Here is a 71,296-nt window from a genome sequence, read left to right as displayed (position 1 = left end):
TCTAAATTAAGAGGAAAGAGAGTAATTGTCACACAAATTTTTTATTTTTTTTACTTAAATATATTTAATAAAAATAAATTTACTCTTATAAAAAAATAGGCGTTGTTCTCATAAAATATTTTTATTTTAAATGAATGTAGAAATTTAAAAGAGAAATAAAAGAAACAAATAGTAATTATATTATTTTTATCTTAATAATTTATATCATATTATTTTTTTAAAATTAAATAAATCATTAAAAATTATAACATCACAACTAAATATAATATTACATTAAAAAAAGAGAGAAATTATTACTCTATTTATGAAAAATTTTAATTTATAAAAAAATAAATATATTAAATGTCTATAAAAAATACATATACTTTTAAAAATTATTATATTTTTAATAAAAAAATATTATAAAATATTTTATTATCCCCGTTTACGGATCTCTCGTAGTGTATATATCTGTGAAATCACCGCCTTAGACTTAAAGTGCATAAATACACAAACCAATTTCTTGATTAAATATATGAAGCATCGATTTAATGTTATCAAATTTGATTCTTATATGTATTCAAATAATATTTAAATAATGAAAGTCATGTCTTCCGGTAACAAATTAATCTTATGATTTTTGAAACATTTTCTTAGATCTTCTCCGTGAAGAAAAATCGCATAAATAGACATCTGGTTTTCAGTAATGTTCAAAAGCCGAAACGGTAATCTGGTTGCGTTGAATCTGAGGGACACATGCATTTCATTTTCTTTTAAAGAAAAAGAACGAACCTACGTGGTCCTTCATAGCCAATATTTTTGACACATAACACTTTATAGGGCGACGAAATGATTCTTGTGCATAAGTATTGCCTCCAATTATGCACTAATTAAAGGCCCTTTTATGCACTTTCAAGGACCCCAAAACCCAATTAAGATGCGCCTGAAAAGGACAAAATAATTTGTGCTATTCTCTAATGAATTCTGTCCATGTCAAAATTGCATAAATGAAAAAACGGGCCATATTCAATTTAAATAACTTTTTTTTTGGTTTCTAGAAATAATTATAAAAAAATAAAATAGTACCATACTTTCATTTTTGCATTTTATTTTGGTTTTCGTTCTTTTTAATCAAGGCAATTAGTACTTTAGAAGATATAAAGTATGAATGTAGTAATTAATTAAAAAAGTCACCAAATTAGTGGTTATATTTGTGATTTGATTTTATATTTTTCTTATCATTTTCTAAAGTTTTATCTCTAATTTGTAATTTCTTCTTTTATGAAAAAAGGTATTCTTGAGAATACAAATATCTCCTATATAGTCTTATCCTTTTCAAGTCACAATTTTTTTTTTATATTACTATTATTTAATAAAGGTATTGTTATTTACATCTATAATTTATATTTTAGTTTTCATCTATGCAGAAATTACTTGTATATACAATATATATAAAAAAGTTATTACTATGATTTTGTATTTTAGTTTCTATGTCTGACTAAGTTAGAAATCAGGATAAAGTAAAGACAAATTCTTAATTCCAGTTCACAGATGAAAACTGTTTACATTATATTAACAACATTTTAGTGTGGTTTTTTTTTTTTCCTTCTCAATTCATATCCACTAAACTCGTCTCATTTAAAAAAAAAAAAAATTGCCGCACAATGATTGTACAGTACAGAGATTCAACCTATGACATCATAAATACTACTCATCACATCAATATATTCTTATTGTCTCAGTGAAAATAAATTTTATGCAAGTGAAAACCGTAGTCCATTCAAACGGAAAACAAATTTGTTGAGGAATTTAACCTCGACATATATGAACCAAGTGACTTGTGTCTAATATTTAACCGTTACAGTATGGAAGAAAAATAAATGATATTGTGGTACAGATTGTTTTTTCTTTGTTTAAGCCAAGATTATGGTGCTGATTATGATTCATTGTCTTATTGTTCGTACGCAATATTGGGCCACCTGAGGGCCATTGGACTGTGGTCCTTCTACTAGTCCATCGGGACCATGAACTGCAGAGTGCTGGGCCATGTTGACCGATCCAACCATTGCGATCTAGGCCTAATAAGAGTCCATATTTTGATTTACCTAATATTTACATACATTTGACATCTCTTCATCAATGTTTATTTGTTGCATTGCTTATGATACTTAACTTATCCTTATATAGATAGAACACCGAAGACAAAGATTGTTCAGTCAGAACTCATGAACATTTATAATATGGTTTATCTCTATTAGCAAGAAATTCTTTTACATACGAGACTCGAACATAAGCCAATGTTTAAGAGAAATAATATATCAAACAGAGTAAATATAATTTGATCCTCTCTAAAAGTCAGTGAAATTAATCAAACTTTATCTTAAAAGAAAATGCCATACCACAAACGAAATTTGTGAAAAAAGAGAGAAAAAATGGATATACATTTTCTTTTTATAAACAACAAATATTTTCTATAAGACAATCTTGGTCAAAATGAGTATCATTATTATGACTGACAAAATTTTTTGTGCAAGTATTTATTGTAGTTGTATACCAATACTCCTGAGTAGAGATTTCGTGTATTTTTTAAAGGTTTAAAGATTTTCTTAACTTCATTTTTAAAAAGATAAAAAAATACTTTACTTTAATTTTTTTCATTTAATAAAGAGATATAAATCATTCTTATTGGATATAATTGTAAGGGTAAAAGGAAAAGTTAGCTTTATTTTAGTTGTACTTTTCATCTCCTTATATCAAATTAAATATAACATACTAAAATTTAAAATTTATTATTATTTTTTCTTTCCATTCAATTTAATGGTTAATGAAGTAGAGTTAAATGTGCATGTTGTGCACACGCTTTTTCATGTGTGAGAGAGAGGGAGAAAATCTCTTGATTCAATTTTAATCACTCACATGCATGTTAAGTGATGTTCGATTGCTATCTTCAGCAGTGCAAAGGGATGTGAATGAGTAAGAACAGTATTTGCAGGAAACACTTTAAATATATATATTTTTTCACAATGTATGTGCAAAATATCACCAATTTCATCGATATCTAATCTCTATTAAGAAGCACAACTGGGACGTCTTTAAGAGAGTCTCAACCACGACTAATTAAATATAATATCTTAGTTTAAAAAATTTAAGTCATCCTCCGATACTGACATGTTATTAATTAAATTCAGTTTGAACTAAAAGGGCCTAAACCAAAAAATTATGATAAATTATGTTAAATTCACGTATGTTATGCTTAAAGTATTTTTATCTTTTAAAAAATAATTGGATCAAATTTCAAAAGAAAATAATACTTTCGTCAAAGATTTTAAAAAGTAACATCTAAAAAGAATTCAAAAGGAATTATATCATAAACAATTTTTTTAGCATATTTAACTGCTGCAGTCTATCTGAAATCCAATAGATCCTAAATTTCATTGACTACATTATATATCATGTGGTTTCCACACGACCAAATGATTTTTTTATGGCCTACTACTAGTTTACTTGTGCTGAGGGTTCTAAGTGTGTACGTAATGCCTATAATTGCATAAACACCCCTTACTCCTTACTGGAATCACAAATTCACATCAGTTAAGAGGGGTGCATGTATACTTACTTACCAATTATATAATAGAAGAGTATTCAACCACAGATCCGTTCATAGCTCATTGACTCCACAACCTTCAAGGTCACGCCACCTGAGATAAACTAACCCTGCCCGATAGTGAACGTATGCCCCAGCCACCACCAATACATGAAACAATTGGTGACTGTGTCCGGCAATGTCAAATTTCCCAGGCATCCATCGTTCTGGAATCCTAGTGGCATAAACCAGTGCTCCAATTCCATAGAGTGCACCCATCAGAATCTCGTAGCCGGTTGTGTGAAACACTTCTGGCTGGCCCCAGAATAGAAAAAGCTTGTGCAGAATAGGTCCTGCACCAGACATTCCCATTCCAAAGAAGAGAGATGCTCGGATGGTGCGGAATTCTGGATTTTGGAACACTGGGAGTAGTGAAAAGCAGATGGTGGCGATACCCAATACAGTGATAAATCCCAAGTAAAGGTTGCAGAAAAATGGATAACACATAAAAGAGTAATATACTGGAGGATAGAAAGAGGTAGATATCAGAGCTGCAATTCCAGCGTAGTCGAGCCTGAGCATAATGTATGCCATGCGCTCAGAGTGACACGAGAGGAGATGGCAAATACTGCTAGCTAGCAAGCAAAACATGGCACCCCCTAAAAATGCAAAGAATGGCCACCTTGTAATTGGTCTAATCAAAAGTGGTGCAATTATGTTCGCCAGGTCCTCTTTTACGCTATGCTGCACACATAACCAACAAACAAATAAGCAATGTTGCATTGGCTCCCAAAACCTAGTCAGTCAATCATCAATTTAAACAGGAAGTTATTGAAATCTTGACATTAGGAAGTTATTGAAGAACTAGCCTCTTTAATCCATCATTCAGTGTTTCCTCAACCATATCATTTAAATTTGTACTCTGCCACATTAGCTAATAACCAGAGAACTAGTTTAACACCTCACTGTCTCTCCCCCAGCCACAAAGGAAAAAATAGGAATGAAACAAGTATTCAATTGTAAAATGATTACCAGAACACATACATCAGTATGATTGCTACCCGAAAATCTTCCAGGCAGACAATTATACAGATGTTCTTTAACATGCCAGCTTGAGATTTCCTCCCTGAGTCTGTGCAAATCAGGCATGGAAGGGAGGCACGTCAAGAGTTCTAATTGTAACTTTTGCAGGTCAGCCTTCTTGAGCATGTCAGGCAAATGCTGTAACGAATTAAGATCTACAACCGTTGGAATTTTGATGGCAGTGTATATGGTCAATGACAGAAATATGAAGAACCCAATCAAATGCCTTCAAGAGATAACATTTTGTCATTTTATGATTGAGAACAAGAAAATTAGGAACTACATAAAAGCATATTTCTTCAATCCAAATATTGGTTATGTCATTCTAGTGGTCTATATCCTTAAAAAAGAGACAATAAATGAGAAACAAAAATATATAGTCAAAATTTATAAGGCAATAGACATATTATCCAACTCCATTGAGAGACACGAGACAGACAAGAAAAACAAAACAGATATAAAAAAGGTAGAGGTAACTGAATATTATTCACTTATAAACAACCTTGTTCTACAACTTCTTTTTGAAGGTTCAACAGAATTTTTTGCATCATATACCCTCCTTAAATTGAAGAAGACCAAATAATTATTTGAATATAAAAGATACAAAATTGATATCGATGGTTTGTGAAATGTGAACAGTCAATCATGGTTTCTGATGCAAAAACTACCTTTCTGCAGCCTCACAAGGCAAGAATAGTGAGAGGCTGGGAGCCACCCACAAGCATTAGCATGCCCTCTTATAAAACCATCCAAATTGAACTACACTCACATACAGTAAAATCCCCTTTCCTCATTGATGACAAATACATAAAGGAAAGGGTCTTCTAACATACAAATACCCTGAATTCTGTAGTGACTATAACATCATTCTAGTGAAAGCTAATTATTCTCCGAAAGCATTTCTAGGAGAATAAAAATAAGAAGAAAATAAGATTCTTCATAAGGCATAAGTTAATATCAGAGAACTTTTATAAAATAGTTTATGGAGAAACTAATTTGACATTTTTTCCCCTAAAAGTGCTTCAGAAGAAATTTATTGAATCAAGCCCTTACAACCTACATGTGTAACTTTGTTCTTTTGGGGGGAAATGAAGCAGTGACATTGGTTATATCATAAAACAATGAATTATTAAATGATGTGGCGATATTATCCAGCAAGAGCAACAGAGAATGAGAAATGGTTGGAATTGAATAAAGTGGGAAGGGGAAAGAGTAAAAAGTGATATGCAAAAGCAGAGGCTTACGTCCAAACGTTGAGAGTTTCGTTGTGGATGGTGAAGATGCTAAACAAAACCTGCTTGAGGGGCCATTCAGAGCGATAATGACCGAGAATGTATTCATTGTCTCTCAAATAGGCAGGCAAGGAGTGGTACTCCACCAGCTGGTACTTCACCTTCTTCCACAGCCTTCTCCCTTTCCCTTCCTTTCCACGATTCCCCCCTTCGTTCTCCATCAAATTCATTTCTTCGCTACCCATCCTCTGTCAATAATCAATTCTATTGCAAACACGAAAGTTGAATTCAAGAATGAGGCGAGGAGGCGTTAATTAGGGAAAAAAACACAAGAAAGGAAGCGGAGAAAACTAACAAAATTGATGATGACAAAGGCCAGATTGGTTAGAGTCGCAAGTAATTTTGACGTTAACCAAGATTCTTCAACCATACGCCAAGATGCCACCTACAACAACTCCGTTTCCTCTGCCAATTGCGCAGGCCAAGCGACACCGTTTGGGTTTGGGGGGGGGGGGGGGAATTAATTACATTGAAAATAAAAAATCTCCTCATTTTTATTATTATTAAATTTCACAAATTCATTTTTTTTTTTTGTATTTATTCATTTAATTATAAGTAACCATATCAAACTGGTAGGGTGTCAAAATGTATGTAACTTTTATAAATTGTATAATTTCAGAAATTAGACGCAATTAAGACATTTGTTTAATTACTTTATTGGCCTAAACTTATTTTGTGGTGAAGAAACTCTACACGTCTCACTAATCTCGGCGGAGGAAACGAGACCTGGAGGCTGGAGGTGGAGGGGCATGCTCTCCCATTTTTCTTAACTGTATTTAAATTAGTATTAGTAAAAACAAATAATTTTATCACCTTCTTAATTTTATTAAAAATATTAAAAATTAATATTTGAATTGAAAATTATCATGCTAATGTCAAAAGAAAATTATCATGTTAATTGTAATATAGGGAAAAAAAAAAGAGAAAAATATAGGTATAATAGATAATATAATATAAAAAATATATGAATAAAAATTATAAGTGTTAATGAAATTTTTATAACGTTGCGATGTTTTAATTATCCAAGATTATTTTATCCATATAATTTAGTTCTTTTGTCAGATATTCTCTCCAATTCTAAAAAAGAATATAAGTAAAAAAAATCATTTAAGCTATAATTAAAAAGTTTGCCTTTTGTAATTAAAATTTAATATCTTTTGAAAGTACACTTTACATGTTACCCTTTGTAAAAAAAGATTTCTCTCAACCATATTAAATTATATTTTTTTTTATCTATATGTTAAAATTAAATTAAATGTTTTAAATGATAATTAAAAGAAACTTTATACTTCAATTTAAATTATTCGTTGTAATGAACATGTTGTTGATTGATTCAAGTGCATTCAAGTTTAAATTCTTTAAATAAAGTTTTATCTTCAAATCTTATTATGTTAAAATAAAATAAAAAAGATAACTCACCCAAAGAGAAATGTTCAATCAAATTTTCGAACGAATATTAACTAGTTATTTATAAAACCAATGAACCATTCACATCAATAGTATAGTCAACAACAATCTTTATTCGATAGGCTTAGAGAGACCACTTTTCATTCTTCATATACCTTCACACCATCTTATGGTCAGCAACAATCTCCAGTTGTATCACATGAAATATATTTTTTAAAATATATTACATTTTGACATTATATTAGAAATATTAGTGTATATCACTTAAAATCATCAATTCACCTTTTATTAAACATATAAACAATTAATGAGTATTCACATATAATTAAAAATTAAAAGCCATAATTTAATTTTTTAAAAATATTATAAAAATTATAAAACTAAAATGAAAATCACTCATTTTATAAATATTAGAAAAAAATACTTTATGCCTCTCATTATTTATGAAAAAAATATTATTAGTAATTATTTTAAAAAGTATTAGTTATTAAGAAATAATACAATAAAAACTGTAATTTATGGATAATTATAAAGATAAAATAGTATATATATATATATATATATATACCCTTTAAGAGTTGGCATTACAAATTTTAGATTTATGGGCCATTTATGACTTGCTTTTATTAGCTGTGAGGGCGACTGCAAAAAATTGAATAAAGTGGGTAGTTATGTTTTGATTTGACTCCTAATTCTCCTCATCAGCTTTCAATAAACCTATCAAGATCGACTTATTTCTTCTTCTTCTTCTTTTTGTCTTGATTCCTTTCAATTGAAAAAATGACATGAGTGAAAAATATTATTTTCAATATAAATATATTTTATATTAGATATATGATATTATTCTCATTCTTATAAAGTGTTTATTTCAACCTTGATGTTTTAATTAAAATAAGAATTATTATGCTTTGAAAAATAATTACACTTTTACTTTTTATACATGTATAAATATCTGATCACATGTGAACTCATAATATTATACTTTATCCATGAAAACAAACTTGTACGAGCGAACTTCGAACACTACGATGCTCAAATTCGTATCGATAATTTTTGAGTATAAATCCAGGCACGTGAAGCTTCCTCTGTCAGATCGTCAATTAGCTAACAAACAATTAAGAATTATTTAGCGTAATTGGCAATATACCAACATTTTAAATTAAAACAAACATGTCTACCATCGTGTCACGTTGCCGATAGTGTCCCTCTTGAGTCTTGACTCGTCTTAACTCTTGGAATCGATAATTGCAAGCGTAGCATGCTTTTTGTTATGTTAATCCCACGTAAATGGATAAATAAATCATTGCATGACACACGATAACTAGTTCCGGTGGATGCGTGGGGTTCTCTTTAGCCACAGAAATAAGAGATTTTTACGTAACCACTAACCAGTTTTCTCTGTCTAATTTTTCTTTACAACTGACGGAATCAATTTTAAAACTCGTAAGAACATTAGTTTTTTTTTTATAAAATAAATGGAAATTTTTCTGGGTCAAAAGTTTATCATTTTAACAAAAACACACTTAAATTTATACTACGGAAATGATATATTTTATCATTCAAATAATTATTTCAAAACCATTTTACAAATATTATTTTGAAATACAAATTAATTTTTAACATTTATCTTTACGATATTAATTCTTTTGAAATTAATGCTATTCAACTATTAGTTAGTGTGAGCTGTTCTAAGAGATCATTCAATTTTCAATGGAGTCGTGCGAGATTTGTATTCATGTTTTTTTTAAAACAATTCAAAAGAGAGTTTTGTTAGTGTTAACTACAATCGAAGATTCAAAACTAAGTAGGAATTTTGATTGATTTGCTTAGCGTAAACAAAAGTAAATTTTATTTTCAATTCAACATGCTAGTAAAGGTAATTTACCTACTATTAGTTTGAATGATAATGAAATTTATTTTTTCTTATGATGAGAAGAATAATTTATTAAATAAGTTAATTCAGTTTAGCTCGAATTGTTTGAATTTTAATGCGATTTTTTTTAATAACACGACCAATGGTCGATAAAAACGATCTTTAGTCTAAAATTTAAAATTTCTATAACTTTTAACCATTATTTGAGGATTAAAACTTTTTGTTAAATATTTTAATTTTAAAAGAATAATATTTATTTTGGTAATGATCATCGGATAGAGGAAAATTTGTCAAGTTTAACATCTCAAATTTTTGTTCGATTCAACTTTAATGAATTGATATGAAGTTAGTAAATTGATTTTTATCATGCTAGTTGGATCCAAATGATTTATTTTCTAGATGTCCTTATTATCGGTGAAAACACACTCTTTGGGCCCATTTATCAGTGTCATATCTGGGCCTGTTTATTTCACGTTTGACCCAATTGGAGCTATGGTCCCCCTCTTCACCACATAGTCACAGTGGGCTTGAAATGTCATTGACTTGGTGCACATGTGTTGTCTTTGTGAGCTACATTCCTATCTTTATTCATCGGTAAATATTTCAAAAATAGAAAATAAATTTTAGTTTACTTTTAGTTTGTGCACTAATAATATCAAATAAAAAAAATTGCAACGTTATTCAATTACAAATTATGTGAGGGTACCTGCATTAGGGTTTGATTTAATTTTTGAAAGAAGGATCGTTCCATTCAGACATAAAATTAAATACATTTTTTTTATTTCAATAGTTTTAATTAAGCAAGTCCATATAATCAATTATATGGTGACCATAATCAATTATATAGACTACTAGAAAGTACAAGAATGCATTTAAGAGTCCACATAATCAATTATACTCACTACTACATATATAGACATTAAAAGTCACTGTAAAACAATTGATTATGTAATTGTTATAATTGAAAAATTGACTTTCATAATTGATAATGTAATTGTTATAATTAATTATGGTTGTTAATAATTTAATCTCATAGATTAATGAATTGTTATATTTACAATAATACAAACGTAAAAATTATTTCTTTCCTTCTGATCCACAAATTTCACCTATACCAGACACAAAAATCCCCTCTCTTCCACACTCTTCTCATCCCCTCCTTCACAATTAGACACCAAACGAGGGGTAAATGAATGATGGCAAATAAAAATGGTAAACGACTATAATTACAAAAGGACGAAAAAAATGTTTGTGGCATTATCGTGCAACTGATGGGTAATTTGACTCGAGTAGTTTGTTATGATTTTTCATATCTTGGGAGTGACGTTTTACCTTACAATTTTCGGTTTATTTGATTCTGGCTTGGGTTGAGTGAGGAAGTTACGAACCTAGGAGTAGAAGGATATTTTGCTTAGTTGGGGAAACAGGCAAGAGTAGAAAGAAAAATCGAGTGAAACTTAAGAGCCAATCTTTCCTAACCACAACTACAGTGGTCCAATGCAATAATTATAATTGGTTTACATGGTCAAACACAATGAGGATTGAATACTTAATAATAAATTATTAGAGGTTGAAACTTTAGATGATTTGAGCTGTATTTATTAATTTCAATTATTTTTAGAGTAAAAATGTCATTTACACCGTTAGGGCAATGGCAATGTGGTGAAATGTGTAACAAAGTCCATAGTCACTCCCTTCTCCGTAATCATTAACAAGTTATTGAAAATGATGGTTACATACTTTTTCAAAAGTCTATCCATTTTAAGTGGTAATTTATTTTGAATCTATAGAAAAATATAGATATTTGTATGTGTAATTTATTTTGAGAGAGACATAATTTAATAATAGACAATAAAATTAAAAAATAACGAAAATATGATATTTGTTAAAATTAATAATGTTATTCATTTAATATAATAAAATATATTTATTTTAATAATATTTTTAATGTAGTATACATACATGCTCAAATAAGTCATTTTTAAAATTGTTTTAATAATATTTGATCAAGGATCATTGTTCAACCCTTCTAAAATTGTTTTAATAATATTTGAAGTCAAAACTAAATATGTCACTTTATTTCTATAAAAATCGGACGAAATTATATATTCTTTTCAAATAAAGAAAAACTTTTATATTAGTTGGATTATTAGAGTGTTTGAAATTTAATATATACAATATTTTATGTTTGAACATGTTGTTATCTAATTTCTATCGATAAAAAAAAGAACTATACAAGAGATCTCATTTATTATTTTAGCATTGGATCATAAAATTTAAAGATCACTTGAATCTCTAATTCTACTGTCAAAAGTAAAATGCATTGACTAAACACTTGAAGCTTATTTTCAAGTAAATAATATAAATTTAATCTTGTGAAATTTTTATTCCACTCAATCTCTTGCATTTTTTTTATCCATCCAAATTATAATGACAGTATATCATAAACTTTTATACATTTTATTTCAACATCTTATCATTAGATTGACTTTAATTATTCTTAAACTCTTATATATGATTTCCCTGTCAAAAAAAAATAAATATATTTTTGTAATGTATTCTAAATTAGGATTTTTATCTTATAAATTTATTTTCTTGTCGCCTTTGATGATTATGATTGAGTACATTTACGTATAAAGGGAGAAGAACATTATTTTTTTAAACTTCATCTTACCTTTTCCTTATATTTCTGTTCCTCCCGAAAGAACAAAACCTTGGCGAATGGTAGGCTTCTTTGCTAGTTTTCACATCAAAAGTAACTAATGAGTAATGATGAGTTTTTTCCCTTCTTCTTTAATTCTAAAATTAATATCACAGGTGTAATATTTATTCCGTTCAAAATAATAATTTCAGGGGTAGTGTTATTTATTTATTTTTAGTTTTGAGAGGGGGAAAAATATGATATGAATTGAGGACAGCTTTATTGTCAAGTTTAATCACACACGGGATAAATTATTTTAATATATATATATATATATATAATATAATTTGATAGAAAAAAACAGAGTATTTTGAATTAAACTGAAAATAATAACACTTTAATTGTTTAAATAATTGTGAAGTGACTTAACATACAAATTAATATTTTAACAAATGTAATACACAAATCAAATATTTATTATATGAAATTAAATTTGATGATAAATTATATTTATAAATAATATTATATTTTAATATATAAATCATATTTAAAATTTGAATAAATTAATAAATATTTTTAAACATATAAATTATACTTTAAATTTATGATAAATAATTTATATTATAACATAATATTTTTTATTTATTAATAATTTATTTTAAAATATTAAAATTTAATTTATGATTACGATAAAAAAATTGAATTACATAAAAAGTTAAAAATAAATTCTGAAGTTTTTTATTAAATTTTTTTAATAAAAGTTGATATTTGTATATATCATTTAATTTTTAATATATATATATATATATATATATTAAAAATATATTCCAAAAACTAAAGATTTTTTAAATTTTTTATAATTTTAATGTTACAGAAAATTTCCAAACACAAAATCGAATTTAACGAAAAAATTAACGGCCCATAGAATCCGCTGAAGCTACCAAACAAAGAAGTTTTGGAGACATGGTCCATTGCCTCATCAATCGACATGTCATGACCTCAATCATAGTCACAGATGATGTTACAACACAACACAAAACCTAAGTTGGTAAGATAACGTAACCCACACTCATTTTACTATTTTAGTGCTTCCTTGGCTACGTAGTACGCAATTACACATCATAAATTAATTTCTCTAGCCACCATACACGACTTTTTTTAATCAGAAGGAAACATTACAACCATAACAACGAGATATAATCTTAAGTTTCGTACATTTATTTCCATTCTTCATCACTAATTCACTATGCCACTCTATGATACACAATTTAATGTAAAATTTATAACTTAATTACATTTAATGATTAAAAATTAATTTTATGTAAATCATGCTTGTCTAATTTTAAATCATCAATGTTTATTGAAATTTAATTACATTTAATTAATTTAATTTTTGACAACTTTACTTATTCTTAAATAAATTAGATTAATTTAAGGCAAAATCTTAATACTAGTGTGAAAGGAAAAAAAAATACATATCTTACTTTGAATTTATGTAAATTTTATTATTTTACTATATATATTTTTACCAATATGCAATTTTGTCTCATATAAACATCAAACAACATATGGCAATTATGATGCTTAATTAAAGGTTGATATTTTCGATTCTCGTGCTGTAAATTAAGTTATAACTTACAATGTCACCTAAAATAGATTAATCAGATAAAAGATAATAATATTTTTTAATTAAACAAATGTATTGGCTCACTTATTTTGTTATTTTACAAAATAAGACAGTTACCCCTGGTTCCTTGTCAGCTCCACCTTTCAATGTCCTTGTCCAATTCCATTGTACTCTTGAATAAAAGACAGTTACCCCTGTGAAGTGTGAACTTCAAATTGCACTGCACTCAACATGAAGGATTAACCCCTCCATGAGAATTGAGATAGGTAGCGTTCATCAGATAAAGATGGGGAACTGTCAAGCAGCGGAGGCAGCAACGGTTGTGATTGAGCACCCGGGAAATAAGATCCAGAGGATCTACTGGTCGGTTAGTGTTGACCAGATCATGAAGTCCAACCCTGGTCATTACGTGGCTCTTGTTATTTCCTCACCCAATGCCACGCCCTTGAAGCAACTCAAGCTTCTTCGCCCCCACCATACTTTGCACATTGGCCACGTTTACCGCTTGATCACTTTTCAAGGTACCACTACCACTACCACTACCACTACCATATGCCTTGCATGCCACATATCTAAATATCTAATCTAACTATATATTATAGTAATTAACTCATCACGTGTTTGAGGGGCACAGATGTCATGAACCAGTTTGCTACCAAGAGATGTGCTAAACTCGGTAAGTTGCTCAAGGAGATTCAGACCAAGCACAAACACTCTCTACGTCCCAATCCTAGTACCGATAAGGTAAACAAATTTTTCATCTTTATATTTTCCTTTACCCGTTTAGAGACTAGAGATCGAGACCCACATTTGGAACATTGTGTGGATAAATTTATAGAAAATGTTATCTTCTGCACTTTGGAAGAATCAGATCGAATTTCAAGGCTGTTATACAGATAAATATTTCTTTGACTTTTTTGTTAATTTATTTATATGTCGTAATTATTCTTTCAACATTTTTAAATCTTTCCCCGTTACGTCTATTTTATTGAGCTGCGCTTTCTCATTTCTTATCTGTAAAAACTGTACTTAATTAATTTCTCTATTTCATTTTGTTGCATGTGCTAGGTTAAATTCTTCCTAAATTAAATGATTTAAATGCGGAAGACATTCAATGCATTGTTCTGTTGTAGTACTGGTACATATATCTGAATTACATAAAGCGCGGGCCCTTTTTTGTCCAAACAGAAATACAGCAATTTGTCCGAACAGAAACACTGCTACTTGCTAGTGCATGTCATGATTGAGAGTTTGTGCTTGTGGTACATGTGCAGTGCTTATCCTTAATAGTTTTCCTTCACTTCGGATCTCATGTAATCAGCAATGTATTAATTAAGCACATCAGAACTGAACTTTTTCTTATTAAACAACACTTTAATTAATGTTATCCATATATCTGTACTTTAACTATAATTTTAAATTAAAAAATTCTATATATTAGTCATTGCTCTAAGCAGAATAGATAACCAAATGGAATTTTGAAGGGTACATTAGTTGAGCTAACTGTAGAACTATAGAAGGCTAGCATGGATGCTTTTCGTTTGTCATTTGAGGAAAAGTTTTGCTGGAGGTTCTAGCTCGTATTTATGTTTTTTTGCAGTGATATTTATGATCGATGTTTGCTGATCAACTAATTGGCAAAATAGAAAAAGGTAAGCCTTAAAGTCAAAAGGTATCAGGCCATGAGAAAAAGAGAGTGAATGAATGAAAGCAGTAAGACGAAGAGGTAGAAGCAGAAAGTTGAGCAAATGAATTGATCTTGCACAAACTGAATTGAGTTAAGACACGAGAGATATATATACAGTAGAGTCAATGAACAGATGAGTTACAATTACAACTGTCACTATCTATGTGCTAATTTATTAGGAAGCAATACTGATTTTGCTAAAAAATACTCAAAATTGAGAACTAGTAAGGGCACTAATGAGAACATCAGCATCCTGAAAGATGAAACTGAGACGGAAGATGTGTAACTAGGATTTGATAGTGAAGAACCTTTTTATCACACAAAGTGAAGATCTAGCTCAAAGTGCTTTGTTCTAAGTGTAAAATTGGATTAGCAGTTAGGTGCACAACACTCATCTATAAGAAGATGCCACCATCAAGTGATGGAGATCGGTGTAGTGAACGTTTGTTATAATGTGTGAACACTGAACTGTGAATTATTGTGCTAAGTTGTGTTGATCTTTGAAGCTCTAGCTAGTAACTATGAGAGAAATAGAGAGAGTGAGAATGAATGAAATAAGTGGCACAAGCAGAAAATTGAGCAAATGAATTATTCTTAGAAACTGAATTGAGATCATAGATATACTGTACTGTGGATGAACAGAGTAGCTATAAGTGTCGCCTGAAAAATCATTTAGTCTAAGATCATCAAGTCTCTACGATCACACTCAATCACTATACAACTTGTTTTTAGTCTAAAAATATTATCACTTAATTACATGATACATAAAGATCTGTTAAAAATCATGCTATATATATCATTTTCACTTGTACTCATTTGTTACAGATTAAGCCTATTTATGTTAATTATTTTTTTTTTCTTTTGTAAGGTTGAACAGGAGGTTAACAAAATGGGAAGCTATGGCGGCGAGAGCAAAAATAACAAAGGCAGCGGAAGGCATTTTGGTGGCCAATGGAGGCCGGCTTTACAGAGCATTTCGGAAATTGGAACTTGAACACACTTGCATTGCATTCTCATGACTTCAACAAACGCCAACCTTCCTACATATTCTTCACTCTTTCCATTATCCTATCCTTGATGATTACTTGTGTAGTTGTGTTATATTTCTATGCATAGCACTCTCTTTGGAGTTTGGAAGGACATGTATAAATTGAGTAACGCGGTATCTTTTTACAATTTCTTTTCCTATTACAGAACAAGTATTAAATTAGAAAGTTAATTATTATAAATGTAAAACACATCTAATACTTTCCATATTAAAAAACAAATTGAAACCAACAAGATACATCACTCTAATAACAAACTTTCTTAAACATGTTAATATAATGACAGATTTTCTAACTGTACATACAAAGAAAATTTGTTTAGAGAGACAAAACTCTTCATAATTTTCACATTTCAAAAAGAACTAGTATTTGACTATAGTGAAAAAAATATTCTCATTGTTTTGTTTTAGTTGAATTTTTCCGCGGGATTTGAAATATTTTTGTTGTTTAATTTGTTAAGGCGTTTAGGCCATTAGGTCATGTTATGTTGTAAGGGCATTAGTTAAATAATTAGAAATTTTTTTATTAATGTTAAATTATTAGTAAGTGTTAATGAGTCGCAATTAAGAAAGGAGTTTAATTTTTTTTTAGCTATTTAATATATGGATTCAAATGAATTTGGTTCAGATTTCTGAAATATGGTATTTCTTATGAATTTTATGGATAGAAAAATTGCAATTGAGAAAATATTTTTTCACTAAAAAAAATAGATTTTTTTTACAAAAATTAATCATTAAAATGATGAATACCTCACATTAATAACATTGATAAGTCTAATTTGTAATAGTATATAAGAGGTGAGTTTGACTTAACATTTGGAGTGTTTATTCCTTGTTATTGATAACTTCAATATAGAAAAAAGGTCAAAAGGGATGTACACAAAAAAAAAAAGTGTTAAGTGAAAAATAATTTAGACATATCTTTCATTCATTTCTCCTCTTCCTCTAATTGTTCAGTATTAAATTGATCTGCACTCCAAAATTCGTGTAGCTGTTAACCGAGGCATAGGGTACTTGGATATTCTAGACTTTTAGTGTGCAAAGAGTTTTTTTCATTTCCAAATACTTTGGAAAATGTAGTCCCAAAATTTTCTAATTCTTCTTCTCCGGTGTTTGTGGATTTTGGTTTTACAAAAAAAAAAATAATAATATTGTGCTTGATGTTACTCTTATTTTTGTCGAGTAAACTTGAAGCTGCACTTGAATAGTGCTAAAAAGAAAAGAGATTCGCTTAAGAAAATTGAAAAAAGGAAAATAATCAGGGTAAAATTATATTATCTATCCTTGAAATGATAACAATGCAAAACTTTAATGATTTGGTGATATGTTGCGGAAAATTTTATTAGATATTGATCGAGATTAGTTGATTCAAATTATAATAACTCCTGTCTTTTAATTAAAATGATCAAAACTTGAATGATAATTTTAAATATAAAATAATTTATATTGAAAATAAAATATTTATATGTGTTCATAATTTTTTTTATAAAGATTAATCACATTTTTGTTAGTAATTTTTTTATTTATTGATGTTATGATTAAAAAAAATCATTATGAATTGACATGTGAACAATGAAGCCGTGACAGAAAATTATGTTGTCTCGTTTGCACCATACTTTGCACTGCAGCGGAGCAGACAATTCAGAATCGAGGATAAAGCAAAGATCTTCCACTCAAATCCGACATTATTTCCCGTAGTGCTAGCTCCACTAAGCACCTTTTCCAAATTCAGTTTTGTACGTATGTTAGTTTGCTTTGTTTTGATTTAATCATGGGTCAATTATGCAATCACCTTATCCTCACTTTTGCTACATTCTTGCCTTTCAATCTATAGTTTAAGGATATTTGTCATAAACCTTGTCTAGTTTATTTTTTGTTAGATTTTCTCAAAAACTGTCTGATGCAATTTGTTACTCGGGATGACAAACCATAGGTAAAATTCGAGTTTGTTCTGAATTTGATGCAGAATATATTCTGTTTGTGAGTACAGATAATATTAAATTAATATATTTATGCATGCTTTTGTATCGATTTGTTTGAAATTTTTAGATATTTATTTTTTTAAAATTTATTTAATATTTATGTAATTTTTATTTTATTTTTATTAAATAAAATTTAATGAATATAATTATAATAATTATTTTTATGTTAATTTTTTTTATAATTTCTTAAAAAATATATATCTAATTTATTTTTAACTTAATTAATTTTTTATTATTCTTATTTAAACTCTAAATCCTATGAGAATCCAAATTTCATACAAATAAAAATATGAGAACGTATAAAATACAAGAACAAATATAAGAATAGTAAAATTCTTACCCCACCCCTCCTATTTCTTCAATAAGTGGGACATGACCCTGATTAAGAAAAGTGTCCCATTTTTCCATTTTATATTTCAAACAAAAGAGTTTTCTCTATTCTATCATTTTTTAATCTTAATTCTGCAAGGCTAATAGGGACTAAACTATCTGGGACTAAGGACACATTTACTTTTTAAATTTTAATCTAATGAAATTAAAGATATAAAATTAAATGATAATTACTTTTTATATTTTCAAAACAATTCATAGATTAACGCGTAATCCGTTAACTATTTATTTCCTGTAAGATATCAATTAATTTAGATATAACTTTAAATTAAGCTACACAAAAAATTTATTAAATTATAATTATTTACTGAAATAAATACTTTTAATTCCTGAAATCATTTTGAGTTGCTTGAATAATGGGCTGTCAAACTTTTATTCTGGTTCGACAGTGAGCTAAGAAGTTGGGTGAATATCTGTCTGGCCCAAGAGAAGAAATTGAAGTTTTAGACTAGTGTCGCTAAAAATATAAAAAAGTAATAGCGGAGGATTCATGGTCATGGAAAAACATATGTTCAAATACTACTTAACAAAATTATTATAAATAGGATTTAGTTAGAATATATTATAAAAATGTTTTATAGTAGTATTATTCTACATCAAAAAATGTTTTATATGGTTATTTAATCACATAATAATAATAATAATAATATGTATTAGTTTTATTAACTTTTGTAATAATTATTTTAAAAATTATATTTCAGATAATTTCTAATTAACTGTCCATATAATTTTTTTTATATCCACTCAAACTATTACCTAGCCTTATTTAAATATAAAAACACCATTGTGTTTATTTTTATTTGGTTTTACCCATAAAATATAAAGTTTAGATTTGTATTTTTTATCATGTTATAGGCGAAATAACTATTAATTTTATTGGTGACTTATATAAAGATGAGGAGTCTGGTTGATTGATCACCTGATAATTTTTTTTCTAATAAATACTTTTGATTTTTGATAATTTTATGGAGCCTGGAGTTTTTTTTTTTTTTCCATCATTCCACTCGTCGTCAATTAGAAAATGGATTAAAAAAAAAACGGAACAGAAAGATAGCTAGTAAGTTTGGCCCAATAAAATTGCAGAATTACCCTCGATTTTTGCAGATTTTGAACGCGCGCCTTTTATTTGTCTTTACTTTGAGTTGGTGACCCTGGCATGGCGATGGCGGGTACTCACACTCTGCATTCTGCTTTGATTTTTCGGCTGCTCTTTCTTTGTGCTTCTGCAGTTCTGGTGTTCGCCGATGAACGCTCCTTATGTATGCATTCATTTCCTTTTTCTTCAATTTTTTTTTTGTTATTTTATTTTGTGGGTTCAAATGTAGGGTTTGTTGTGGTTTTTCTTCCTATAGGGTTTGATTACACTTGTACTTGTTTCTCTTTCGACATTGTTTGGTTGTCGAAGCATAATGGCAGGGTAGTCAAGGATAATATCTCCATAACTGATGGGAAACGAAATGGTGGAAAGAAGGATACCCTAATTTCGTTTAAGACATTGAAATTTCCTCTTTCCAATTGCTACACGCCAATATTTCCCATTCCATGTTTACTTTTCCTACAATTGCTGTGAAACACGTTCTAAATGATTTTTCCATTGTTAACCTTTCTTATGTTACAATAACTTATAAACTCTAGCGATAATCTGCTCATAACATTTCTTAAGGTTAGTCCTCCCGCATTTTTATTGATTTGACTCAAAGTTCTTTTGGATGGAGTAAAAATTCTTTTATCCTTTCAACAACAAAACTCAATATCAATATTCTGTACAAATTGTTTGTTCTAGCAAGGGCAGTAGTAGGTGGTATGAGATTGTGGTTTATATATTGTTGGGATTTTTGTTGTTGTTGTTATATATAATGTTATCTGGTGTCATAATTGTGTATGTTGAAATTTCACTTATTGCTCTCCTTATTTCTTTTTGCAGCTCTTACTCAAAATACCACACTGCAGCTATCCCGTGGCTTACCTGTGGGAAATTCTCCTGGTTCTAAGCATGGTGCTAATGTGGTTGTTGAAAGAGTTCATATACACGGGCTGTCCAGGTTTAGAAACCTGCGGAAATTCGCCCACTCATTGAAAGTGAAGGTGTTGCCTACGAATTCTAATGTTCGCCTGCCAAACATAGAGGTTTGTTTCCATAGGTGAGTATTTGCACTAGTGCATGCATCATATATTGTACATCTGTGTGGTCTGAGACTATCTAGTATCTACCACCTTGCATCTTATTGTGTATTTAATTAATTGATATTTATTTCATTGGTGGGATTGATTCTAGTTATCGTATTAATGAGTGAACATGATGAATAATCTTTCATTCTAGGGAGGAATGCTGCTTTATACATCTGGTTATTTGAGGACTATCACTTTGCTTTGTAACCGATTGTCCTATATCAAACATGAATTTGAAGAATGATCACTGTAATTGATTTTAGACATTTCTTTGTGTCTTGTTCAGGAATGTGTCTCTTGTAGTGGGGATGTGCCCACATGGCCAGTGGGAGAAAGTTGCCAAAGGTTCTTGGGCTCGCTCAATGTCTCCTTTTGACCACAAAATCTTAGACATAAGGACTGCTGGCTCCACTCTGGAAATATTTGAGGTTTCTGTTGAAGAAGGTAACTTTTCTTATGTGCAGGTTTGTTTCAGTTTATTTTGGGAGAGGGCATTCTTTTTCTTTATTTCAAAATCTCTTTAAGGAAGATGCATAAAAGAAAATTCTGAAGATAAACTAATCCAAAAATGCATGTTGTGTTTGTCATTGAGGAGTTACAGTTTCTTGAAGAGTTGAAGTTCTATTTATCCCATTTTAAGAACAGTGACATCCAGCATTAATGATATTTCCCCCCTTCGCAGAATTTTTTGTGTATCGTCTTGTGTTATTGACATTGGGTATTATTCTGATGAGTTTGGCGTCCTTTATAAGCCAATCATTAGCATTTTATTATAGCAGCGCGATGGCAATTGGGATAATTCTTGTTGTATTGATTATTCTTTATCAGGTAACTTCTCTCTGTTCCTCAATTTTGAAGATTTGGAATTTATAATATCCAAACTTATATGCTGTTTATGATTTATTTTTTTATTTGTTGAGTAGTCAACCATGCTTTCAACTTCAATTCTTCCTCTGAAGATGACTATTCATATGCCTTGATTGTAGCTTATCACATCCAATGCTTTTTTTGCATTCTTTCATCTTGGATGGTCTCAGTGTCATAGCAAAATAGATATTATATCTGAAATTGTGTTGCCTAATTCATTATTTTTGCATTATTTTATTTTAATGTTAATGAATCTGGTAGGAATATTTTGTTGAGAATCAAATAAAAGAAAAGACTAGAACAGCTAACGAGGTTTATACCTATTAAAATTCAAAAGTATAATGTGGTTGCTGGATATTGAGGTTAAAACTTCAATTTTCTTTCTAATTAAAAATTTGTTGTTTTCTTGCAAACTAATTTTTATATTGGATATCTATGGAGTATTTCTTGTTCACATTAACATGGAAGTTGCCTCTTAAAATTGACAGGGGATGAAACTACTTCCAACTGGTCGCAAGAGTTCCCTTGCTATATTTTTATATTCAACTGTTGTAAGTGTAACCTCAATGTACTTCTATTTCACCTTTTACTAATTTATAATTTATAACGAATGTGGTTCATATTATAATTAATAATGTTAACCAATATTTTAAACCAGGTTGGTTTTGGGGCTTTTCTCTTCCGTTACATTCCTGGCTTAGTTCGTTCAGTACTTACAGAGTTAGGAGTTGATGAAGACATGTATAATCCTGTATGTAAGTCACCTATGTTTTCTGCTAATTTGATTAAACATCAGGCTACTGATTAAAAGTTATTTTGCTTCTCATATGTATTCTGAACTATGGTTGTGTTGGTTGGGCTCACTTATTTTGTCTGTAAATTTGACTGATTATCTATCAAAGAATGCATTGCATCTGCCCAGGGAGAAATGTCAATGGCTCCTTTGGGTTTGGTTTGTAAGTGCACACAGAACCCAATGCACCAAGCCATTCTACCATAGTGCTTTTAATTTGCATACTAGTTCAAAAATTTTAGGGTTTTTACTTTTCCTTAACTAAAGTTGTTGGTAACTACTTTGCAAACTGTTTTTAAATTTTAGATGCCTCCTGCCACATATCCAGTCATGAGTTTCAAGACACTGGATAGTGGATACAATGATTATGAAAGGAGTACTGTATTATTCCCTGAGACATAAGTTAGTTCTCTTGAATAAAAAAATATAGTTAAAATGGACTCTAAATTTGGGATATTCAGCTATTGAACAACTTCAACTTTATAGTTGATCCCATTGTGCATAATGAACTTTATTTTTCCTTGCAATTACCCATTAAATTTCCATTGCTGTCCTGTTTTTTACCATATTCATTGCTTATTAGTTACTGTTTTTTGGCCTTTTCTTATCTATCTTATGTAGCTATGTTTGTCCCATGTACAACTATGTTGGAGGATCTTTGAACGCTTAACTTATGCAATTTCAACTGCAGTTGGCAATATTTCTGCTGACTTTTGTTGGAATAGCTGGAGCCTGGTTGGGGTTCTGGGTGGTCCACAAGCTTGTCTTAACTGAAGATGGATCAGTGGACGTAAGCACTGCTCAATTTGTTGCATGGGCTATAAGGATTTTGGCTGCCATTATGATTCTTCAGGTTTTCTTATATTTATTTTATCTCCACCTTCTTGTTTGTGTTGTGTTGGTGTCTTGGTGATGCTTAAGATTAGCACATGATTGTAAATTTGATAAGATGTATCATGTTTCCAGAGTTCTATGGATCCTCTGTTGGGAACATTGGCTTTATTATGTGGATCACTTGTCTCGTTGTTGAAGAGGATGCATATAACGAGATTCCTTCGTCGTTTACGCAGGTTTGTCCACTGCCATGAATTTTTTACCTTTTGTAATTTTCAATAATGAAGATTTTTATTTTCAAGTTCTTAATTAAATAAAAGAACAAAGGTTTTCTTTTCTGCTTTTATTTTGGGGGTTGGGTGGGGTTCTTTTTGTGTTTTTAAAAGGGATAATTATGCCGTGTACAAATGCACCCCGACAATTTTTAAACCTTATACGACATTACTACCCTTACTTTAAACCTGATGTGACATAAGTAAGTACCCCTTCAGTTAACTTTAGAAGTAACAGATCCATTTTCCTTTTACCACTGTACCCTCTTCTTTGTCTGTATTATCTTCTTCACCTTCCAAAATAAAATAAGAAGGAAGAGATTTGAGAAGCTTGAAGGAGTGTCAATAAATCTTTGCGGAAAAGGGCACCACGACCCTTGTGTGCAAGCCAAAGCCAATGCCACTCTGCTTAATCCTTTCTAAGGTGTAGCTTTACTCGGTAACATGCACAGTAATATATTTAAGTTGAACAGTTTGAAAAAACAATTGAGGGATTGAACTATGTATTTCTGCATAAATGGTTGAAGATTTATTTCTACGGTGATTGATATTGGAAGTTAATAAAGTTTAAAGTGATTTGAACATATTGAACCTCGTCTCTTTAAAGCTATTATAGTTGAGAACTCAGTTATCTATCGGTGCTGAATGGTTTTCACTAGCAAGAAAAATATTTTTAGTACTTAGTGCATGACTTATTTGCTGGTGATTCTATGAAACATTATCTGGAGAAATCTCTTAAGAATGATTAGGCTTTATAATATAAAATTCATTTTATATATTAGGATTTAGGAGATATATAATATTCATTTGTTAGTATAACATTAGCGTTATTAGTCAGTGATTTCAATTGTTAGTAGGAAAATAATATCAAATTGGTCAATGACAATTCAACCACTTTGGGTGTGTTTGGGTAAATTAAGTTTATAGAATTTGGACTTTCGGCTTAATTCAATTCTACAAAACTAGCTTGTGAGTTATGGCTGTTCCAAGCTGTATTAGTTCTCTATTTAAGCTATATCTCTAATCAATTTGGGGCTAAACATCATCCTTGGGGCTGCAATTAAGGAAGCTCTTGAAGAGTTTGCAACTAAGTGGGCTCAGAGTGATTGCAATTAAGGCGGCTTTCCATCACTTCCCCTCACACGTAGGGCTATCAACTTGGACTATGGCAATGCAGGTGATCCAACAATAGACAGATAAACTTTGATTAGTTTGATACCATGTTAGAATTTGGACTTAAGATTTAACTCAATTCCACAAAACCAGTTTTTAAGGTGAAATGAATGATAGGAAATTGTGTGTCTCATGAGGCAAATATGCTTGGGAAATTTTAGGACAAATTTCAGATTCTGAGTTTTTAATTTAATGGATGCATAACATCTACTGTGAAGGAGGTGTCTTTTACAAACTAGAGGGGACCCGTGTAATTTCAACAAATTTGAGGGGTACCAAGTTCTATTTTCACTTTCTAAAGTTGTGTTTTTAATCTTCAGTAAAATATATCTATAGATTGTTTTGGAGTTTTGCAGTTTCTTTTTTTACCCGTAAGCTATCATATAGCACTTTTGTGATCGTAAGAGTTTTCCTCTTATGACTTTTGGTCCAATAATGTCCTTTCATTTTTGGTTTGTATTTATTGTGGAGGGATTTTGCAGGCGATTGTTTAAATCACCCAAGAAAAACAGGAGATCGCAGGTTCCTGATTCATTACCTTTTGATGATTCATATGATGAAAATATGTACGAGATGCAGAATAGAGAGGAGTCTCCACTTTTTCAGCCACAACTGAAAAGCCCTACCTTCTTGTCCCCTTGTAAATCTTCTGCAGCAGGTTTGCTCCATCTCTCGTATCCTTATTTTAGTGTTGAAGTGACACCTTCCAACATCTTTTTTCTCCCAATTGATCAGTGGAGAAAAGAAAAGCATTGAGATAAGTGTGGTTAATATGCTAAACAGGTACATTATCAGGTTTCAGAACGCCATCTAAAGCACAGGAGGCGTTATACCCGTCCATCATACACGACACACCGGAGAGAAAGAAATATTCAGCTGCTGAATGGGATGCTTTCACAAAGGAGTCCACTGAAAAGGCCTTGGAAGAACTTGTTGCATCCCCTGATTTCAGTAAATGGCTGTCCAGCAATGCAGATAGAATAAGTGTAACACCCAACTCCAGAACTGATCAGCGGCGTGAGTGGCACTTGTGGTCTTGAAGCACCTTAACGTTCTTCACAAATTCATGACATCTTGATCAAAGTATTTGAGAAAATCCTGCAGGATTTGTTGGCTGTTGGTCTAACGGTTGTTTTTCCTTTACAGAAGGTTCAAACAGAAGCCCAATGTAGATCAGAAAAACTTAAATGTTGTAAATTTTTTTGTAACAACTAACAAGTAATGTTTTCTAGGGTGTACTTTAGGTATTCATTCCCTGCACTGGTGGTTTCTCAGTTCTTGTCCACTGGGGAGATTCGGGGAAATATTTTAATTTGTATCCGAGCATCCAACGCTGACAAGAGGTGATTTAACTGGTCCATGATGTATTAGTTTTGATGTCGAAAAAATGTAGTCTCTACGTTTTTATGTTAAAACTTGGGTTCTCTGGTTCGGTATGCCTTCTTTAGCCTATTTTGTTGTTGCTGCCTGCATATCGATATTTGTTTGATTCTCCTATATCTTAGCCTTTAAATTTATTTTGAGCTTATTAAAATATAAATGAAAAGCAGTAGAACATTTCTAAGTGCAGACCCTTCTATCATTTTAATCATTTAAGGGAAATTTTTTTTATATACTTTTTTGTATAAAAGTGTTACACAAATTATAAAAGGTAATTAAATATTGTAGAGTGTAAGGAGTGTCAGCGACACCTCCCAATTACTCCAAAGTTAATTTTTTTAAAAAAGGTTTTATAATTCCACTTGATTTTTTTGTTTTTATAGTTTTTTTTCCTTCAATTTTCCTTCATAGTTTTAAATAGATTTCTTAGTATTTATACTTGTAATTTTTTAATTCTTAACAATATTGTATTTTTGTAACATTGTCTCCTTCATATTGATGTAATATAGATATTAATTTAATTTTGTGTTAGATGTTAGATTTATTTTACTTGAATTATTTTAAATTAGATTTTTGAATATTGTGTTTTTTTTTTAATATTTTTACATGTAACATTCATTGTTGAGTTATCATTTTTTTTACTCTAATAAAATTAAAGATATTTACTGTGTTAACACAAAATAAAAAATATTATAAAAAAAATTAACAATAGGGACTAAGATTAAAAAATTACAAGTTTAGGAACTAAAAAAATATAGGTTAAAATAATTTGGTTGTTCTTATAGTTACATTTACTTTAATTTTTAGTCCTTATAATTAAAAATAAAATATTTTTAATCCCTATATTAATTTTTTTTTATCTTTGAGTCCTTATAATTTAAGATATATATATATATATATATATATATATATATATATATATATATATTTTAATACTTTTTTTTTAATCTTTTTAGTTTTTGTTATCTTTTGTGTTGAGGTGAAGATTTTCAATTTTATGAGGTTAAAAAAATCTTAATAATGGATGATGTAAGTTAAGGTACAAGAAACACAATTAATTTTTAAAACTTAAATATTGCCCGGACCGTATTCATTAAAAAAAATCTCGATCATTCACGAACAACAGGTAGTCCTTGAAAATTGAGGTTGCAATTAAACGTTATCAAAACAGATTCTGCAAAATCAGGAATAATTTTAATATCACCATACGCAATTCTTTTACCCACTTTATAATTAAGTTATACTGCACATAACTAAATTGTTTTATACTACTTTTGATATAGTTTTATTATATATATATATATATATATATATATATATATATATATATATATATTAACTTGTAAAGGAAAAATTGTTTACAAAACAACTTTTATTTTTTATAAAACTTAAATGATATAAGTTTTTCATTTGAAGACTGACATGCCGTGTAAGAAGTAAGAACCGAAATAGACATTTTTTTATGTTGAAAATAAATGAAGTGAAATAAATAATTTCAAATATATGAACTAAATCTAAAATTATTAAAACTTTGACGAACAGTGAAAATCAAAATGTAAACATTTAGAGGTAGAGATATATACCTAAAATGGGGAAAAAAAAAAGTATTTCTGAATATTGGTTTTAGCGGTGCATCTTGTAACCCGTAACTTTCATCCCAGTCATATCATGGATGCTTCAATTTGTTTAAATAAGGAATATTGTTAAAGGATAATTGAATGATCGATGGTCCCTAACACGTAATGCACACGCGGGAGATTTTTAAACGTTACTGTTCTCCGTTCCCCAAAACAAATACGCAATGACGCAAGCATAAAATACGAAATTCCCTTCTCTATTTCTTTTTCTCTCCGTTTTTTCCTTTATTATTATTTTGAAAAAAATAAATTATACTCTTCATTATATGTTTATTATTTCCCTTTTATTATTTATCCAAAATTATTATATCTATACTTATTATAAAAGAGATATATTTTAGTAATCATTTTTTTTATCTTCATTTTTTAGTAGATTTTTATATCTTTGAATTTAAAAAAAAAATTATATCTTCTATAACTTCTAATATTTATTTATGTATAATTATTAGAAGCATGAAATACCTCAATCTCTCTAGTAATAATAATAATAGAAAAAGAAATAAAAAGGAAAAAATGGAGAGATCTGCATAAAATAGTAAGGGAAATTTTAATATATTTTATTAATATTAAAATTAAATGCTAAATAATTTATTTCTATTTTTTAAAATTTTGAGTAATGATTGGCTTGGTTTTTAAAATTTTAAAAATTATATTAAAATAAATGCGCTAAATTTATAAGTTTGTTTACTAATTTTTATCATTTTTTTAAAATTTAGAAGTAAATTAGTTAAATTTCTTAAAAGTGTATTTTTATAATTTAAAATGAAGAAAAATAAAAATTGTTTTAACTTTTCAGTTTTGTAAAGATTTGTTTTTAATTTAAAATAAAAATACTTTTTTTAATTTATTTTTAAAATTCTACATATTTCATTTGTTAAAAAAAACTTAAAATAAGATAAAATAATATTACCTAATTCAATATCTGAAAGTAATGGTTATTATAGAAATGAGTAAGAACGAGAACAAGTGAACAACTCAGGTAACTAACAGTGCTTGACCTCGTTGTAAAGGTTAATAATTGATAGTATATTATTATTATTAATAAAATTTTTAAATCATACTTCTTTTTTTTATTTTTTATTACCAGTATCTCCCATCAAACAACAAAATTAGTATCCTTTCAAAAGTATCACACACTAAATAAATGATTATTTTCTCTCAATTTAAATTTTTTTTTATATGTAAGAATCAGAATTAAAAATTATTTAGTTACCATAAAGTTTAATAAAATAAAACAAATATCCATTATTGATAAATATCTATTATTGTATGGGTCCACATCGTACGCCATCGTCTCGCCGCGTAATTGACCTTTTGTGGTTTTTATTTACTCTCTAAATATTTCCTTTCACTACCAAAATGGAAAATCTCTCTCTCCTTCTCACTGACTCACATGGCTACTAGTGCTTCAAAGCCAGCGATGTGTATGTGTATCCGAAGCCAGGGACAAACTTGGCTTTCTCATGGCCCCACTCCTCACCACTTCATCCATGCTCTTTCAAGACTCTCCATAGCCACGCTCCGTCCTTGTCGCAATTCCAGATTCAGCTCAGAGAACGCCAAAACGTCCGCGTTTTCGGTGAGAGCTCGCGGCGGCGATGGCGACTTCGCCGTCACGGAAGAAGAGCAACAGTTCGTGAATGTTCTGAAGGAATCTCAACCTTACTTTTCGGTGCATAGAGGAAGCGTATTCGTTCTCCTCATTTCTGCAGAAATTGTTGCTAGTCCTTACTTGGATCCCATTCTCAAGGTACCGCTTCTCTCTCTAACAAACTTTTAGGTCTATTTTTCGGATTCAATTCCTATTGTTTATGTTGCTTGCTATATATCTAATTAGAATTTAAAATGTTTGCGTTAAACAATTGCATCAATCACCAAGGTTTTAATCGAAAAATTGGAACGAAAGCGCATAAGAAACTATTTTCGCGTTCAAGTTTTTTTTTTCCGATAGTTTAGTCCTTGAAACTATTACAGATTCCTATTTACGTAATTAAATGAGAGCACTATTGAATTTCAACGAGTCTAATCAGTTAAATTTGGCGTGAATTTGTTGGTTGCATATATTTAAGTGAACACGCGGAAGTGATGATAGATTAAAAAGTAGTTTAATATATGAAAGAAGGTAGCCTTGGCTTTATTACCGGAGGGGCACGATAACTTTTTGAGAGAGGTGGGAGCCACGTGTCACTCTTGGCTTCACATGTTCAAGACGTGTCTTTGCCAGGACTTGACATAGACTATTGTAGTAAATAAAAAATTGAGCAAGGTAAATAGAATGAATAAAAAGGTAAATGAATACCCAAAGGTTGGATATGAACGTCACAAAATCTAAACCATAAAATTACATGATCGCCAGTGACCTTGTTCTCTTTCTTTCTCTCTATTATCATTGTCAGAAATGACGTATCACTGACATGCATTGTAGAATAAAATTATTAAAAAAAAAACATAAAGTAACCAAACTAATAGAAAATTTCGAATACAAAATTTATTTTTTATTTGTTAATTTTTAAACTAAAGATTTATGTTTAATATTTAAAAGATATTTTATTAATCGAATCAAAATTAATTTATTTCTTCAACCTATAATTATAAAGATTTCTTATCTGATGAAGATATTACTTTAAAAACTTATATAATAATTTAATTTTTTTTTCCACCATTCACCATTGCTTGAAACACAAAAAGTCCATTTAGTGTTTCCAAAATCAATTATTGTTAATATTAATAAAATGTTTGACCAGGATAAATTGCCCTTGTTTAACATTTTTAGGATCAATTATTATTAATGTAAAAAAAAAAACGTTTTACCCATAGAAATCACATGAACATAAATTATTTGTCAGTTTTGAACGTAAATTAATTCTCAGATTGGAATACCGTGGATTATGTTCATACGCGAAAAAATATCATACAATGAAATTTTCCTATATTCCTTATCTTCCTTCTCTCCCATCAAAGTATGCATATGCAGAATTTAATTAGAATGATTGATCAACGTCGAATTTATATAAGTAGGACAGGATAACATAAATGAGTAGAAAGGATTTTTCACCGCCTCTGATGCACAGCAAAACATATTTTCAGCATATAACTACATACATTATCACCGATACTGATCTTCACATTATATTTTACTATTTTCCGATCTTTAATTTTTTACATAAAATTTCCTGTAACAATTATTTTAAAACAAATTCAATAACAATACTAATATTTTGGTTTTATTATTTATTTGGTTTCTATATGACTATATCTAACCCGAGTTTTTTTTTTCCTAGTTTCTATATGTAAAAGTTTTATGTTTTCGTGTCTATAATAACTATTTTTTTTTTAATATTTTAGTCTCTCATGTCTCTATTTTGTGATAGTTTTACGTTGTTAGAAAAAGTAAAGAGAAATCAAATGCCACTGATATAATTTTTATTAACTATTATATCGTTTATTAAATATAAATTTTTAAAAATAATTGTTACATTGAAACTTCTGTACTCTTAAATTATATATACAAAATATTATATTAATTTAAGATGATTTGATATATTTATTATATAAATCAAAATAGAAGTAAATATAAAATTTAAAATATATTAAAATATAAATAATTTGATTATCTTCAAATTATTGTTTATATAATTTTAATAAAATTTACTATGATATGAAATTATAATTTAATAATTAGTATCCACACTTCAATGAGTGTGATAGTTAGCCCCAAGATTTAACGCGACTGTATACACAAGGTAGGATTCGAACTCTTGATCTTACTTAAGTGTGGATCAATCCCTACTGATGAATTACACGCTTGGAATTCATTAATATTTTTATTTAACATAAAATTATTAAATTGTATAATAGTTGATATACGTGTGATTTGATTCATGTTATATGAACTAAATCGTGAAACTTTTAGGTATTAGAAAAAAAACGGAAGGTTGACGGATACATTGATCAAATGATTAATTAAATTTAATATTTGCTTATCAAATTAATATTTGACTGTAACTTTGTAAGTAGTATATATTAAATAATTCTTTTTATATTTTTAATGTAATAGATATTTCTGAAAGTTTTTTTCCTTTTATAATTTTTTAATCAAACTTTCCTCTTATATCTTTAACTATTAACTTTAGATATTAATAAAATCATTCTTAAGTATTTATACTCTATATCTTATATCTTTCTTCTTTTATACTTTATATTTACTTGAAGGAAATATACTAAGGCATTTTTTAAAACAAAAGTATTATCTCATGGCTCTTTTACATAATATAGAACTAAAGGAAGACAATTTAAATGGGATGCAGGGAACATGATTGTCGGATTTGGATCCCTACAGTTGGGAAAATAACTGCACGGGATGCAGTTCCATTTTTCACCATAGATTCTCCTTCAATATTTAATTAATTAAAAATTTCAACTAATGGCTAAAATTCGTGCAGTTCAAAAATGAACTGCAGGATAATTTGATCCATCATTGTCATATTATGTATTCTTTTTTAGAAAAGTAAAAGTTTTGTTAACAAGAGTTTTAATTTAAGAGTATTAATTTAAAAATTAAAATGAAATTATTTTGCTCCTTAATATGTGTTTTTGGAAGTTGGAACATTTATTAAAAAAATTCAGAAAAAAAAAATCAAAATGAGAATAGGTAGAGTTTATTAGATGTTTTACATATTCACTAATATCAATAAGATCTTCTATAGTATTTAAGTGATTGTTTGATTTGTCATTTGTAAGGTTCTAAATTTTCGTTCTCACATTCCAAAACTGCAAAAGAAAAAGTAACAACATTGATAAATTGAAAAAAAAACATTGTGAATTACATTGAACTTAACTTTTTTTTTTTTAAAAAAAAAACACACCTTAAATAATTGAATTTTCTAAATGTTAGTCACGCATAGAAAAAAAAAAAGTGCTGACAGGGCAAAATTTATTTCCATAATCTACACTTTTCAAAAGTTAATATGTCACTATCAATTAAGAATATATTTTGTAAAAACATATACTTGTGATTTTATTCTTACGTGTTCATATTTATATTTATACTAGTATTTTAGTTCCTGCATCCAATCATGTTTATTATATATCATTAAAATTATAATAAATTATATATAATAAATATTATGTTTGAATATATAAATTATATTTTAAATTTATAATAAATAAGTTTTTTTGATAAATAAATAATTTGTAGTGAAATAAATTTTTTTATTTATTAATAACTTATTCTAAAATATTAATATTTAATTTATAAATAATTATGATAAATAAAAAGTTGAAAGAATTCCTACAAATTATATTATTGAAAAAAAAATTTGAAAAATGCTTTTGTATAAAAAAAATTTATCTTTAAAATATAAGAATTAATAAATATGATAAATAAAAATTGAATTAAATAATAAATTTTAAAAAATTATTAACACATTTATGAAAAGAATTCTTAAAAATATTTTCGATAAAAGTTCGTGTTGAATATAATAATTAATTTAAAAATATAATATTAAAAAAAAAAGAGTAAATATATAATCTATCCATCGACCAAATGCCACTACCATCGGTTCAAATTCAAAGTCGTAAAACATAGAATAAAAAAACTAAAGATATATTATATACATACAATAATTTATATAATATTATTTTTATATTTAATTTTCTTTTTCACGTTATTTATCATAATTCAAAATTTTTCTCTCTTTTACAAATTTGTATACAGTTTCCTGTAATATCAACAAAATTTTTCCCTATATGGGGCATGATTCATGATGTAGGCAAATAATCTGTTAGCGTGGCGGCTAAAGTTTTTGTGTGTCTCCGCCACCGCCACCGCCACCTACCCCGCACTGTGTGATTCTTCCATGGCACTTACCTCGTGCTTATCCCTTCCAAACACTCCCACCTTCTCTGCTTTCACCCAACTATACTCTTCCTCTCACCATTTCCTTTTCCACCCACAATTTAAGTCTCTCTGGGGCCCAGAAGCGCGGCCCGTGGCGGCCCATTTGTGTAACCGAAAGAAGGGAAGGTCGAGGAAGCTTAGTTCGTTGAGCGAAGGAGTGAGTGGGAGTGTAAATGAAGATAGCTACCATGGGTCCATGGAGGACAAACAATTCGTGCGTTCGTTCCGCGAGGCCTGGCCTTACTTATGGGCCTATCGTGGCAGCACTTTTGTTCTCATTATTTCCGGTGAAATTGTCTCTAGTTCTTTCTTGGATCCCGTTCTCAAGGCATGTCCTTCAAATCTTAACTTCGCCAGTTTAGAAAACCATAATTTTTTTACTATTACCATTATCGTTGCTACATTAAATAGCTATGGGCTATGCATGAAGTATGTGTTTGGTTAAGTGTTTGCAAAATTGATTTTGAAGTGATTTGATTTATAGTTAGATGTTTTTATTTTAAAAGCAAGTTAGTAGTAAAACTTGATATCATTTTTTTTATTCAAAGCAAAAGCTATTTAAAGTTGCTTCAACTCAAAATCAATTATGGAGCCAGAATCAATTCCTTAACATGGAAACAAACATGATTATGGATGATCCAACACGAACTAAAACATTTTCCTATTTCTGCATGCAGGATATAGCTTTCCTTCATCACCTAGGAATCCGCTTTGTTATTGTTCCGGGTACACATGTGCAAATAGACAAGCTTTTGAAAGAGAGAGGTTGGCCCAAATAATTTGCTGCTTAATTTTCTTCCACCAGTGAAAATGAGTGTCAATTTATTTTTTACCTTGCAAAAAAGGAAAATTGTTTGCTAGAGGACCGTGCCACAGTGATTGACCTTGTTATTGTGTTTGTAGGGTGCAAGCCTAAGTATGTTGGTAGATATAGGATAACTGATGATGAATCTCTAGAAGCTGCAATGGAAGCAGCCGGAGGAATAAGATTGATGATAGAAGCAAAACTTTCTCCTGGACCTTCCATATGCAATATTCGTCGACATGGTGACAATAGTCGTTGGCATGACGTTGGTGTCAGTGTTGCCAGTGGTAACTTTCTTGCAGCCAAGGTTTGAGTTTTGTGATTTTATTCATTGCTCTACAGTAACAATGGTCTTGTGAAATTGTCCCTTTCTGTTTTTATCACTGTTAGAGCATCTTGTAATTTTTATGTTTTGGCAGAGAAGAGGGGTGGTCAATGGAATTGATTTTGGGTCAACTGGGGAAGTTAAAAAAGTAGACGTATCTCGCATGCGTGAGAGACTTGATGGTGGTTGTGTAGTTATTTTAACCAACTTGGGCTACTCCAGCTCTGGAGAAGTATTAAATTGCAAGTATGCTTTGTAGCTTTTTTCTGATGATTGCTCTCTACAACTTTAGTATAACTGATTGAATGCTCACATACATGCTGTTGTCTTAATATTGTTGTAGTTTCTAATTGTTCAATCTTATATTAGGTATCAGAGTTCCACCTGAAAATATGTAATATTTCTAGGTCAATTTTAAGAATTAGACTTGTGAATATATTGTAAAACAGCCTCATGATAGAAGTAAAAGCACAATAGACAAAAGTAATTTGGTTGCTTAGTGAAAGAATAAGAAGAGTTTCGTAGAAAGTTTTATCATGTGAAATGTGGAGGAGCAAATACTGAGAAATTAATATTACAGATTTTCAGAGAGCATGTGAATCAGAATTTCACCAGTGGTACCAACGGGTTCTTCCCTTCCCCCCTCCCCCCTCCCCTATTTTATGTTACTCTGTATCTAATATTTCAATAGAAAAAAAAATATTAAAATAGATAAGAAATGGACTGCATAAACCATGTGTATATTACATGCTTCCCTTGCTCGCATAGAGTTGCATGATTTGAATAATGAATATGGTTCCATTTCTCCCGATATTGATGATTTTTTTTCTCCAGTACCTATGAAGTTGCAACAGCTTGTGCCTTGGCTATAGGAGCAGACAAACTTATATGCGTTATAGATGGTCCAATACTTGATGAGAGTGGACGCCTAATTCGTTTCTTGCCTCTTCAAGAAGCAGACATGTTAATTCGTAAACGGGCTGAGCAAAGTGAAGCAGCTGCTAACTATGTGAAAGCTGTTGATGAAGAAGGTTTCAACTCTCTTGAGAATGGAAGTTTTAATGGGACAGTCAAATCTCCACCTATTGGACGTTTTACAGAATGGCATAATGCAACCTTCAATAATGGCATTGGTTTCGATAATGGAAATGGCTTAGGGTCTGGTGAGCAGGGTTTTGCTATTGGAGGTCAAGAGCGGCTCAGTCGAATGAATGGCTACCTTTCAGAATTGGCTGCTGCAGCTTTCGTTTGCAGAGTGAGTCCATGATTCACCTTTATCTTTCATGACAAGTACACTAGTTGTGCTTATTTTAAGTCTATATTGGTATATGAGCAATTGTGAGAACAAAAGATGTTTCAAATCATGACCAGACCAGGAGTATACATATGTTACACATTTGTTTCCACTGCTATAATGTATAGGGAAAAAGATCTTAGAGCTTTGTCTCTCTTCAAATATGCTACTATACATTGGTTTGTCTAGAGTGACATGCAGAATTCTTTGAGAAGCTGCTGGTTGAAAACTTGAAATAGTGAATATGCTTGAAAATTTCAGTTGATGCATGTTTCTTAAGAATTTGCTAATAATACTAACTGATAACTTCCATTTGTCAGGGTGGTGTTCAAAGAGTTCACTTGTTGGATGGAACTATTAGTGGAGTTTTGTTGTTGGAATTGTTTAAAAGAGATGGGATGGGAACAATGGTGGCTAGGTAAGCAACATTTGTAGACATCCTCTGGATTAAGTTTTTATGATTGTGAATTATTTTGTGCAAGGTTGGTAACTGTTAGTATTTGGCAAGAGAAATAGGAGGTTAGGTCTGTGTTATGACACTGTCCAACTATTTTAACCATTGTTTAGCTGGCATTCCAGTGGATTTCCTGCTGGTGTCACTGTACAAGGTCACATATGTGATATGTGAGATACTGAGATTCAGATTTATTTGTATATGTGTAGCTGATGATTAGATGGCTGCTTGTTGAGATTTTGATTGCACAAGGCTTGAAATATGTGGTTGGATCTGAACTCCATCTCTGAGCATTCTCCTTTTTCCCCTTTTATGGAACCCTTGGTTACAAAATGATTGAAGGGTTGGTTGAAATAACTGTCTTTGATAGTGTTAAAGAGCACTCACATGTTGTAAATAAGTGCAACTTGTCATATTTCTAAGTAGACATATTGTACCACTAAAAAAATCAATTAACACCAAATTCTATATTATTCATGGTTTTCCTACTCACCTAGCAATATACTATCTGCAACATATGGTTATGGTATTATATTCAATAAAATTTTATTTCCCTTCCTTTCCTTAGGAAGTCTTATCTCTTGAAAACTATTTCATTTTTTTATCTTCCAATGAAATTTTTGCAGTGACCTTTACGAAGGTACTCGGACAGCAGAGGTGAAAGATATTTCTGGAATAAAACAACTTATTCAGCCTTTGGAGGCATCTGGAATATTGGTTAAGCGGACTGATGAAGAGGTTTGCTTAGCTATATCTTTTCATGTGTTATAGATACTGTGGCTTACATGACCGTGGTAATTATCAAGATATCTCATATTTTAACCATTCTCTGTTTATAGCTGTTACAAACATTGGATTCATTTGTCGTTGTGGAAAGAGAAGGTCAAATAATTGCTTGTGCTGCCCTTTTCCCCCACTTGGAGGAGAAACGCGGAGAAGTTGCTTGCATTGCAGTATCTCCTGATTGTCGTGGCCAAGGGCAGGGTGACAAATTGCTTGGTATGCTATTGCTTCTGTGGTTGCTGATTCTTGTGCTTAATTGGTAGTGACTAATAATTTATGTAATGTATTGGAATGTCATGGATATTTTTTCGTTGTTTATGCTGATTAGTGCGATATTAAAACCACATGAAACCTTGAGTCAGTAGAAATATAAAGTCCGTATTGTGTATGCCTAAATTATGATCAGGACTTTAATCATTATTACTTTATATTAACAGTGATGTTAAAACTACTTGAAACCTTATTAGTAGAAATATAAAGTCCGTATTGTGTATGCCTAAATTATGATCAAGACTTTAATCATTACTATTTTATATTTACAGTTTGGCCTAAAAACACCAAAATAAATGTACTATAACTACATCTAACAAACTCTTAAAATGAAAAACGTTAATTTAAAGTGTTAGAAAGTTTAAACCTGTTTGTTTCAAGATGATGTAGTGTAGGCTTCAGCTTTTGATGTTATTGAGCAGCTGTATGATTTTGATCATAGGATGCTATTGCTCTGTAATATTTATTTTTTCCACATGTTTTCATAATATTTATTTAAATATATGATAAAATATATGCAGATTATTTGGAGAAGAAAGCATCATCTCTTGGATTGAATATGCTTTTCCTGCTTACAACACGTACAGCAGATTGGTAAGTAACTTCCCTAATGCATGTCATGTAAGCCTTGACCACAGTGAATGTTATTGTTACACTTCTAGTGGCTTTGTACCGCGTACTCACTTATTCTTGGACATAGCTTATGGTTTGTTACCCCATTTTGGTAATTTGATGTTTAGCATGCATTTTTTTTGCATGTTTCTTCAATTTCTGAAAACCTCTTTTCGTTGACAAAAAATGTACATCCATGTGCAGTGGAATTACCAAGTTGATACGTTAATATACATGGAATTCCTGAAATAATTAGTTGTGAATTGTGATGAATACAAATTATGGCCTACTTTTAGGACAAAAAATAGATAGATACAATACCATGGGTAATGTTTGTGCTATTCTTCAGTCAAAATTAAAGGTTTATTTTGATAATACACGGTGATATTTAATGAAATTCTTTATTATACATATTACTGAATACCTATGTGCAAGTTTTATATTACCTTTAGTGTTCGATTATTTTATGGCTGCATTTCTAAAGATAAGGCTTCCAAAATTGGCAGGTTTGTGAGACGTGGGTTTTCAGAATGTTCAATTGATTATATTCCTGAAAAGAAAAGGAGAATGATCAATCTTTCCCGCAATTCTAAGTATTATATGAAGAAGCTCCTACCAAATAAAAGTGGAATTACTGTTGATGTAAAATCTGCTTCAAGTTAGCAAAATTTTATGTTGTTTTATATTAGGCACTTCTATAGATAGTAATCTCGAAAAAGTATGGTATCTGCTATTAGTATCTCTGGCAGAGTATGAATACGAAATTTGTATCTTGTGTTCTACTTTTCAACATTATCAAACCGTTATTGAGTTGTAATTATAACAGGAGAGCAATTTTTTATTTAAAAAAAATCGTAAGTGTCGAATTTTTTGAGCTAAATTTTTTTTTTTTTTTGGGAAAATAGATTACAACTTTCATCACATATATGAGACAGATTCTTAATTGAGCTTCAGTTTGCCATAAAAAGTTAAAAATGACATTTCTCTTTCCAACATGATCGTACCATATTACTAAGTATTATAAGAGTATTTCCATTCGGAGTGTTGAAGTTTGGGCTTCCGATTAAGCAACAAAGCTTTTTAAGATCCAATGATTGAAGCATGTTCTTATTAACTACAAAGTAGATATAAGATGTTAATGACATAACAAAGGCAGAAAATAGAAATAAAATAGATTTACATAGTTAAAAAAAAAGTGAATCTTAAGGAAATGTAAAGAAGTGAGGTTGTTTGTGAGACCTGTTAAGTGAAGATTTTAGAATTGTTGAGTTTTGAGAAATGAGTTGTTTAAATTATAAAAGCATATATAAATGATGAGTAATGTGAAACCATTTAAGAGCTCCTAAAAAATAAGATTGTAAGGATGAAGATGACTTAAGAAGGTCCAAAATCAAATATAATATAGTAGTAATATTTTGACCCTTAATGTAAGAAAAATGAATTTTAAAGAGTAAAATACAATTATAAACCTTAATTAAATATTTATTTAGAATTAGATCCACGGATATTACATCTAAGTTTAAAAACTTACACCAAATATTATACTTTTAATAACTTTTGTATGATATAGATTTAATCGATCTAATCGTCAAATTATGTGGTAATATATTTAAGATCATATTTACCAATTTTTACACAATTTGAACTTTTCTAGATATATCATAAAAAATGGATATTTATACTATTTATTTTAAATATCATATTATACATTAGAAAAAAATAATGTGATGAACTGCTACAAAATTTTGAAATATGTGAAATTTAATATATATGATATTGAATATAATATCATATAATTCAATGGTTGAATCATTTAAATTTATATTATATAAAAGTTGTTAAATATATAATTTTGGTATACTTACGACCTAGTGGCAATGAATCTCACTCATTTAGTTTTAATCTTTATTTTTATAAATAGTTATAACTATACTATTTGTTCTTACCGGAGATCAGTCGTAGGGGATGATCTGCTGGGTAAGATCGGTGAGCCTCTTTCACTGGTACACTTGTTGCTCCGAGATGGGGGTAGTACCTGTAAAAGAGACTCCGATGCTAAAGTTAGGGTTTGTATGAGTATGAGTCTCGTATAAGTAATGCACGTACCTTGGTATGAATTAAGGTTTCTTTGGGCCTTGGGCCTGAGATCAGTTATGATCTGATTAGATAGCGGATCTTGTCTAGACTGGGATCTCCCAGCACATGTCCAAGGTCATCCTGCGCTGTGATACCGAGCTCGAGCTCGGTAAGATACACTAGCCCCCCGAGTTCCGAAGATCGTAGGTCGAGGAGTTAAGACCGAGCTCGACAAGGGGTCGTGACTTTTCGCGTACGCCTATTTGTCATGACGCCATGTGTCATAACCGTCACCTCGTTCCTATAACGCGTGGGCGGCGCGGTGACAAGATTGTATTTTTATTTGTTTGATGACGTGGCCTCTTTGGGCCAATGTGGTGTTCCGATGTCCATGTTTCATGGTCGGGCTGAGGAGCTCGGCAATAATGAGCTTACTGCTTGGTTAGGCTGGTAAACCTTTGATCGAGTCAGCAGATTGGTGAGGGACAAGTCGGCAACTCGGCTGGCCAGTACACTTGCCCCCCAAGCACCGAGTGATGTAAGAGCAAAGGGACTTCTGAGGAGTTCCCAAATTTGTTGTTTGAAGGTTCAAATTCGACCTTGTTAAGTAGATGTGATCTCAAGGTTCGGACTCGACCTTGGCATATCAAGGTTCGAACTCGACCTTGGTTAAGAAAATGTGATCTCAAGGTTCGGACTCGACCTTGGCATATCAAGGTTCGAACTCGACCTTGGTTAAGAAAATGTGATCTCAAGGTTCGAACTCGACCTTCCTTGGCCAAAAACCATTTTCTTTAATGGGAAAAAAGGCTGAGGAGGAAAAAGAGTACATCACCTGAATTTACAAGTTAAGAGAAATAAAATTTGAGGTGGGTGGAATTCCAAGTTCCAAATTTTCCTTTGGAGGGGTCTGTTCTTGCTTCTCCCCGTAATCGCCAAACAAGGTCGCCAACTTTAAATGTTCGTGGCCTGACCTTGGTCTTGCTTTTCTTGTGATTTGTCGCGAATTACCTTGCAAAACTCGGTATGCCCCTCCATCTGGATGTACCCAACAGCACGAGCTCGGAGCTCGTCCATGTCGGGAGGAGGTCGTCGACAAAGGCTGTCGACGAAAGGTCCTAGCTTCAACGCCATGAGCATGGAGTGCAGTGCAACCTCGAGGTTTAAGTTGCGGATTTTGACGGAGACGCCAGCGAAGCGCTCCATGAATGTCCTTAATGGTTCATCGTCGTCCTGTCTGAGGCTGGCCAAGGCAGCGGATGTGATGTGATGAGGTCGGCTCGTTGCGTATTGCACCGTGAATCGCCTCACCAGAGTGTCGAAGCTATCGACTGATCCCATTGGCAATTGGGTATACCAGGCGAGTGCCGATCCCTTGAGCGAGGTTGGAAAAACCCTACACAGAATAGCATCTTCATTAGTGTATAGGTTTACCTGTGTGACGTATAAGTCAATGTGTTCATCTGGATCCATCATGTCATCGTAGCGGTCGATGTGGAAGGACTTCTAGCCGAAAGGCAGAGGTGTCTCCATGATGTCGTCCATAAAGGGATGGCGGCGAATGCTCGTTCGATTTCTAGGAGCTTGAGCCGGAGCGTTGCTGACTTCATGGGCTGACCTGTTCGTTGGCGCGTGAGACCGATGTGTGGCAGGTCGGGGAGTCGGTGCCCTAGGCGCGGTTGGGGGTTGAGAGACCGAGTCCCCTCCTCTTCGTGTTGACTACTCGGTTGAGGGGGCTGATCAGAAAGGCGCCGAGGAAGCTGGGCGTGGATACGCTCGTTCTCGATGCGCAGTGCCGCTAGGTCAGCCTCATTCACGGTACGCAGCGCCGCTAGGTCAACTTCGTGCTTGGCACGGATGTTTTGCAGATCGGCGGTGTAACGACTCGGCTGGTCACTACACACAACACAGTACACCTGAAAACCGGACAGAAAGGAGCAAGTGTATACATATAGTGTCTATAATATACATATATACACGGTCCAAGTCTGACTAGATTCAAAATGTACAAAAAATTTCATCCAAAGCTACTACCCCAAGTAGCTGAAACAACAAAACATCAACAAGAGTCAGCTCCGCCTGCCAGCTGCAGACTCACCACTAGTCACCACCTATCCCTGCTCTGCTCCCATACATAGTATAATCATCGCAGTCCAAACCACATGAAAACAACAAAGGGTAAGCTAGTGAAAAGAATCAACATATAAACATATACATGAAATATGAACAACTACAACTTATCAGCACAACTTCAATATACACCTCATCAACTATACAGCGTAAACAACAATAAGCATATAATGCGTCGTCACGCATATCATCTCGGAGATCTCCTACAACAAATCAGCCTTGCGGCCTACAACAACTCAGCCTTTCGGCCTACAACAACTCAGCCTTTCGGCCTACAACAACTCAGCCTTTCGGCCTACAACAGTTTATATCAGCATTCAACACAGCACATCTTACAGCATGTAGCAACAACAGTTTACAGCACGACACAACTCATCAATATACATTTGATACGGATCAACTCAGCAATAAATATCTAGTACAACTCAACATCACAAATCTACATCCTCAACTATAATCAACACAGTACATCATTTTACGGCACATCTAAACGCCTTACAGCAATATACTTCCAACACAGCTCATCATCATCAAACAACATTTTCTACTAATCATCACATCATATTCATCACTTCGGCTTATACTCAACATAAAACAACTTCTAACAGCATTTAGTGGAATCTCATCTCCGCGCCCGGCACACTCGTGGTTGCGCCCAGTGCGGTACAACCAGAGAGCACCAGGGACTAGCGCGCCCAGCGCGAGCATGCCCGCGCCCGACGGGACCCAGCTAGAGAGCCCAAGGCTCACACGCGCCTGACACAATACCAATTGTGCCTAGCGCCTGTCAGGCAGAGACTCCATGGTGTCTCTCGCACCCAGCGTGCCTAAACCCGCGCCCAGCGTGGGGAAGCCAGAGACCTCCCTTGGTCTCTCGCCCAGCGCAATTCGAATTGCGCCCAACGCCCTCGAGGCAGAGACTCCTAAGGAGTCTCACGCCCAGCGCGATAAGGGCCGCGCTCAGCGCAAAATCAAAAAGCCCAAAACAGGTTACAACTAGTACCGCGCCCAACGCGGTCCAAGTCACGCCCAGCGCGGATTAGCCAGAGACCCACATTCCCAAGCGTGCCTGGCGCACTCATCATTGCGCCCGGCGGGCTTGCCTGAATGGAGTCCCCTGGTAGCCACGCGCCCGGTGCGAAGAACTGCGCTCAGCGCGAAGCTCAGCAGCAACACCAGCAAGTACGAAAATTTCACCCAACCCTGCAAAACAACCAGAAATCCAGCATGCAAACGGTTCAAAGTGCCACATTTTCATCCAAGAGTCCAAAAACACCACCTTTTTACACATGCAACTATAAAACAAGAAAAACCCCAAATTTCTCTCAAAACCCCAACAACCCCAAAACTCCATTTTAGCAATCTCAACCAAGAATCTTTCAACAACAACCAGCTAATGAGTTTCTGAGACTCATTCTCAACCAAACATGACAACCAAACTAGCTTCCCTTACCTCGGTTCAAGAATGCCGAGCTCCGGGAAGAAGAAACGGAGGAGGAAGACGAAGGAGAGCTTGAACGAACACGGAAGAAGAAGAGAGAATCTCCGAACACCAGCTAGCAACCCAAGCTCACTCAGCACTACCACCTTGAGACAACAAGAAAAGGGAAAAAATGTAAGGAGAGCGAATGAGGCAGCCAAAGGAAAAGAGAGAGTGAAGGTAAAAGGAAGTTGCGGAAGGAATGGGGTCTCACAGGCGGTGTGTTGTTGCCTCATCTGCTCGACTTGTTTGATCAGCCTTCTCAATGCTGCTTCGTTATCCATGCTTGTCGTGCGATCTGCGTCGTCTGTTGCGCGTCTACTATGGCTTCGGGTGAATACCATAAGTTTGGCCGATAAGAGCTGTCTTGATCGGCCCCACGGTGGGCGCCAAATGTTCTTACCGGAGATCAGTCGTAGGGGATGATCTGCTGGGTAAGATCGGTGAGCCTTCTTCACTGGTACGCTTGTTGCTCCGAGATGGGAGTGGTACTTGCAAAAGAGACACCGATGCTAAAGTTAGGGTTTGTATGAGTATGAGTCTCGTATAAGTAATGCACGTACCTTGGTGTGAATTAGGGTTTCGTTGGGCCTTGGGCCTAAGATCAGTTATGATCTGATTAGATAGCAGATCTCGTCTAGACCGAGATCTCCCAGTGCATGTCCGAGATCATCCTACGCTCGGTAAGACGGTACAGATAGTACACTATTGATTTGTCCTCTAAAATATACTTCTACTCTCAAGAGTAGACCCACATAAGTGATTGTTCTTTTTATTTGAATGGTATAGGATGAGAATAGGCCATGTTAGATCAGATCTGACAAAAGACATCGAATATACAGACTTAATCTATTTTATAAAATTAAAGTTTAAGTCTAACTTACCATTTCTCATAAATTTGTTTATTTTAGTTATTTTAAAAGTCTCGTATAATTTATTATTTTATTAAAAAATATTTTTGCATTAACAATGTTAAATAGATCAATAAATTTAATTTTAAATAAATTAGTAATTTATTTTTAAATACATGTATGAGTTTTTTTTTAATTTGCATTATAAAAAATAGATTAAAAACATGATTTACTCCATTATTATTAAAATTTAGAGTTTAAAGTAAAAATAAAAATATTAACTTAAAATGGTCAATTCATGCATACTCATGTGTACTGTAATAAAAGAAAATAGTTTTTATCCAAAATAAAAACCTTCTAAATACTTTTTATATCCCATTTGAAGTATTCTAAATAATCAAGTATAAAACTAGAGAAAAAGGGAGTAAATGAATATGTAACTAAGGTTGTATTTTTTATTTCTTAGATGTAGTTAAGGTTTCTATTTTTAAATTTTAAATTTTGTATAGACAAAGAATATAAACATTTAAGTATAGAAAAATATTAATAATTTGATTTTTATATTACAAATTTTTTTAATTATATTCTTAATAAAAAGGTTGATTTGTATTGCTGATAATTTAATTTATATTACAATCTAACAAACTTTTTTTTTATAAATTTAAGCCTAACTTTATAAATAAATAATTTTTTTAAAAACTGAAACTTAATTTTTTTATTAAATAGATGATAATAGCATGGCAACGGGGCGGGGCGGGGGCGGGTTTTACGTTCCCCGCCCCCGCCCCCGCAAATTTAAACCGCCCCCGCCCCCGCCCCCGATACCCGCTGGGGGTAAAATCTAGGTCCCCATCCCCGCCCCCGGCGGGGTTCGGGTTTCCCCGCCCCGTCCCCGCCCCCGCTCCTATTTTTTTCTTTTTTTTTTCTTCTATTTTTCTTTTAAATAAATATGAATAATTTTAAAAAAATAAAAGAAAAGAAAAATAATATAAATTTTTACATATAAATATTTTTAATTTTGGTTTATATATATATAAAAATAATTTTTTAATTATATTATTAAGCGGGGCGGGGGCGGGGGCGGGTATGGGGGCGGGGGCGGGGTGGGTATTAACATCCCCGACCCCGCCCCCGCCCCCGATTTTATCAATCGGGGAAAACCCGAACCCGAACCCGAACCCGATAAACACGGGTTTTCCCCGTCCAAATCGGGGCGGGTTCGGGCGGGTACCCACGGGGACGGGTTAGATTGCCATGCCTAGATGATATCAAATCAGATTTTAAATCAATCGAGTTATCATGCTTATTGGCATCTCTAATCGAGTGAATTCAGATGGAGTCCGAAAAAAAAAGGGGGGCGGAATGAATCGCAAATGATGTAAACAAAATGAGAGGGTCATTTAGCAATTTCAGAAAAATATTGAATTGCAAGTGTTTTTTCTTTTTCTTTTTCTTTTTTCTTTTTCTGGAAAAACACCAAAAACTCAAATAACCAGAAGACATTATTCTCGTTATTCTCCGGTTCCTCGCAGGTATCATTTCCATTTATCTGCGTGTAAATACTCCAACTTGTCCTAATTCGAACCTTCGCCTCGCGAATCTGCGATGCGTTACACTTTTGTCCACCGATTCTTCTTTAATTTCCATCCCTTTTTCTCCCAATTCAACTAATTTTGTGCTATATATATTCCCAGGTTAGTGTGCACGTATATAGTTTATGCATCAGCGATTATTTTCTGTGATACTTTTATTAACTCGAATTTGGTTAATCGTGCCATGTACGAGTTGAGTAATTACTTTTCGTCGTCATTGTGTTTGTTTAATTAATTTAGAATTTATGTGTGCTTAATGAATTTGAAACCGAATCAATAGCAGCACTTTGTTTTTGATTTGAGGCGATGCTTGGAGTGTGTTTGGATGGAGAGATTTAACGGAGTAATTCATTTTTCGTAGACGCTTGCTCCGCTCTTTTGGGACTCTCGCTCTATCTCAGTTCAGAACACGCTCTCTTTTTCGGTGGTTCATACCAGGTTCGTCTATCGTCAATGTGATCTAGGGTTTCTTTTTGGTGTCATTAATTTGTGTTCCATTTTTATTTTGTTAAGTTTGGTTTCATTTTTTACTTTGTTAATTTGTGTTTAGTTTTTGATTTAGTATTTTGATGTCATTGACTTTTGTTTTTGATCTAGGGTTTTTTTTTTTTTATATTTATTTATTTCGTGTTTGATTTCATTGTTTGATTACATTGATTTCATAGTCATCTGATGTGTGTCAGTATGTTATCTCGATGTCAAATATGTTTCAAGTCATTGGATATGTGAAATCTGTTTTAGGAGAACAAATTATTATTTATTTTTAAAAGAAACCCAAGTGTCAAATCAATTGTGCCAACAGCCAACAACTTCAGATAGAACAAATTACAACTTCATCACATATATCTGACAAATTAGTAATTGAATTTCAGATGATCAATAAAAAAAAAAACACTGATATTCACTCATAAATATGATTGCCGACCATAATGGTCTTACCTTGAATAGGATTGTTTATGGAGGAAATGTGATATAGATGAAAAAAACATAATACTCTTTATGGTTTGTATCTTATATTGACATTATCTTTATCATTTTTTTCTTTCTGTTTTTATCTTTTTCTTCCCCTAAGATTGTATATATCTCTAGTGTGAGAAAACATATTTTTTTTTTGTATTTCTGCAATCAAGTTCAAACAAACACTAATGGCATGTTTGGGACAGTATTACAAACACGTCAATATTTTCACTTTCAATCAAAATTACAACGTGAAAGCTATAAAAGGAAGTGCTGGCTTGGACTACATTATTGAAGCCAAAATTCATGTTTAAGTAGAATCACTACGGTTGATCTTGTGGTAGGGAGTTGGATAAATGTATGAGTATTTAAGTATGATCGTAGTTACTGTTGTTAAAAATGATATCTTTCTCGGTATTATATGATCAGATCATATTACTAAATAGTATAAGAGCATTTCCATTTGGAGTGTTGGAGTTTATCCTTCCAATTAAGCAAAAAAGCTTATTAAGATCCAGTGATTGAAGCATGTTCTTATTAAGTATTCCTTCCAGTTCTGAATACAAGAAAAAAAAATTGATTCACGCTAACTAAGAAGTTAGTTTACATCATTTAATTTTGCTAATCTCATTCAAAAAATAATTCATTTTCTTAAATTATTCTTCCTTGAAACTTTATATCAAGAATAAGAAGGAACATTAGAAATACAATCTCAATTAAATGAATGGGTATTTTGGGGATATTAGCATTGAATATGGTAAAATTAGTTGAGATTTGTTTATATTTGAGACTAGCACATTTTTTTTGCTTTTTAATTTTTATATCGAACCAGAAGGAATATCCATCAAGCACAAGTTCATTGACACTTTTGTGTGGGCCCAAAGGTACAAAATGGAAATAAAAAAGATTTACATGATAATAAAAAAAAAGAAGTGAATATTTGTGACACCTATTTAGTAAAGATTCTAGAGTTGTTTAGTTGGAGAGAGGAGTTGCTTAAATTATAAAAGTAGAAAAAAAGTTTGTTAGCACAAGTGTAGTTCAATACTTGTATTCCTTAACTAAGGATCGGGGTTCGATCCTCGACTTTAGCATGCAATCCCGATTGAAGGTATCACTTTATTCCTATAGGAGCTGACAAGGTGAGAGAAAGTTGAACCTTCTTATTAAACAGAATGAAAATATTATAAAAGTAGATATAACTCGAACTTGGTAAATTGTGCCCTGTATGATTGAAGAGTAATTAATATTCATTGTCACTGTGTTTAATTAATGTAAAATTTATGTGTGCATAATGAATTTGAAACCGAAACAGTAGCAGCACTTTGGTTTTTGATTTGAGGCTTGCGAAACCTTAGAGTATATTTGGATGGGGAGATTTAATGGAGTAATTCATTTTTCATAGACACTTTCTGTGACTCTCGCAATGTTACTTTGGGACTTTCACTCTACCTTAGTTCAACACACGTTCTTTCTCTCTCTCTCTCGGTGGTTCATACCAGGTCCACCTCTGGTCAATTTGATGTAGGGTTTTGTTTTTCATTTCATTAATTTGTGTTTCATTTTTTACTTTGTTAATTTGTGTTTTTTTTATTTAGTTGTTTGATTTGATTGATTTTGTTTTTGATCTAGGGTTTTGTTTTTTATTTTGTGTTTGATTTCCTTCCTTTCATTTTTGATTTTTTGGTGACCTGATGTGTGGGTCTGTTATCTCGAATTGGAATCTGTTTCAAGTCATTGGATATTTGAAGCATGGTAGTTAATATAGCATGAATCTCGATAGGATTCATGCGATTTGATACGATACAAAGGAGAACAATGCGAATCATGCTGCGTATCATCTTTGTTCTTGAATCTCTCATTGAATCATGCATGAATCGTGATCTGTATCTGAATTGCACGATTCTGGTTCGAAATGGCTAGCTTCTGTGAGGCTAGTGGGAGTTGCAACACTCTGTTGCTCCTCCAAAGGCCGGCCTATTCTGGTTTGAGATGGGTAGCTTCTACGAGGCCGGTAGGAGTTGCGGCACTCTGCTGCTCCTCCAAGGGCCATCTTGCCTGCCTGTTGCAGCTGGAACTATGCTTCTCACAGTCAAAATCACGGAAAATGACATAACTACAATACAAACACATATTGATGATGGGAGAGGAAAAAATGTCAGAGTTGTGAAGAATCTGTTAATGTGTGTGATACTGTATATGGGATATGAGAGTCTGTGAGGAGAGGCTGAGGTTGATCTTAGTGTGTCTGGGTAGTGCTGTGTCTTGTGGTGATGATAATGTATTGCTGGTTCCTCCAAGAATGTGAGAGGTTGCGGAGAAAGGGTAGAGAGGTTTTGAGTGTTGTGTCTGATGATAGAGTGAGCTTGAGTGGAAGGTCTGTTGTGTGCCACTGAGATATAGGACCAATCTTATAGCAGCTATGATTTCACGCTGGTTCTGACCCTGAGCAGTTACTACAGAACAAATAACATATCTTACCATCAGTGCTTCATTTACATTGACATTTTGCTCCTGATGACATGGACCTTGCATTTTTTTTTTTTTTGAGGATTCAAATTAACTGACTTTGGTGTTTTGTTGTTGAAACATAATTTTCCTTTCCCTTTTGGTAGATAACCATTGCCTATGGCCCCAGAACTGTCTTTTCTATGATGAGTCAGGTAGAGGAAATGATAGACCTAGTTAATTTCATTTTTGAACCATATGCCTGGTGTTTATGGAGGTGATAGACCAAAGGAAAGACTGAATCTTGCACAAATGTTGTTCTTGTTCATGTTGATTCTAAGCAGAGGACCGGTTGAACTTTTATGATGTCTATTGTCTACTCCTCTTCTTTGTTATCTCTTTGAAAACAACTGTTTTATCTGGTTCATTACTTAGCCTTCCGTAAATGAAGAATATGTATGGTGTCATATTCTTCTCAACCAGTCAAGATTCAAAATTAGATACAACCTTTATTTATTTCCCAGTAAGTTGGTACAGTCATTCTGCATTAAGAAGAAACCAATGTATCCAAAATCCAGAACCAATTGAATTAAAACTATGATATCCTCTATTCATAAACAACTATGGCATTTTTTTTATTCTGCGTCTGCAGGTTAAATGAAAACATATATATATGGTTGATTTTTCGTATAGCCAAAGACTACCTTATTATAAAGGGTGGCATGGAAGGGGAAGAAAAGAAATAAGTTAAATCAGAAAAGAACTATGGCATTTCTGTCAGCTGAGAATACAGGTACAGTTCCTGCATGAGAAATTAGGTGCTAAATCTTCAAAGTTTAGAAGGAAATGATGCCTTTGTGGCATATCGAATCTTTAGATGACGCAAAAAGATTTACTAAATGATGCTAATAATAAGGTTAGTATATTCCTAAAACAAAGGGTCCTTCTAGTATAGAATGAATTATAATTTAATATCCTAAACAGTTATATATATAAATGGACGTGAAATGCCAGAAAGAGGTCTTAAGGAAAATGTTAATCATTGTTTCTAGACAAAGCAATTGATTTCAACAAAATCTGATGGAGAATTTCTAGACTAGCCATTATATCAACTGGATAAGTTTAAGCAAAAAATATCTGCACAAGAACGTTCCCCTCTTCACTCTTAAAATGAAGCTAAAACTGATAAGCACCAAGAATTAGCTGTTTTTGCATACTAACCTGGAATGAGTAGATAATCCAAAACAAGCACATATCACCACTTTTCCAACCTACTTATGTAATCTCCAAGAAAATGTGCGTGTGGTTGTTAGAGCAGTGGCATGTTTAATTATTTATGGCCTTTCTGCCTGAATGTTTATATCCTTTATCACACTAGTTTTATTTTTTAGCTTCACAGTGGTGTGGAATCTGGATTGAGAAGAAATGGATTCTAGAATAGTTCATTTGGACCTGGGATTTACATGCAACTGGAACTTTGTGATCTTGTTTTTGTTAACTGTCCGATCAAAATTGAATATTCCCTATTGTTATTTTCTGTTCAAAATGAGCCCACTTTGTATTGTGGATAGGTGTATTGAACGTCTTGTGGTGATAATGGTGTTTTGGAGCTGGTTTCAATATATTCTGAATACTCATTTGTAATGTAATCTTAGAATTTTTTGCAAATTTATAGAAGAAAAAATAGTTTTAAAAAAATTATTGCAAGTATTCCTTCTAACAGCATAACTAATTTATCTGCAAAGCTTTGTTATTATTAAAGTATAATTAAATTTGAAAATTTATGTGGTGACACTTATAAATTCTATTTATTAAATATTTAAAATTTGACTAATGCTTATTTTCTGTAAAGTTTAATATTTTAAATTAATTTTGAAATAAATATTTAAAAACGTTTTTTTTTTTTTGCATGCAGTGAAAATTGAATTACTCTATTCAAATAAAGAATTAAAATAAAAGAAACTTGAATTGTTTTAACCTATTAAGGTATTTGGAAAATGAAGGGAATTTAAGTCGAAGCTGTTTAAATTTCATGTACTTATATTTCCTTGAAATGTTAAAATTTTTTATCCAAACACCAGGTTATAGATAATTGTGTACTGTTGTTAATTATGAGTTATAGTTATTCTCTGACTCAATTTACATGTAGAATTAGATGTAACTAAATTAGGTGGTATTTGGTTTTGTGACTCTTTCTGTGTGTGTATGTTCAGTGCCAAGGCCTGATCTAATTGTGTTGGTATTGCTACAGTACTGTGCATTATTTGTCTAGATGCTTCTGACAATGTTGTAACTTATACTTTTACACATTTTGCCAGATAAATAACATGAAATAGTGGTTGCTGGTCTTTCTGGAGTTGTTCTCTTTTCAAACGTTCAATGTTTAGGAGATGAGGTTGAAATTAATTGGGAATAGAGGTTAATGTTTCATGTTTGATGATCAAGATTTTGGGTTGAGCTTTAAAAAAAAATAAAAATTGAAGGATGAAAATGCCTTTAAACTTGTTTTGTTAATTTTATTTATCTTTTTATTTTTTAATTCTCATGCTTGTAGGTCAGCAGAAGTCAGATTTTTCTTGTTTGTGGGTGGACATGCAGAAGAAGGCTGCACTCAACTTCCGTGCTTTCCACTATAACTAAAGCAAAGATTGTACCGTCCTAAAAGCTTGTGGACTTATTTTAATGGGTGCTCCTAAGCAGAAATGGACTGCAGAAGAAGAAGCAGCATTGAAAGCTGGAGTAGTCAAGCATGGGGCTGGAAAATGGCGCACCATACTTACAGACCCAGAGTTCAGTTCCATTTTGCGCATGCGTTCAAATGTAGATCTCAAGGTAAGTCTTTTTATGGGCCTAACATGTTACTACTACTGCACATGTCAAATGACCATCCAGTTATTACATCATAAGAAATACATGTAGAGTTCTTTGCTTTTGCTTTGAGAAATTTCCAATTTTAAGGGACACTGAGGTGTATCTGTATATGTGCTTTAAACTGTTAAACAGGACAAATGGAGGAACATAAATGTGACAGCAATATGGGGATCTAGGCAGAAGGCAAAGCTTGCTCTTAAAAAGAACCTACCATCCCCCAAAATTGACAATAACCACATGGCATTGAGAAATGTAGTTCAACGTGACAAAGAAGTTGCAGATCTCAAGCCTCTGGGAGTTTCTGGTGGAACATCTCCTAATTCAAAGGAAAAAATATCAAGGTTACAGAACATCCAGTTAAATATATCTTCCATTTACATGAGAAAATAAATGATCTACTCTATTCAGTTGGTTTAATCTTGTATAATTGTATATTATGCTTCCCTTGCAAGTAATTAGTTCTAGGATTGCATAAAGCAATTAACTAGAATACCAATTTTGGAATGGATAGATAATTAAACTTGGTATCTAGGAATTAATGTTATTTTTCATGTTCTATGGGGAATCCATTATTATGATTCTTCATTTTTCATTGAATTTTATTTATTTAATTTCATGATAACTTTGCAGTTTGCACCAAGCATGGCAAAGATACACTGAAAATATGATTCAGTTAACTATGTAGATGTTCCAATTGCATTTACAAATAATTGATAAATAGTTATCTTCTGTTGCTACTTCTTATGGAGACATCCTGTTAAGTTTGCGGTAATTTTGCTGAAATGTTGAAATTGTTGTTAATTGTGACAATATGTTTTACAATGACAGCACCTGTATGTTTTTTAATTATCATAGGTTGGATAATCTTATATTAGAGTCCATTATCAAATTGAAGGAGTCAAAGGGTTCTGACAGGGCAGCTATTGCTGCATATATAGAGGTATTTGTACCTCAATTCCTTCACTTATGGTCATAGAATTTTAACATCTCAAGAAACAACTTATGATCAAAGTGTTGGTGCATGTAAACATCAACGCAACAAAGAATATTTAATTTCTTCAATTGATTTGTTTTCATTTATTCCTCTGCTATGAAATAATCTCTTTCCATATATACAGTTTGTTTTGTTTGATGTCTTACCTACAATGGATATGTGTATACCAGCCTGTTTTTTTTTCTTATTAAGTTACCATAAAAAAATGCTCTTAAACTGTTTGAAATATTTCTCTCATTGGCCCATCGATTATATATTGTTTATTAATTTCCCGCAATTTCAACTAGCTATGACATGTAACTCCGGAATTCTCTTCTGCTGGGTACAAAAATGTTCTGGCCTTTCTTCAGTTAAATGTTTCTTTTTTCCAAGCTTAAACAGGTGCTCTACATGCCAAGCAATGAGCTACTATCTTTGGTCGTCCCATGGTTCACAAAAGCTTAGCATAATTCAACCAATCATATGCTATGTATTGCTTGTCTTTTTAAATATCCTGATAAGCTTACAGCATTATTGAATATAGTAAATACTAGCAACTTAATTTTTCTTTATGTACTTGTCAGCGCCATTGCATCTAAGTAATTTTGAAAATTTTCACCTCATTAGGATCAATACTGTTCTACACCAACTCTCAGAAAGTTATTGTCAACAAAACTGAAGCATATGGTGGCAAGTGGAAAATTAATGAAGGTAATTTTACTGTTTGTTAATGAGTCACATTGTGCTTGACTTCTTGGAACTTAGTTTCCCAAGAAGGCAGCATCTTTACGTGCAAAGCTTTGTAATGAAGAATAGCCAGTCTGGATAATTTTTATTCCAAGTATGACAAATAATTTACTAACATGCTTAATATTGTTTAGTGAAGTTTATTAACAAAAGTGATTTGTGACGAGAAAGTAATTATGTAGGGTACAGATGTAATAAGAAATATGTTCGCTTGTGACAATTGAACTATGCATATCTGGGCATGTTATTTGGCAGGAGTGAAAATCTATTTAAAATTTTGAATTGATAAAATTTTCCCATCTAATAAACCAATATTTATTTGGTCAATCGATTCTGAGTGTGGCATATCTAACGAGTAATGACAGGTAAAGCATAAGTACAGGATTGCAACAAATTTATCAATATCTGAGAAAAGATGCTCTTCCTTGTTACTCTTGGAAGGGAGGCCCAAAGATTCTCCAAAAGCAGAGAAGACTGATGTCAACATCCTTTCAAAATCTGAAATTGATGCAGAGTTATCAAAAATAAAGGGTGTGACACCTCAGGAGGCAGCAGCAGCAGCTGCAAAAGCTGTTGCAGAGGCAGAAGCTGCCATTGCCGAGGCTGAGGCAGCAGCTAGGGAGGCAGATGCCGCAGAAGCCGAGGCTGAGGCTGCAAGAGTGTTCGCAAAAGCAGCAATAAAGGCACTAAAATGCAAGACACTTCATATTTGGTAAGCTTCCATACCAAGAAAAATCAATTAATGCCTATAACCGATGTCTATAGATTCATTTCCCTTTTTGAATGCTTTCGGCAAGTGGTAACTTTTTACAATGTCTTTGCCCAATTTTTATCGAGCTAATCTATTAAACTTTTGACAATGTGTACTCTGCAGCTCTATTTCTTCATTTCCTATTGCCTGTCCAATCGTTCCAGAATAACGTGTGACGAGATCTTAGTTAAAATTTTTCGCTTTCATGACTTAGTTTCTATTTACTAGGGATCCCAACCTTCTTCGTTATAATATTTGCTATCCAAAACCCTGTCTCTTGTGAAAAGACCCTAGTTTTGTTAATTAATGCGGGTGAAATTTTTTTTCTAAGCTTTAATTAGTGCCACATTTTTCTTGTTCCTACAGAGTAGTATTGGTATCGGTCAGTTCTTTTAGCTAAACGTTTCATCTTTGCAAATTTGTGCAGATGGTGTCAGCTTCTGCATTGTTGACATGAGCAGTATATCAGCTTGAGATCGTAATTCTACTGCTAGACTTCCTGCCTGTATTCAATTATTGTACATATTTTAGGTTTGTAAATTTGGAGTATGCGGGATTGATCCATAAAACATTTTGTCAAGAGTCATTAAGAGCGTATTATTTATTATTTTTTACCTTATTTTTAAAGAAAGACAATGAGGCGAGAGTACAAAGTATTAGTGGAAGAGTGGAAGTAGTGATCGAATTTTATGATGGAACGTGTGATAGACATCCCTAATAGTAAATGGAAGAACACATTTTTTATTACAGTTCCAATGGCAATATTGAGTGTCACTTTCTCGTTGCCCGTATTTACGCGGGTCCTTGTTTTAAGTTTGTAGTTACATTGCACCGACTATGTTGTAAATATACTGACTTCTTTTAGATTTGTAAAATATTAAACTTAGACAAGTGGTTCAAATGTTTGGGGAAATGATATTTACACTTTAATTTGGAAGATATACAACATTCGAGTTGTGTAATAGATTCAGTTGAAGTCAAAATAATCTCAAGCGGAACGCAATTGGGCAACGCAAAAGGGTCCAATTCTAGGATACACTTTGATGCGCTGGTATAGGACTGAATGATGCACTTAGGTGTGTTTGGGTAAACATTTCCTTAAGCACTTTTAGGAAAGAAAATAATGAGATAAATTTTTTCATGCATAAGTTAATTTTAACATGAAAAAGTTTTGGTGTCAATTTTTTTTTTATGAAAATGTTTAATTGAATTTTTTATTATTTTTTTTTCTAGAAATATATGAAAACTACCCAAACCAGACTTCCTCTTCAATCAGGTATGGTTATGATGCGTAAAGTTAATACAAATATACTTTTGAGCTAAACAACATACATGGACGCGAGGTAGTCATTGCCATTTTGAAACCAGTCAAAATTTGACCAAAAACATATAAGAACAAAATAATCATTTTAAATAGGGAGATAGAAAAAAAAAATTGTCTACAGCATTTGCAAACACGAGTCATTTGCTTTTAAGATTCTGTCAGACTTTATCACTGTTACATCTCACGTCCATAATATTGGTAAGGTATTCAAATTAGAGTTATGAACAATACGTACGAATTTTGTGGGCAAGTACTTGCAGTGACCGAATTACATGTAAAATCGTACCACTTACATTTAACTGAAATCACCCAATTCATATCGTGAGGTATATCTTAATTCCACACGTCAAATTAAAAACTACTTTAATTTCATATTAAAAACGAAGTTCTACCACTTTTAAGCCATTTGTCATTGATGAAAATCTATTCTAATTTCAGACGCTAATTCATACATAAAAAATAATTTTAAAGAAATGAAATTAACAACATAAAGAAATTCTTTTAAATTTTAAATTCTATAATGTGAAAATTCATCTAAAACTCATTTGAACCTGATGCACAAAGATTAAAAATCTCCAACTTACTACCCCTTCGAGATAAAGAAATAAAAAAAAATAATGACAACACAGAAGATAGCTGACTTAGCAATGTTTGGAAGAATCATCGGAAAGAATCTAATATCCAATCTAATTTACAAAGATAAAAAGATCAATTCCTCCCGCAAGTGCAGTCCAGTGATTTTTTTTCAGTGATATAGATACTCCTATGACACAATATGATTTGCTAATAAAGTAACCCTTCACACGTATGTCATCCCGCTTAATTCCCCTATCGGACAAGAATGATATTATATTACAAAGCATCTGACAAAAGGGAAGAATAAAATCAATCAGCAACCGAGTTAGACATGCAAATGCCTCTAGTAAAATCCAGAAATTTGTCACCCATAAATTACATTAGAGTTCAAAGCAGAAAGTAGGTTCTCAGCTCTTTGATTTGGAATGCTTTACAAGCCAGTCAATAACAGAGTCAATGTTGGTCGAGTTTTTGCATGAGATCATAAAGCAGCAAACTTCCCTGTCAGTAATTGACTTCAGATCCCTGCACACCAGAATGCATTTTTCAGCACTAAATAAATGCAAAAGAATAGGGAATGGAAGGAGAAAATCTAATTCTTAAACAATTTAATTCTGTAGTTTTCTGCTGCCAGTCAGAATAAAAGTGATAAGTCTTACATTTGATCAGTCAACGCTTGTTTAGACAGAGCCCCTGGTTTGTCAATCTTGTTCCCCAACACCAACAAAGGGATGCCACTCAATGATGGTTTGCTCAGCAAATCATGAAGCTCGCTTTTTGATATGCTAAGGTTATCTGGATCGGCAGCATCAACAACATAACTGCAGAAGAAGACCGAATTATGAGAACTTACAACTCGTTGCCCAGTCATCTAAACAACAAGTGGTTTTGCACCACTGCCATTGATAAAAGAACTGTTTGGGTTCATGGAAGAAAAAATAATAAGTCAACTACTAGTTATAATCAAACTGAACTTACTCTGTGGGTAATGGAACTACTAAAAAGACAAATAAATAACTATGCTCCTTGATTAGCAAGAACAAACTTGGGGCTTTGGATAGACCTCAAATTGATCACTATGCAAGATTCTAATACATGTGGACAACATGAACATTGTACACACATAAGTTGATTACCAACACAATTCTACAAATATAAATTGAGTGCTAGCGACGCACTCTTATCAATGCACACTCTCTCCAATTTTATTAAAAACTACAAGATTCATAAATTTCAATCAATATTGCAAAGTGTTTTCCTAGCATTTCTCAAACACATTAATCAATAAAATCTGTATCAGAATATGCATGTAAAGTAAACTATACTCCTATGAGAAATGCATGAATGCATGCACACACGCAATCAGAAGATAAAAAGTTTGTTACATACACAATAGCAGAAACAGCACGACAGTAACGTTCCCACATGCTGCGGAACCTAGGTTGCCCTCCAAGATCCCATAACTTTATTGTAACATTCCCTTTTGTCACTTTCCTCATATTGAATCCCACCTGGAATAATAACAATAAATTGATCAGAATATTATTCCCTTGATAGATAGAGAAGTCCATAAAATCGAATAAACAAAGGAGCAAGCAATAATTAAAAAGCATTTGGTGAAGTGAACTTACAGTAGGAATCATGTCCTCACTATACCCACCAGTCTATAAACAACATTAAAGAAAACAATTGTCAGCGAAAAACAGCAAAGTATTAACTAAACAATTAAGTTACTAAGAAAACCAACATGATTATTGTACTTACAGCTACTACATTTACAAGGGAAGTCTTTCCAGCATTCTGAAGTCCTATCAGAGATAACTCCATTTCTTGCTTGAAGAAAAGGCTGCAATCAAATTTACAACATAGTAAGCCCATGCCTTAGTCTTGCAGAAAGTGATCCACAAAGTTCATATCATGCACAGACATAAACACATATATAATTCAATTCCCAAGCGTAACCTAAACCTGAAAAATTGTGTTATAAAAAGAGAAAGCATGTTCACTGCAATCAAAAACCTTTAAAAAATAAAATAAAATAGCTGTTTCACACGAAAACGAATTAGCGAGCGTTGTACAAGAAAAGATAATTGGGTGATTTCCTTTCATTAATTTTTTCACCAGCGATTTCCTACTCTGCTTCTTATTTCATTAATGCCAACAAAACCCTACTCAATTCCTAAAAAGAAAAAAATAAAAAAGGGTTAATACTAAACAGCATTCCTCTTCGAATCGAAAAGTCATTGGAAACAAAAAAAAAAAAAAAATCACGAATAGATAAATCTTTAGAAAATCGTGAAACATTAGTCACAAAATAGATAAATATTTGCCTCGAACAGCTTCAAAAATATTGCATATCAATGCACACGAAAACATTGGGCAACAAACAAATCCTCTTTCTAAACAATCAAAGGTTAAAAAACAAGTACATAGCAATAGCAGAACCTCTTACTTTAAAAAAAAAAAAAAAAAAGTAAAATTATTTTGGTTGAAGGAAGCTTACCTGCGAAGCCAATTGAGAAAAGCTTCCCACAGTCCCATTGTTTTGTGTTGATCAGAAAGAAAGAAATCAGATCTCGCTTCCACAAAGAGAGAGAAAGCTATCAATCTCTCTCTCACAATCACAACCCTTCTCTTCCTCCCTTCCCTCTCTTCCCACTCTTATATTTACGATTGCGATTCTCCTCAGATCCAACGCTTCTACATTTTCCGATCAATCACGTCCGTTGATTACGGAGAGTTTCATTGCGATGCCGAAACTCGCGATGCAGGAGATCACATCTCACTTCTGATCTTTATTTAGAGTTTAGACATACCTGTATCTGATCATCGCCCACGAATTCCTATCGCTGGACCATACCCAACTTCATTAGGAATACCTTAAGGCCTTTTCCCACCCTCGCTTGTGGCGCGTGCCCTACACCACCCACTCGAAAGTCGAAACTGCGACGTGTGCGTACGTGGAAGAGCGCGTGACATTGTGACAGCGAGTGAAGACGGCTCCGACAGCTAAATTATGAGTATCTTAACTTATCATAACTAATCAAAGGCAGATTGGAAGCGTGACAAATGTGAGCTGGCTACTGCTTCAATTTTCAAATATTATCTCTATATATCTTTAAATCTTTTATCAACAAATATTTATCTTTTTAATTTAATCTAAATTACCACTTTAGATGGTTAAAATCTTAACTAATTTTAATTCAATTTTTATAACTTTGAATTAACATATTTATATTAATATATAAAGACATACTTTTCTTATAATCAATCACCTTTTTATCTTTAAAAAAATTATAGATTATTACACGCTCAATTATTTTATAGAATTATATCAACATTCTTTATGATTTTTTTTACATGTAAAAACACTACAAAGAAGGTTTAAAACTAAGACTTTATAAAATTATTTAAGATCATGTATAATTTATGTGATATTTATTAAATAATAAAATAACTAATTATATAAAACATATTATTTATTCAAACTCATGGTAATGATAATGTGTATTAGGGTGACTGTATTGTTTATATTTTTCATATAAAAACATTAACAATACTCTTTATGACATTTACGTAAACTTCGTGTAATAATAAAATGAGATATAAAATAATGTGAAAATTTTATTTTAATAATATAATGTATAATATTGTTAATATATTTCAGGGTAATTATTTGATTATTATAGTTGAGGAAAACGAAAATAATACGTTGACGTGTGTGTGTCGTAGATATGGCAAAACGGGTAGGTGGTACCAGAGTTTCAAAGATAAGTAAGTGGTAATGCATAATTTGTCATTTTGCTAACATTACATTTACACGTAACTCAAAAAAACATTAAAATGCACAGCGACAAATTCCTTTATGACTACACATCCATACCATGTGTCACTTTACAAAATAAACACCATTAGTCCATTATCACACTTCTCTCTCTTTTCTACTAACCTTTCAAAAATATTGTTTCTATTAAATTTCATATATTTTTTTTTACTTTACCAAAAAAAATATATTATTTTAAAAAATTGAATTCCTGTGCATTAAAATTAAACATTTTATTAACTAATTTAATCTCTTAATTTATTTTTCTTAAATAATATGTGTCATTTCTAAATATTTTAAAATTATTTCTCGAATCAAATTTATATTTTACAACCCAAATTTTTCCTAAATACTTTTTAGTTAACTTGTATTTTTATATTTCACTTAAATATTGAAATACATATTAAATGTATGAAAAATTTTTTTTAAAAAAATCAACTTTTTAAAGAGATAATTTAAGGACTTCCAAGACAGAAGGGCTACTGTGTTGAACGAAGTACGACGTTGAGGGATTGACGACGATGGCGATGAGGAGTGCCCCTGATAATGATGACATTCACAATCGCAGTACCAAAAAGGTGAAAACAAAGGATGACTCTATTATCTTAGACGAGACCATGTCTGAGGTTGGGGCTGATGGCGAGCAGCAGGGGATTGAAAAAGCTAAGTCCAAATCCTATCTAGAAAGCCTTTTCTCAAATGGAGCCAAGGCTTTTACTGACTTTCATAGTCTAATGAAAGCGATGGAGGACCCGGAAGAAGCATGCTATAAAAGAAGATGAGGTCTTCGAAGGTGATTCTCTGGAGTTGGATCCATGCCCTACCATTCCGATTGCGTAGGAGGAATTCGAGGAATGGTGCAAACCATGGAAAAACTCCCTGGTAGTCCATGTTCTGGGCAAGCGTGTTGCTTTTCGGATGCTTGAAAACAAAATTCAACGGGAATGGGCTAAGGTTGGGGTGGTACGCATTGTTGATATGTCGCAGGATTTCTATCTAGTTCAATTTGCCGCTGAAGAAGACTATAAACATGCTTTGTTTGAAGGACCCTGGATGATAGCGGATCACTATATGGTGGTCCAAAGATGGCGACCGTTCTTCACACTTAATGAGAAGAAAGTGCGCAAGATTGCTGTTTGGATAAGGATTCCAGGGCTGCCAATTGAACTGTTTGATGATAAGTTTTTATGGAGGGTTGGAAGTAAGCTAGGCACAATGCTTAAAATTGATAAGCTTACCTCAATTCAGTCCAGGGGACGGTTTGCTAGAATTTGTGTGGAAGTTGATATTGCTAAAAAGCTGGTGGCACAATTCAATGTTCTTGGCCATATTCTCAAGCTTGAATATGAAGGTTTGCATGCAATTTGCTTTGGTTGCGGGAAGTACGAACACAAGCAAAGCCAATGCACCATGCAAGGGGTGGACGGTCCAGGAGATGCGATGCATATTGAAACAACGAGGGAGATGGATGGGGGCGAGGCCAACCCTAATGATGACGTGTGCCCTAATCCAGTTTTGGAGCCAAATAATGGGCATGTTGATGAGTCATATGGACCATATGGTCCCTGGATGATTGTTAAGAAGGGTCGGAAAAAGAATCATATGGTAGCTGCTAACCATCGTTTGGTTAATCATGATAAGGAGGACGTTACGTTGAACAAGAGGGCTGACGTGGATAGATCAAGCTTTAGCCACACAAATCTCGAGAAGAAGCTGGTTCCTAAAGGCTTGGAGAATGTGAATCCTGAGGAGGCCAAAAGACCACAGAAACAGAAGGAGATAATTACGCAAAAGATCCGTAACGTAGAAGGTGGGCGTAATACTCAAAGTAACACTCGAAAGGGTGAGGCGGTAGGATCAAACACTCCAAAGAATGCTACACCACGTGTACTCAATCCGAAAGGAAAATTGATGCAGCCTATTAAGGCTCACATGGTGAGCGATCAGAATGTCACTATACGACAAAACAAGGTTGACCAAGACAAGAACTCCCTGCAAGTATTGCAACTGCAGAAACAAGCTGCCATAAGTACAGGCACCATGCCAAATGTGAGTATTGCTGCAACCCATCTTATGCTTCCGGATGAAGACATGAGAGCCTTTGCAGTTGCCCTCCGCAACCATTTTCAACATGATAAAGAACCAAATCTGGAGCCAGCTGGAGCAAGCCAGACGTGTGATAATAGTAGAGATGCGTCGCATAGGCCAGATGAGAACAGGGTTATTTCACCCACTCTATCCAATATTAAACAATGAATGTCCTTAGTTGGAATTGTAGAGGTGCTGGCGGGAAAGGGTTTGTGCCTATGATCAACGATATGATTCGTGAGTTAAATATTGGGCTGTTATGCCTAATGGAGACGCAAGTAGCTAAGGTTCAGGGAGAGCGTATTGTCCAACGTATTCAGCTTGATAATTCTTTCATTGTTGAGGGGCATGGTCGAGCTGGTGGTATTTGGATCCTTTGGGACTCCAAGAGATGGAATATAGAAGTGTTGGTCTAGTCGGATCAATTTGTTCACGTGTTAGTTAAAAACAATAATAATCATTGGTTTATTACCTTTGTATATGCCAGCCCTCACTCTCAATTTCGTGTTGGGCTCTGGCGTGATATCTCTCGACTTGAAGCAATTGTGGATGGACCTTGGGCCTTGATGGGTGATTTCAATGCCACTTTGCGTGATCATGAAAGACAGGGAGGGTCAGCTTCTGCAAACAGGCGTGGTGATAATGCATTTCGTGATTGTTTCTCCAAGTGTAGTTTGCTCGATATTGGGTTTCAAGGATCTCCTTTCACTTAGAAGCGGGGTGCGCTGCGTGAAAGGTTGGACAGATGTTTGGCTTCTTACGATTGGCGACTGGCTTTCCTTGAAACAAATCTCATTCATCTTAGTCCTCTCAAGTCAGATCACTGTCCAATTCTGTTAGAATTCGATTGCAGTAGACCTGTTAGGAGAGAGAGACGCCCTTTTCGGTTTCAAGCAGCGTGGCTCACACATGCGGGCCTTAAGGATGTGGTAAGGTCTCAATGGGCGCAAGGTATGGGTATGGATTGGAACTCTAGGATTGTGCACCTTACGCAGTCTCTCCAGGATTGGAATCGTAATGTGTTTGGCAATATCTTCTATGAAAATAGGAGATTGTTAAGAAGGTTAAATGGTATTGCTCGTAAGTTAATACATGAAGTGAATCCATTTCTAGAAGATCTACAATGCAGACTATGGCAGGATTATGAGACCATCTTGACACGTGAAGAATTGCTTTGGTTTCAGAAATCACGGTGTAAGTGGATTAAATACGGTGATAAGAACACTAAATTATTTCATGGAACGACTATCGCCCGACGCAGGAGAAACAACGTGACTATGCTTCAAAACGAGGATGGAGTTTGGGTGACTAATAAAGAGGAGTTGGAACACATGGTTACAAAGTATTATAAAGAGCTTTTCACTGAATCTGGAGATTGTGCTCCATTTAGCTTATCTGGTAGCTTTCCCCTGGTGGATGAGCAATCTTGTCAAAATCTGGGTGATCCAATTGATGATGGTGAAATTCTACAGGCTATGCGTAGAATGGATGGTTATAAAGCACCAGGGAGTGATGGGTTGCAGGCTATATTTTATCAGACACAATGGGATGTTGTGGGAGCATCGGTCTACAACCTAATACATGGATTTGAATCAAATCCAGCATCTATTGCTTGCGTGAATGATACGCTTATCACTTTGATCCCTAAAGTGGAAAATGTTGAAATGCTAAAGCACATGCGCCCATAAGCTTGTGTAATGTTTCTTATAAGATTCTTTCTAAGATTTTGGCCACAAGATTGCGTAATGTAATGGGAAAGCTGGTTGGTCCTAATCAATGTAGCTTTGTTCCAAATCGACAGAGTAAGGATAATATTATTGTGCTCCAAGAGGTGATTCACTCTATGCGGAAGAAGTCTGGGAGGAAAGGATGGATGATCATCAAGATAGACCTTGAGAAGGCTTATGATCGGTTAAATTGGAGCTTTGTCAAAGATACTCTTCAGGACATTGGCTTTCCAGAAAAATTTATATCTCTTATCTGGTCATGCATTTCGTCCTCCAAGATGCGTGCGTTATGGAATGGGGAAGCATTGGATGAATTTATGCCATCAAGAGGAGTGAGACAAGGTGATCCAATCTCACCTTATATATTTGTTCTTTGCATGGAAAGACTATTCCATTTGATTGAGATAGCAGTGGATCATCAACTTTGGAAGCCTGTTCGTGTCTCTAGGGGAGGACCTGAGATTGCTCATTTGGCCTTTGCTGATGATTTGTTATTGTTTGCTGAAGCATCTGTGGATCAAGTGGAGATTATTCAAACATGCCTCGATCTATTCTGCTCTAGTTCTGGTCAAAAGGTTAGTCAAGAGAAAACCCGAATTCACTTTTCAAAAAATGTTTCATGGAGAGTTCGAGAAGAAATCAGCAACAAGTTTGGGTTTCTTAGAACCGATAACTTGGGGAAATACTTAGGTGTGCCTATCCATCATAGAAGAGTTAACAATGTCTTGTTTAAGGGTGTTGTGGAGAAGGTTAAACAAAGGCTTAGTAGCTGGAAAGCCAAAACCTTATCTTTCGCAGGAAGAGTCACATTAACTCAGTCAGTACTGTCAGCCCTTCCCTCGTACCTCATGCAATCTGTTTATTTACCTCGACAATTGTGTGATGAGTTGGATAAACAATACAGACGGTTCCTTTGGGATGACAAAGAAAATAAGCATCGAGTGCATGCAGTATCTTGGGAAGTTATTAGCAAACCTCGATTAGAAGGAGGTCTGAATATAAGGAGTACACGACATATGAATTCACTGTTTATGATGAAGAATTGTTGGGAGTTTATTACACAGCCAAATAAGCTCCGGGTCAAAGTCTTGAAGGCAAAATACAAGTGTGGAACAGAGAGGATTCCAAGATTGACAGCTATGAAGAGTGCGTCCAATGTGTGGAGAGGAATGTGCTCGGTATGGCCCATGGTGAGTCAAAACTTAATATGGCGTCTTGGAGATGGCACTCATGTGAGGTTTTGGCTGGATCATTGGGTACCCAATATACCATGTCTAGCTGACATTACAACAGAACCTATTCCACTAGTAGAGAAGTATAAAGTTGTAGCTGACTATATTAATGACCAGGGTGATTGGAGGATGCAAGATATTGAACATATTCTTCCAACGGAGGTTTGTTCTATTATTGAAAGCTTAGTGCCTCCATCTTTAGGAGAGGATGTTGATGCAGTGGCTTGGGTTGGATCTTCAACAGGAGAATTTAATATGAGAAGTGCTTATAGCATGCTTCGAGGTAATGGAGGCAGTCATACGCACCAGGTTTATCGTGATATAACTCGCTGGCAGGCTCCGGAGAGATTACGCATGTTCCTATGGCGTGTTGCACATGACAGTTTAGTCACAAACTCGTTCAGACTGTATAGAGGGATAACGGAGAGTGCGACGTGCCCCCTATGTCATGCAGGTTTGGAAACTGTCATGCATATTCTTCGTGACTGCCATATGGTTATCAGAGTATGGAATGTGCTTCTACAAGGCCACATGATCCTTGAGTTTTTTTGAGATGCTTCAACGTGTGATTGGATCTCAGCAAACCTATCTTATGGCTATCATTCAGATCCAAACTGGGGGATATTATTTGCTGTAGCTATAGATGCATTTTGGTATTGGAGGAATAAAGTAGTATTTGGCAAAATAGAGGGAGATATATCCCAGTTAGTTTTTCAGATTAAAGGAATAACTAATGAGATTTTCCGTGCAGAGTTTGGTGGAAGGCCACGTGGAATATCTGATGCTCCAACTCAACAAAGTACAATTCGGTGGCACCCTTCACCAAGGGATTCGTGCAAACTTAACTGTGATGGAGCGGTTAGCAATGGTATTGCTTCATGTGGTGGAGTTGCAAGGGATCACAATGGAAAGTTTATAATGGCTTTTTCGTGCAACTTGGGGAAATGTTCGGTGGTTCGAGCGGAGCTTTGGGCTATCTTTTATGGGATCAAATTGTTGCGAGAAAGAAGTTGGGATGGAGCCATCTGGGTTGAGACTGATTCTGCCGTGGCAGTAAAGTTTTTAAATCAAGGATGCATTCGTACTCACGATAGTTACTCTTTGGTGAATAAAATAGTCCCTATTGTGGGTGATGACCATGAGGTGTCTTGTTCCCATATATTTCGAGAAGCAAATCAAGTTGCGGATCTCTTAGCCAAACATGGCCATAGTTTGCAGAATAGAATTGTTATTTTCTCGGATCCTCCTCCTTGGATCCATTTTGCTTTGCTTGCTGATTTATCAGCTGTTTCATTTTTTAGAGGTTTTTAGTTTGAGTTTTTAACCCCGTCCATGTACCAAAAAAAAAAAATACTTTAATGATATCACAAATGTTATTTAATATTTTCAAAGTGCTGATTAAAGGAATAAAATAAAGATTGTTAAAATATTTATCATATAACATATATGAAAATTTAATTAATACTTACTTTTAAATCATTAAAAATATTTTTATAAATTAATTTTAACTTATAAAATAAAAAAATATTTTATTTTATTTTTATAAATTTATCCAAACAAATCTTTAAATAAGTTAGATTGGTTTATAGGACCAATGAGTTCCCACCTAATAAATTCAATCCAACCGAATCTAAATATATATTAGTAATAATTATTTTAATTGTTTTTGTCATCTATGAATGAGTAAAACGTAAACTAGTCCACATCCATGATTAGCAATTTCTCATGGAATTTTGCAACCCTACATGTATTCAACCGTTGAAGTGTTTCGAATGTCTATCCTGCAAAAAAGTTTGCTGGATGAATATGTAATTCTAATAATTGATTATTTTACGATCACTCCTCAATCTTCAGATTGATTTCTATTAATTTTTTTTAACTCTATTGCTATATTATTTATTTCCACCGCATTGAAATAATGGTTATAATGTAAATTAATTCACCTCAAAAATATTTTTAGCAATTTTTTTTAACAATAATGTTTTTATGTATTTTTCTCGATTGGAATATTTTCAGAAAATATTATAATTTTTTTATCTAATTCAATTTATATTTCTATAATTATTTCTAAATTAAATTTTACATTTTAAAATAAACTACCAATAGATAAAATAATTTAGCATCATTATATAAATTATTTATAGTAAATTTAGAATAAATTTTATTTATTTATGTAAATTATAAATATAATATAATTTATATATTTAAATATAATATTTATTTATATAATTTATCGCAAATATGAGTTTTATATAATAAATATTTAAGCTATCCTGGTAAGATACTTTTTTATCATTTGGAAAAATACTTTATATGTACATTTTGAAATAAAATTTTTTTGGCTAAAATCTTGCTCATGTGTAGTTTAATTTTCATAAGAAAGACATTTGTTTTTCATCTAACATCAACTGTTGAATAACATTTGTGCATCAAGTGTTATAAAAAAATAAAAAAAATAAATAAATAATACACTTTTGCTAACGGAAACTCAACTAAACAAATCAATCAGTCACGTAACTACACAAAAAGCTATGACCCTGACACTGTAAGTAAAAAAGGTAGACGAACATATTTACATTGTGAAGATATTTATACCTCTTTTTTCATAAGTGTGATTTTCAGATTCATTACAAGAGTTGCTAATTAAGACCAAAAAAAAAAATTTAGATAGGTATGGGAAATGCTTTTGGTGATAAAAATATTTTCAAATTCTTGAGAACTATACATAATGACAATTAGAAATCAACTTCAAAGGAAACTTCCTATAGAAAAAAGAGGGGAAATCCAATCATAATATATAAACGTTAAATTAAAGGATAACTCGAGACTGAAACGCAAATAAGCTACTGTCCTGAGCATTGACTTCAAATGATTTTAATTCAACTGATTGTGAAGAGTGTGTAAGTTGTGTTGAAAAGTCTATAATCTCGAAATTGATTTAATTCAAATGATTTCAATGAATGAAAACAAATTTTTAACATCAACCTAAAAGCCAAAACATTTGCCCACCAAACCTAATTAGAAAAGGGAGCAAAGATATGATAAATTGTAGAGGTGTTTAAATTGTTAAACTAAACTAAACTAGAAGAAAACTAAACTAAACTATAATAAATAGTTCACTAAACTAAATTGAACTAAAATAAATATTAACTAAACTAAATTAAATTATTATCTAAATTAGTGCACTATAATTCTAAGAATTTGAAATAAATTATAATATCAATTAAATTAAATTATTATTAATTATAAATTAAATTATTATTAATTATAATAATTTTCTATTTACGTGAGATTGTTTTCATTTTTTGTTAATTATAGGCGTGCAGAAAAAAAAACTTCAAATGTAGGTGGAAAATTGAATTGATGTTTTTTTATTTCGGTAAAAATTACCATAACAATAAAAGTGTTCAAACTTCAAATCTAAAATCGGATACTTCCATGAGTGTTAGATATTATTTAACCCACAGAAATTACGTGTCATGTAAGTATAAATTAATTATTATTTATCAAGATTAAAATATTATACAAATCATGTTTATGAAAAATAAATAAATATTATATATAATACTCTAACTCTCACTATCAAGTCAATATAATAATTCAATTGAGTTGTGGTTTAACGCGTAATAACAAATTTTTACGTGTAAAAAAAAATTATGCATAAATCTTTAAATGTAACGTTCAGGACAGTGAAATACTATTTTGCTAATTTTTCTCTAGAAGTCAAAAAAGAGCATTAACAACGCCCTTAATTTTGTTGATCCTTTAAAAAAATAACTATCTTAAATGAAAATATTTTTCAACAAGAACATTTATTTTTCTCAAAGGAAGTGTTCTGGTAATTTTTCTTAACTTTTTCCCTTTTTTAATAAATCACTTTAATTTTATTTTAAATTAAAATTTAATATTGTTTAAAATTATCAATAATTAAAAACAACTTTATATCACAATATACATTATTTATTATAAATTTAAAAATATAATTTATATAGTAAAAATATTTATTTATGACAAATTTCAATTACAATAATTTATATAGGCAAAAAATATTTATTTATTATAAGTTATATATATATAATTATCTTCTACAAAAATATTTTTAAGGACTACTATTTAATTAAAGTGTTTTTAGTTATTTTTCTTTTAGAATAGTGTGTCTTGATATTTTTTCATATAGCTTATAATTCATCATTATTGTTTTTATTTCTAAATTAAATTTCAATTTTTTAAAAGAATTAATCAATAGTTAAACAAAACTATCATAAAATAAATATTTAACACAGATATAAAACGTAATTTACATAATAAAATATTTACATATTACAAATCTTAATAATAATATAATTTTCATATTGAAAATATTTATTTATTTTAAATTTTAATTATACTGAATAAAAACTTATGGTATGCACTGCAAATAGCCACATATTAAATATGAGTTTTTATAAAATAGTTAAAAACTGAGTGTTAGTAATGTTCTCTTTAAAAGTCCGAACGACGAATCTCCAACTCTCCGTGAATGTGTTTCAGACTTTCAGTGTTTAGTGAACTGAACTATTAATTTTAATAGTTTAGCTTTATAAGCTACACTAAAAATAATAGTTTGGTTTAAACTATTAAAAAATAATTTAGTTTATTTTAATTTAGTTTAATTATTTAAAAAGTTTAGTTTTAAATAGTTTTGTGGACATCCCTAATAAATTGGGTGATTCAGCCAAAGAAATAGCCATGAGCTAAAATGGATCAAAAACTTGTTAATTACATTTTGAGAAACAAATTCTATAGAGAAATCTCTTCAACCTTCAGCTATTGAAAAGTGCAATCAAAGTTTCATATAAAAGAATCATGTTTATAAAATACACACAATTTTCATATGGAAAATCATGTTTATATAATATACACATGTTTCATTGCTATCAGATTTTGACAGATTACTAGAAATAAAATTATGAAAGTTTAAATAAAAATAAATCGTGCCAAGATCAACTTATATGTGGGATACTCCTTGATGCAGTCCAACATCATCCTTGGCTAGTTGTTGGACGCAAGGAATTCAAATCAAATGGTCCCAACAAAGATTGGGAGCAAACAAAGTTGCACCCTCAACCACGGATGGGGAAAGTGCGTGGATTTTTCTAGCACAATAATTTGAGTCCTTTCAATCATACCAATGTCATTCCACATATTGAAACCAGCATCAACATAGAGTTTGAGTATGAGAAAAAATATAGGCTATATGGCTCTGGATCCAATGCGTAGTTGAACATGGGTCAACTTGGGGTCCATAAATGAAGTGAACAAGTCTTGGGCCTTACTCATTTACCGAAAGGATAGGCCCATCTATATATGGTTTTGCTGTGCAGGGACTTTATTCAATATACGAATATATTTTTCATCCACGATCTTAACATTGACATGCATATCATATGGACCATAAAAAACACACATGACACATGTATGTGCAAATAAATAAATAAAAAATCATATATAGACT

General features: G+C 32.2%; 6 protein-coding genes across 10 annotated transcripts; 4 read left to right on the top strand and 2 right to left on the bottom strand.

Moving 5' to 3' along the window:
- Positions 1–3,319: 3,319 nt before the first annotated feature.
- LOC109811181 (heptahelical transmembrane protein 4) lies at positions 3,320–6,391 on the bottom strand. Of its 3 annotated transcripts, none has more exons than XM_020374845.3 (4): positions 6,233–6,391; positions 5,890–6,141; positions 4,607–4,871; positions 3,320–4,306 (listed from the first exon to the last, which is right to left on the bottom strand). In XM_020374845.3, exons 2-4 carry the CDS (start codon positions 6,120–6,122, stop codon positions 3,638–3,640), a joined length of 1,167 nt encoding a protein of 388 aa, XP_020230434.1. In that variant the 5' UTR covers positions 6,123–6,141; positions 6,233–6,391; the 3' UTR covers positions 3,320–3,637. The 3 variants fall into 3 exon arrangements, with proteins under 3 accessions (XP_020230434.1, XP_020230433.1, XP_020230435.1); XM_020374844.3 differs by having other exon boundaries at positions 4,595–4,871; positions 6,233–6,390; XM_020374846.3 differs by lacking the exon at positions 6,233–6,391 and having other exon boundaries at positions 4,595–4,783; positions 5,890–6,031.
- Positions 6,392–13,628: 7,237 nt separating this feature from the next.
- Positions 13,629–16,348, top strand: LOC109811148 (uncharacterized). The gene is made up of 3 exons (XM_020374802.3): positions 13,629–14,006; positions 14,120–14,229; positions 16,041–16,348. Exons 1-3 carry the CDS (start codon positions 13,736–13,738, stop codon positions 16,164–16,166), a joined length of 507 nt encoding a protein of 168 aa, XP_020230391.1. The 5' UTR covers positions 13,629–13,735; the 3' UTR covers positions 16,167–16,348.
- A 3,334-nt stretch (positions 16,349–19,682) lies between these two features.
- LOC109811161 (transmembrane protein (DUF2215)) lies at positions 19,683–26,112 on the top strand. 2 transcript variants are annotated; one of them, XM_020374821.3, is made up of 10 exons: positions 19,683–19,848; positions 20,514–20,730; positions 21,045–21,202; positions 21,441–21,586; positions 22,114–22,176; positions 22,284–22,376; positions 23,110–23,271; positions 23,385–23,488; positions 25,180–25,355; positions 25,493–26,112. In XM_020374821.3, exons 1-10 carry the CDS (start codon positions 19,746–19,748, stop codon positions 25,735–25,737), a joined length of 1,467 nt encoding a protein of 488 aa, XP_020230410.1. In that variant the 5' UTR covers positions 19,683–19,745; the 3' UTR covers positions 25,738–26,112. The 2 variants fall into 2 exon arrangements, with proteins under 2 accessions (XP_020230410.1, XP_020230407.1); XM_020374818.3 differs by having other exon boundaries at positions 19,685–19,848; positions 25,481–26,112.
- Positions 26,113–29,055: 2,943 nt separating this feature from the next.
- Positions 29,056–39,022, top strand: LOC109811128 (putative amino-acid acetyltransferase NAGS1, chloroplastic). Of its 2 annotated transcripts, XM_083066370.1 has the most exons (11): positions 29,056–29,464; positions 33,486–33,941; positions 34,291–34,378; positions 34,517–34,725; positions 34,838–34,989; positions 35,578–35,998; positions 36,358–36,455; positions 37,118–37,229; positions 37,331–37,490; positions 38,066–38,138; positions 38,663–39,022. In XM_083066370.1, exons 1-11 carry the CDS (start codon positions 29,108–29,110, stop codon positions 38,817–38,819), a joined length of 2,283 nt encoding a protein of 760 aa, XP_082922496.1. In that variant the 5' UTR covers positions 29,056–29,107; the 3' UTR covers positions 38,820–39,022. The 2 variants fall into 2 exon arrangements, with proteins under 2 accessions (XP_082922496.1, XP_020230365.1); XM_020374776.3 differs by lacking the exon at positions 33,486–33,941 and having other exon boundaries at positions 29,057–29,464.
- Positions 39,023–46,017: 6,995 nt separating this feature from the next.
- On the top strand, positions 46,018–55,781 carry LOC109811123 (telomere repeat-binding factor 2). The gene is made up of 8 exons (XM_020374766.3): positions 46,018–46,387; positions 46,647–46,723; positions 52,245–52,522; positions 52,694–52,902; positions 53,417–53,501; positions 54,162–54,245; positions 54,647–54,993; positions 55,460–55,781. Coding segments are annotated over exons 3-8 (876 nt in total). The 5' UTR covers positions 46,018–46,387; positions 46,647–46,723; positions 52,245–52,372; the 3' UTR covers positions 55,461–55,781.
- Positions 55,782–56,953: 1,172 nt separating this feature from the next.
- Positions 56,954–59,715, bottom strand: LOC109811189 (ADP-ribosylation factor-like protein 8a). Its single transcript, XM_020374854.3, has 7 exons — positions 59,436–59,715; positions 58,697–58,778; positions 58,564–58,596; positions 58,322–58,443; positions 57,592–57,753; positions 57,312–57,457; positions 56,954–57,219 (listed from the first exon to the last, which is right to left on the bottom strand). The coding sequence occupies exons 1-6, from the start codon at positions 59,471–59,473 to the stop codon at positions 57,340–57,342; spliced, it is 555 nt and encodes a 184-aa protein (XP_020230443.1). The 5' UTR covers positions 59,474–59,715; the 3' UTR covers positions 56,954–57,219; positions 57,312–57,339.
- Positions 59,716–71,296: the final 11,581 nt, after the last annotated feature.

The sequence above is a fragment of the Cajanus cajan genome, chromosome 11 (genome assembly GCF_000230855.2).
Source record: "Cajanus cajan strain Asha chromosome 11, NIPB_CcT2T_4, whole genome shotgun sequence".
Taxonomy (NCBI): domain Eukaryota; kingdom Viridiplantae; phylum Streptophyta; class Magnoliopsida; order Fabales; family Fabaceae; genus Cajanus; species Cajanus cajan.
This window is presented reverse-complemented; position numbering and strand designations above follow the sequence as displayed.

What these genes read in the sequence shown, in the direction of transcription:
- LOC109811161 (XM_020374818.3), top strand. Translation starts at nt 19,746, where the DNA reads ATGGCGATGGCGGGTACTCACACTCTGCATTCTGCTTTGATTTTTCGG. An exon ending in TATTTTTATATTCAACTGTT is followed by an intron (nt 22,177 to 22,283) that starts GTAAGTGTAACC and finishes ATTTTAAACCAG; the next exon opens with GTTGGTTTTGGGGCTTTTCT. An exon ending in ATGAAGACATGTATAATCCT is followed by an intron (nt 22,377 to 23,109) that starts GTATGTAAGTCA and finishes TTTCAACTGCAG; the next exon opens with TTGGCAATATTTCTGCTGAC.
- LOC109811128 (XM_083066370.1), top strand. Translation starts at nt 29,108, where the DNA reads ATGGCTACTAGTGCTTCAAAGCCAGCGATGTGTATGTGTATCCGAAGC. An exon ending in TTAAGCGGACTGATGAAGAG is followed by an intron (nt 37,230 to 37,330) that starts GTTTGCTTAGCT and finishes CTCTGTTTATAG; the next exon opens with CTGTTACAAACATTGGATTC. An exon ending in GCAGGGTGACAAATTGCTTG is followed by an intron (nt 37,491 to 38,065) that starts GTATGCTATTGC and finishes AAATATATGCAG; the next exon opens with ATTATTTGGAGAAGAAAGCA.
- LOC109811181 (XM_020374844.3), bottom strand. Translation starts at nt 6,122, where the DNA reads ATGGGTAGCGAAGAAATGAATTTGATGGAGAACGAAGGGGGGAATCGT. An exon ending in GAAACTCTCAACGTTTGGAC is followed by an intron (nt 4,872 to 5,889) that starts GTAAGCCTCTGC and finishes TATCTCTTGAAG; the next exon opens with GCATTTGATTGGGTTCTTCA. An exon ending in ATACTGATGTATGTGTTCTG is followed by an intron (nt 4,307 to 4,594) that starts GTAATCATTTTA and finishes TTATGTGTGCAG; the next exon opens with CATAGCGTAAAAGAGGACCT.
- LOC109811148 (XM_020374802.3), top strand. Translation starts at nt 13,736, where the DNA reads ATGAGAATTGAGATAGGTAGCGTTCATCAGATAAAGATGGGGAACTGT. An exon ending in CCGCTTGATCACTTTTCAAG is followed by an intron (nt 14,007 to 14,119) that starts GTACCACTACCA and finishes TGAGGGGCACAG; the next exon opens with ATGTCATGAACCAGTTTGCT. An exon ending in CCAATCCTAGTACCGATAAG is followed by an intron (nt 14,230 to 16,040) that starts GTAAACAAATTT and finishes TTCTTTTGTAAG; the next exon opens with GTTGAACAGGAGGTTAACAA.
- LOC109811189 (XM_020374854.3), bottom strand. Translation starts at nt 59,473, where the DNA reads ATGGGACTGTGGGAAGCTTTTCTCAATTGGCTTCGCAG. An exon ending in GTGAGGACATGATTCCTACT is followed by an intron (nt 58,444 to 58,563) that starts GTAAGTTCACTT and finishes TTATTATTCCAG; the next exon opens with GTGGGATTCAATATGAGGAA. An exon ending in CGTGCTGTTTCTGCTATTGT is followed by an intron (nt 57,754 to 58,321) that starts GTATGTAACAAA and finishes CTTCTTCTGCAG; the next exon opens with TTATGTTGTTGATGCTGCCG.
- LOC109811123 (XM_020374766.3), top strand. Translation starts at nt 52,373, where the DNA reads ATGGGTGCTCCTAAGCAGAAATGGACTGCAGAAGAAGAAGCAGCATTG. An exon ending in TCAAAGGAAAAAATATCAAG is followed by an intron (nt 52,903 to 53,416) that starts GTTACAGAACAT and finishes TAATTATCATAG; the next exon opens with GTTGGATAATCTTATATTAG. An exon ending in CAAGTGGAAAATTAATGAAG is followed by an intron (nt 54,246 to 54,646) that starts GTAATTTTACTG and finishes GAGTAATGACAG; the next exon opens with GTAAAGCATAAGTACAGGAT.